The sequence below is a fragment of the Benincasa hispida genome, chromosome 6 (assembly GCF_009727055.1).
Source record: "Benincasa hispida cultivar B227 chromosome 6, ASM972705v1, whole genome shotgun sequence".
Taxonomy (NCBI): Eukaryota; Viridiplantae; Streptophyta; class Magnoliopsida; order Cucurbitales; family Cucurbitaceae; genus Benincasa; species Benincasa hispida.
This window is the reverse complement of record NC_052354.1, coordinates 27,206,301-27,278,389: the sequence shown is the minus strand read 5'-3', so window position 1 is coordinate 27,278,389 and position 72,089 is coordinate 27,206,301. Positions and strand designations below refer to the sequence as shown.

Genomic DNA, 72,089 nt, shown 5'->3' with positions numbered 1-72,089 from the left:
TAATAAAAGATTGGTTTATACAGGTATTTAAAAATAGTGGTAAAGTAAAATATGCGGTAAAGTAAAATATGCAGTAAAAGTAAACTTAAGCTATGATGATACAAGATACAGGCTGTCTCTTATACACATCTAGATGTGTATAAGAGACAGGTACACCTCTCAGTGATCGGTCGTGTTCCCACATCTCTGTGGTGAAACAGGGATGAACGTAATGAATGCAAGGTTGTTTCCATCTCTGGAAATACTTCTCGCTTTAGTTAACGCATTCTTCTAACCTTCTCTCGACAGATCAGAATGGCATCTTCACTTCTGCTCTCACAGGTGAAGATGCCGTCTAGTATGCTTTAGTTAAACATATTTATTCCTTTAGCACAAATTAATTTACTTGTTTAATTCATTCTAATTACCAAGAGATTAAGAAAACATCGTGGAAAAAGCGATTAATGGAAGAATGGAAGTAAACAGAAATTGGAGATGAAAATGATCAAGACATTTAATTATAGAATCAAGCGTCTGATACATGGTGTGAATGATTTAGACTAAGAAGATGAGATACAACTGATGATAGAGATAGAAACAAATACAGAAGAGTGCCAACGTCTTGACACAGATCTGGATGGGGAAATCGTTTATTGGCGTATGGAGTGAATGGAAGGATGAGCGTCCCTCTCAGGCTTGCTCAACTGGTAGAGTTGATCTAGGTACAGAGCTTCACGGCGGAGATTTGGAATGATTCGCCTTGAGACTCACCTCTCGGCCTTGCCTCTTTTCTTCCCAGATCTTCTCCGATCAGCACTCAGACCAACCTCTCTCTCAATATACAAATATCAAAATAGCCTCGTATCAAGTATCTCTTTCAGTGAATTCTCTGAAGGTATTTATAGATGAATGCTCTGACTCTCTGCCGTGTGGTCCCCACTTTATTGTTATGGAAATTTCGAAAATGGTGGAAATAATATTCCTTCTGTTATGCAATCAATCCGTCGAAAATGCACAACGGTTAGTTGTACACGTGTCAAAATCCTCCGCGATTGCGTTGTTCATTTGCACCTTTTGATCGTGTGCTCGCATGCGGTATTTTTTTTTTATTACCGCATGCGGTTGAAGTTGCATTGATCACAAAGCTCTTGATCGATTGTCGCATACGCCGTCATTGCGTTGATCGTCTATTCATTCCTGAATGATGGGCGCAATGCGACATAGATGCGTTAATCCTTTTCTCTTGAGCCATGAACGCATACGGTGACTTGATTTCCTGCAAAACAGACTTGAAATATTCTTTTCTACTATCACAATGGTGTCAGTGGGTGTATTGACGACAATTTATAATTCTTGCATTTCTTAGCCAATTTCCATACAATTGACGCAAATTTCCTCTCTTTTAACCGCAATATCTAAATAAAGCAGTATAAATAACTTGTATTTCTACAAGTTATCAAACCCCCAAATTTAGATATATGCTTTTCCTCAAGTATATCTTCTACTAAGGCAATAATGCTCAATTCATATCCTAAATTTTGCGTCGATTGGTTGCTTCAAATGCTCCACTTAGGCACATTACTTAACATCGCAATTTCTTTCTATCCTTGCTAATTCATCACAAAGCGCTACTTTATTCTTCTATACAACAAATTTCTGCTCAAAAATGCTTTTCTAATTTTAAAAAGAATGTTTACCTCTTCTTTGTCAAAACAACTTGATGTGTCTGGGTGCGGTGGTCAAACTTTGCGTTATTTATAAGAGACTGTTGTTCATGGTTACACTCTTCATTTTGGCTTGTTCCCACGGGTGTCATGCGAACATCTAACTACGGTTGTGTGCCAATCTCAACTTTAACTCATGAATTTCAGAGGAGTTGTCTCTTGCATTCTTTTATTTTTTCTTTCTTATTTTTTTCTTCTTTTCATATTGCGTTGTTCTTGGAAACCCACCTTCGTTTTGGCTTGCTCCCACGAGTGTCATACGAACATCCAACTACGAGCAGACTTCTTTCACAACTTAACTCTTATCAGGTTGAGATTGTTTTTTAGGTTTCCCTTATGCTGACATTGGAGTTTATATGATAATATATATATATATATATTTTAAGAATGAGCGCATACTCTTGATCTCATCTGCTCAGACCTTCCCCACCCCCAAATTTAGAGATGCGCAAGGTCCTCATTGCATTGTTTGGACAGAATAGACAAACACTTAGACAAAATTTCAAAAAGAAGGTTTGAGCAAAATTTTGAAGGATAAAAGGGAAAGTACTGCTAAGCTACAAATTAACTAAGTGTTAGTTAGAAAATACAAAGTGTGGGAAATGTTTCTAAATGTATGCATATTATACATCATGTCAGTACAATGAATAACGCAAAAAGAAAAATAAAGAATATTGCATAGTTGACAAAGGATGATAAAGAAGAGGCACAGGCATATGGATAGAATTGTTACTTAGTTGTATTGAAAATTAACTAAGTATACAAATAATTACAAATAATCAATACAAAAAAAATTTGGCTTGTACAAAGAATCAAAGAATTTAGTTAACTCAGAAAAATAATGAATTGAAATTATCTTTTGAATTTGATTTAGACGGGTGCACGATTAAAAATTAACATCGTGCTTTCATTAACACAAATACATTTTTGCTGAGGATGGGCAACAATGCATGCATCCCCGCAACACACCCCTTAATTCAACGCATTTCTGGAAGATCGGGCGCACAGTATTTCTACCAGCGCAACACTACCTCAACATAGTGCATTTTCACTAAGGACAGGCAAAGGACACATACCCGCGCAACACACCCCTCAATGCAATGCAATTGAGTGTAATGGATGCAAGGTATCTCTTGTTATCCCACAATGTACCCATCATTGCGTTACATATCAATTTTTATTTTTTTTCTTTTTAATTCATCAATAACGCAAGTCAAAAAGACTTTGTGATGTTCAATGTTTCATCCAATCATTCACAAAAGTTAAGAACAACGCTACTAATGCATACAAATTAAAGAAATTAAACATGACATGGAAATACTCAACTGAATTAAACTGAAGGTAAATATAGAAAGCATTAAAAGCTAATTCTAATAAGTAATAAATAACGCAATTTAGAAAACAGTAAAGGAAAGTTGTAAAGAAAGAAAGTAAACATAGATAGGGGTGCTGATTGAAAAAAGTTCTCAGAATTACCGCAATCACATCCCTTGCAAGCGGTTAATCCTGCTTGCCCAAGTCAATGGTATCCGTACGTCGATCTATGTCGTCTTCGTAGTAAGGCTTAATCCGTTGACCATTGACTTTAAACGCGTTGTTCCCGTCTAAAGTTGTTAGTTCCACTGCGCCGTGGGGAAAGACAATTTTGATTCGGAACGGCCCAGACTAGCGAGACTTCAACTTCCCTGAGAACAATCGCAGACGTGCATTAAATAATAATACCTGTTGACCTTCGATGAATGTTCGGTCATTTATGCGGTCGTCATGCCACTTCTTGGTTTTCTATTTATAGATCTTGGCATTTTCATAGGCGTCCCTTCGCCATTCGACCAACTGGTTCAGTTGTAGCTTCCGGACTTTCCCCGCACTTGCTAAATCAAACTTCAGCTTCTTGCATGCCCACATCGCCTTATATTCCAACTCGAGCAGCAGATGACAAGCTTTTCCAAAGACCAGGGCATACGGGGACATGCCAATTGGTGTTTTATAGCCAGTCCTGTATGCCCACAGTGCTTCATTAAACTTGGGCGACCAATCCTTCCTGGAGGTATTGACTACCTTTTCTAAGATAGTTTTGATCTTTCGGTTAGAAATCTCTGCCTGCCCATTAGTCTGTGGGTGATAAGCAGTTGCAACCCTATGGCTGACGTTAAATTTAGTCAATAGGTTGGTGATTATGTGGTTGATGAAGTGAGAGACCTTATCGTTGATTAAGGTCCGTGGCATCCCATATCGAGCAAAAATATTCTTCTTTAGAAACTTCGCCACTGTGGCCGCATCATTCTTCACACATGCGATGGCCTTAACCCATTTTGAGACGTAATCAACCGCGACCAGAATGTAGTGATGACCTTCTGATGGTGGAAATGGGCCATGAAGTCGATTCTCCAAATATCAAATAATTCAACCTCTAAGATTGACGTCAAAGGCATTTCATTTCTTTTAGACATATTCCCGTTCTTTGGCATCTATCGCACTGAACAATGTGGGCATGGGCATCCTTAAATAGTGTTGGCCAGAAATAGCTACTTTACAAGACCTTTGCAGCAGTGCGATGCCCCCTCAAAATGTCCTCCGTAAGGGGACTCGTGACAAAGCTCCAGAATGTGCTTGACTTCGTGCTCAGGAATGCATCGACGTAATATGTGATCAGGTCCAAGTCGATAAAGGAATGGGTCATCCCAAACATAAAATTTGACGTCATGTCTTAGCTTCTTCTTCTGCTGGTAAGTATAGTCATCTGGTATTTGGCCGCAAACGATGAAGTTCACAATGTCCGCATACCAGGGAACATTAATATCTACTGACATCAGCAGCTCATTGGAGAATCTTTCTTCAATATCTTTTCCTTTCCCCTGAACCTCGCCATTTTCCAATCTTGACAAATGATCAGCGACTTGGTTCTCGATGCCCTTCCAGTCTTTGATTTCTAGGTCAAACTCTTGCAGGAGCAACACCCACCGTATAAGCCTTGGTTTTGCATCCTTCTTTGTCATCAGATATTTGATCACAGAGTGATCGGTATACACCACAACATTTGTTCCGATGAAGTACTATCAGAATTTCTCCAGTGCAAATACCACTGTGAGTATTTTCTTATCCGTGGTTGTATAATTCTCCTGCGCATCATTCAACGTTTTGCTCGCATAATAAATAGGATGTAATATCTTGTCCGTGTGCTGACTCAACACTGCGCCCACTACATAACTGCTAGCATCACACATCAACGCAAATGGTTGCGTCCAATCTAGAGCGATCAAAATGGGTGCGGTGATGAGCGCATCCTTCAATGTGTTGAATGCTTCAGTGCACGCATCATCAAAATTATATTCACGGTCAGCTTCAAGGAGTGCACTTAAGGGCCTTGCGATCTGGGAGAAGTTGCGAATAAATCTTCGATAGAACCCAGTAAGTCCCAGAAAACTCCTAAGTGTCTTCACGTTCACTGGTGCAGGTAGCTTGGAAATTGCGTCGATTTTCGCCTGATCAACTACCAATCTTGCCTTCGAAATTTTATGACCCAGTACAATTCCTTCTTCAACCATAAAGTGGCATTTTTCCCAGTTCAGAACAAGATTCATTGCCACACATCTCTTCAAAATTTTCTTAAGGTTAGCTAAACAGGAGTCATAATTATTGACGAAAACTGAAAAATCATCCATGAATACCTCGACTGACTCCTCCAAGTAATCTGAAAAGATCGCCATCATACAGCGTTGGAAAGTACCTGGCGCATTACAGAGTCCAAACGGCATGCGATGGAATGCAAACGTACCAAATGAGCACGTGAATGTTGTCTTATCTTGATCCTTCGGCGCAATTGCAATTTGGTTGTATCCTTAATAGCCGTCAAGAAAGCAGAAGAATTCATTCCCAGTAAGTTTGTCTAACATCTGATCAATGAAGGGAGTGGGAAGTGGTCCTTTTTAGTGGCCAAATTTTACTTGCGATAATCCATACAGATTCTCCACCCTGTGGTTGTTCTTGTGGGAATTAATTCATTCTTGTCATTAATGACGACTGTCATCCCCCCTTTCTTCGGAACACACTGCACTGGGCTCACCCAGCTGCTATTAGATATCGGGTACATGACATCTGCGTCTAGCCACTTCACTATTTCCTTCTTTACAACCTCCCTCATGGTAGGGTTCAAGCGACGTTGTCTTTTTATCGATCCCGTTTCTCATTCTTCCACACAAATCTTGTTCATGTAATACAAGGGACTGATTCCTCGAATGTCTGCCAAGGTCCATCCTAAAGCTTTTGCGTTATTTCTCAGGATCTGGATGAGTGCATCTTCCTTCTCCTTACTCACCGAAGCAAATAACCGGTTGTTATCTCCTAAGTAAGCGTACTTGAGGTGCACAAGTAACAACTTCAACTCTAGCACAGGTGGTTTTTCCAAGGATGGCTTAGTGCGTTGTGAAGTTCGTTCAGATAACTTGAGTGGTTCAAAATTTGATTCAACGTGATTGCGGCGCAATTCTCCTCCCATATTGCGTTGATTCCAAGTTCTTCTTCCTCCAATTCTTCCAGGGGCTCATGCCAAGGTTCTTCCTATAGTTCCTCAATATATTGGCAATTCTCCATATCACTTGGGTACTTCAACGCATTGAAAACATTGAACTTCACTTCCTGATCGTCAACTCCAATGGTGAGTTCTCCTTTTTGCACATCGATCAGCGCTCGCCCTATTGTGAGAAATGGGCGACCCAAGATGATAGGTACTTCTCTGTCAGCTTCATAATCCAATATGATAAAGTCCACTAGGAAGATATACTTGTCCACTTGCACGAGTACATCCTCTATTTTGCCCTCAGGATGCATTATCGATCTATTGGCTAACTGTAATGTGATTGTGGTTGGTCTTGCGTTGTCGATATCCAGCTTCTTAAAGATCGATAAAGGCATTAGATTTATGCTCGCCCCTAAATCGCACAGTGCGTTCCCGACCTTCTTCCCTCCTATTGAGTAGGGCAATGTAAAACTCCCAGGGTTCTTCATTTTGGTGGGGATATTGTTTTGAAACAGTGCACTACATTCATATGTTACCGCAACTGTTTCATTTTCCCCGATCTTTTTTTTATTAGCAAGAATATCCTTGAGAAATTTTACATAGCTCGGCATCTATTCCAGAGCTTCGATTAAGGGGATATTGATGTGTAATTGTCGGAGAATGTCCAAGGACCTCTGAAATTTCTTACTATTATCTTTCTTCTTCATCCTAGATGGGAAAGGTGGAGGATCCCGCTGTACTTCTTATTTCTTTGGTTGTTCGTTGAGGTCCTGTTCTTACTGTGTTTCATTAGCTGGAGGTTACATTGATTTAGAATTCGAGTCTTGAAGATCTTCATCTTTTGTAGGTATACTTACTTCTGAACTGGTAATTTTTCCACTACTGATTGATTGGTCATCATCGACAGTTAGATTCATTAGTCTTATTGTTGAATCTGGTACTGGTGGCATAGGGGCTGTTGTTTTACCACTCCTTAATGTCACTACGTGACATTTTTCTTTACCTCGCAGCCCTGATGCTCCTGAATTGCTAGGCAGCGTACTAGGCGCTTTATTTTTCAACTCAATCACAAACTGTTCAATCTGCTCTTCCAAACCTCTAAGGGAGGCAGCTTATGTTTATCTAATTGCCTCATTCTTTTCGATATAGTGTTTCAATAACGTCTCCAAAGATGAGGTACTGTAAGAGGTATCATATAAGAATGGTTGGTCGTAGGGTGGTATACTTTAAGCGTTACCTAGGCTACAGTCCGGATTAATGAAGGCCAGAGGGTTACCTCGGCTCAATTCATATCCTAATTTTTGCGTTCGATTGGTTGCTTCCAAATGCTCCACTTAGGCAACATTACTTAACATCGCAAATTTCTTTCTATCCTTGCTTAATTTCAATCACAAAGCGCTACTTTATTCTCTATACAACAAAATTTCTGCCTCAAAATGCTTTTCTAATTTTAAAAAGAATGTTACCTCTTCTTGTCAAAAACAACTTGATGTGTCTGGTGCGGTGGTCAAATCTTGCGGTTATTTATTAAGAGACTGTTGTTTCATGGTACACTCTTCATTTTGGCTTGTTCCACGGGTGTCATGCGAACATTCTAACTAACGGTTTGTGCCAATCTCAACTTAACTCAATGGAATTTCAGAGGAGTTGTCTCTTGCATTCTTTTAATTTTTCTTTCTTATTTTTTTTCTTCTTTTCTATTGCGTTGTTCTTGGGAAACCCACCTTCGTTTTTGGCTTGCTTCCCACGCGAGTGTCATATCGAACATCCAACTACGAGCCAGACTTCTTTCACAACTTAACTTATCAGGTTGAGATGTTTTTTACGGTTTCCCTTTATTGCGTGACATTTGGAGTTTATATGATAATATATATAAATATATTTTAAGAATGAGCGCATACTCTTGTAAAATCTCATTCTGTCAGACCTTCCCCACCCACAATTTAGAGAATGCGCAAGGTCCATCATTGCATTGTTTGGACAGAATAAGACAAACACTAAGACAAAAAAATTTCAAAAAGAAGGTTTTGAGCAAAATTTTTGAAGGAAAAAGGGAAAGTACTGCTTAAGCTACAGAAATTTAACTAAGGTGTGTTAGTTAGAAAATTACAAAGTGGTGGGAAAATGTTTCTAAAATGTAATGCATTTTATACATCATTGGTCAGTACAAATGAATTAACGCAAAAAGAAAAATAAGGAATATTGCATAGTTGACAATGGATTGAAAAGAGAAGGCACAGGCATATGGATAGAAATTGTTACTTAGTTGTATTGAAAATTAACTAAGTTATACAAATAATTACAAATAATCAATACAAAAGAAAATTTGGGCTTGTACAAAAGAATCAAAGAATTTAGTTACTCAGAAAAATAATGAATTGAAATTATCTTTTGATTGATTTAGAACGGTGCACGATTAAAATTAAACATCGTCTTTCATTAACACAAATACATTTTTTGCTGAGGATGGGGCAACAAATGCATGCATCCCCGGCACACACCCCTTAATTCAACGCATTTTCTGGAAGATCGGGGGCACAGTATTTCTAACCAGCGGCAAACACTACCTTCTAACATAGTCTGGCATTTTCACTAAGGAGCAGGCAAAGGACACTACCCGCAGAAACACCCTCAATGCAATGGCAATTGAGTGTAATGGATGCAAGGTAATCTCTTGTATCCCACGCAAATGTACCAATCATTGCAGTTACATATTCAATTTTTATTTTTTTTTCTTGTTTAAATGTCATTCAATAACGCAAGTCAAAAGGACTTTGTGATGTTCATGTTTCATCCAATCATTCACAAAGTTAAGAACAACGCTACTATGCATAAAATTAAAGAAATAAGACATGGACATGGAAATACTCAACTGAATTAAACTGAAGGTAAATTATAGAAAGCATTAAAAGCTAATTCTAATAAGTAAATAATAACGCAATTTAGAAAACAATAAAGGAAAGTTGTAAAGAAAGAAAGTAACATAGTAAGGGGTGCTGATTGAAAAAAGTTTCAGAATTACCCGCATCACCATCCCTTGCAAAGCGGTTAATCCTGCTTGACCCAAGTCAAATGGTATCCGTACGTCGATCTATTGTCGTCGCTTTGTAGGCTTAAATCGTTTGGACCATTGACTTTAAACGCGTTTGTCCCGTCTAAAAGTTGTGTTATTCCAAACTGCGCCCGTGGGAAAGACAATTTTTGAATTCGGAACGGCCCCAGACTAGCGAGACATCAACTTCCCTGAGAACATCGCATGACTGTGCATATAAATAATAATACCGTGTTGACCTTCGATGAATGTTTGGTCATTTATGCGCGTCTCATTGCCACTTCTTGTTTTCTATTTATAGTCTTGGCATTTTCATAGGCGTCCCTTCCCATTCGACCAACTGGTTCAGTTGTAGCTTCCGGACTTTCCCCGCACTTGCTAAATCAAACTTCAGCTTCTTGGCATGCCCACATCGGCTCGTTATATTCCAACTCGTTAGCAGACAGATGACTAAGCTTTTCAACAAGACCAGGTCATTACGGGGACATGCCTAATTGGTGGTTTTATAGCCAGGTCCTGCTATGCCCACAGTGCTTCATTAAACGTTTGGGCGACCAATCCTTCCTGGAGGTAATTGACTAACCTTTTCTAAGATAGTTTTGATCTTCGGTTCAGAAATCTCTGCCTGCCCATTAGTCTGTGGGTGATAAGCAGTTGGCAACCCTATGTGCTGACGTTAAATTTTAGTCAATAGGTTGGTTGATTATGTGGTTGATGAAGTGAGAGACTTATTCGTTGATTAAGGTCCGTGGCATCCCATATCGAGCAAAAAATATTCTTCTTTAGAAACTTCGCCACTGTGGCCCACTCAATTCTTCACAGTCATGCGATGGCCCTTAACCCATTTTGAGACGTAATCAACCGCCGACCAGAATGTAGTTGATGACCTTCTGATGGTGGAAATGGCATGAAGTCGATTCTCCAAAATATCAAATAATATTCAACCTCTAAGATTGACGTCAAAGGTCATTTTCATTTCTTTTAGCCAATATTCCCGATCTTTGCATCTGATCGCAATCTGAACAATGTGGGCAGGGCATCCTTTAAATATGTATTGGGCCAGAAATTAGTCTACTTTACAAGACCTTTTGCGAAGGCAGTGCGATGCCCCCTCAAAATTCTCCTTCCTAAGGGGACTCGTGACAAAGCTCCAGGAATGTGCTTGACTTTTCGTGCTCAGGAATGCACATCGAGACGTAATAATTGTGATCAGGTCCAATATAGGAATGGTCATCCCAAAAAAAATTTGACAATGTTCTGCTGGTAAGTATAGTCATCTGGATTTGGCCGCAAACGATGAAGTTCACAATGTCCGCCTACCAGGGAACATTAATATCTACTGACATCAGCAGCTCATTGGAGAATCTTTCTTCAAATATCTTTTCCTTTCCCCTGAACCTCGCCATTTTCCAATCTTGACAAATGATCAGCGGACTTGGTTCTCGATGCCCTTCCAGTCTTTGATTTCTAGGTCAAACTTCTTGCAGGGAGCAACACCCACCGTATAAGCCTTGGTTTTGCATCTCTTCGTCATCAGTATTTGATCACGAGTGATCGTATACACCACAACATTTGTTCCGATGAAGTACGAAAATTTCTTCCAGTGCAAATACCATGTTGAGTATTTTTCTGATATCGTGGTTGTATAATCTCCTCATCCTATCTAACCTGTGCTCCAATAATATAATGTAATATCTTGTCCGGTGTGCTGACTCAACACTGCGCCCACTTACATAACTGCTAGCATCCACACTACAACGCCAATGTTGCGTCCATCTAGAGCGATCAAAATGGGTGCGGTGATGAGCGCACTCCTTCAATGTGTTGGGTTTTTCAATTAATAAAAGATTGGTTTATACAGGTATTTAAAAATAGTGGTAAAGTAAAATATGCGGTAAAGTAAAATATGCGGTAAAGTAAAGTTGCGGTAATAAAATAAAATGCGATAAAAGTAAACCTAAGCTATTATGATACAAGATATAGGTTACATGATACATGATACCGACTTTGAGACTGACTGTGAAGATTATACAAAGAATCGTGTTATGCAGTGGCAAGGCTTTATGTACGAAGCAGAAAGAGAAAAGACAATTAGTACAAACATCGCAAGTTCATTAATTGCGTTAAAGATATAACTACGGTTCCGCTTTCCCTTGGCGTACACCTCTCAGTGATCGGTCGTGTTCCCACATCTCTGTGGTGAAACAGGGATGAACGTAATGAATGCAAGGTTGTTTCCATCTCTGGAAATACTTCTCGCTTTAGTTAACGCATTCTTCTAACCTTCTCTCGACAGATCAGAATGGCATCTTCACTTCTGCTCTCACAGGTGAAGATGCCGTCTAGTATGCTTTAGTTAAACATATTTATTCCTTTAGCACAAATTAATTTACTTGTTTAATTCATTCTAATTACCAAGAGATTAAGAAAACATCGTGGAAAAAGCGATTAATGGAAGAATTGAAGTAAACAGAAATTGGAGATGAAAATGATCAAGACATTTAATTATAGAATCAAGCGTCTGATACATGGTGTGAATGATTTAGACTAAGAAGATGAGATACAACTGATGATAGAGATAGAAACAAATACAGAAGAGTGCCAATGTCTTGACACAGATCTGGATGGAGAAATCACTTGTCGGCGTATGGAGTGAATGGAAGGATGAACGTCCCTCTCAGGCTTGCTCAACTGGTAGAGTTGATCTAGGTACAGAGCTTCACAGCGGGGATTTGGAATGATTCGCCCTGAGACTCACCTCTCAGCCTTGCCTCTTTTCTTCCCGGATCTTCTCCGATCAGCACTCAGACCAACCTCTCTCTCAATATACAAATATTAAAATAGCCTCGTACCAAGTATCTCTTTCAGTGAATTCTCTGAAGGTATTTATAGATGAATGCTCTGACTCTTTGCCATGTGGTCCCCACTTTATTGTTATGGAAATTCCGAAAATGGTGGAATAAATATTCCTTCTGTTATGCAATCAATCAATCGAAAATGCACAACGGTTAGTTGTACACGTGTCAAAATCCTTCGCGATTATGTTGCTCATTTGCATCTTTCGATCGTGTACTCGCATGCGGTATTGTTTTTTATTACCGCATGCGGTTGAAGTTGCGTTGATCGTAAAGCTCTTGATCGATTGTCGCATGTGCCGTCATTGCGTTGATCGTCTATTCATTCCTAAATGATGGGTGCAATGCGATGTAGATGCGTTAATCTTTTTCTCTTGAGCCATGAACGCATACGGTGACTTGATTTCCTGCAAGACAGACTTGAAATATTCTTTTCTACCATCGCAATGGTGTCAGTGGGTGTATTGATGATAATTTATAATTCTTGCATTTCTTAGCCAATTTCCATACAATTGACGCAAATTTCCTCTCTTTTAACCACAATATCTAAATAAAGCAGTATAAATAACTTGTATTTCTACAAGTTATCAGTTCACGAACACGTAAAAACTAAACACGTAAAGACATAAAATGATAGTAAATGCAAATCTTGCACATAAACTGCATCAGTGACAGGATGGCCGACAATTTTCCTTTCATGTCTGTCATGTTTTTCTTCATATTGGATATATGACTATCTAAACTCAATATACTAACATCCAACCTCGATAGTGAGATGTCAATGGTCCGTAGGTACGAATAAATAGAATCGTCGGGATTGGCTCCCTCCTTGCGACAGCAGCACACTCAAGACACTCCTCATCCATAGATCGCTCTCTACGGGAGTCCGCAAGATGTACATCATATGGGTTCAACTCATCCTCATCGCATACTTCCCTTACCACATCATGGAAGATATCGTCACTAGGTGTGTATGTCCCTCCTTCCACCCTTCCACATTCAGCATCCTCGTGCTCGGAATGCTCTTGTTCATCCCCTCCCTCCATCCTAATAACTTCATCAATGTCATGTCCACGATGATCATCACTGTCACTTTTACTTTCAGAACTACCCCCATTACTAGTCGACCTATTGCCACTTTCAGCACTATCATCATCCGCACCTAGATCAAATATAGGTCGTCTGTCCACTAGGGTATCCCAAAACTCCCTCTCAGCGTCTGTCATGATAGTACCATCTTTAACCTTATCTACATTAATAACCCAGTAAACTGGTTAGTGTCAATTTAACAGCCAGATAAACATATTATACATAGAGTAAACGTACATTGTTAGACTCGAATGTCTCTCTCTTGAGTACTTTGAAGGACACTTGTGGGAGCATGACCATCTAATATGCAGAACAAAGCCACCTTGCTCCTTCGCTCTGCAATGTTCCCAACTATCGATGCAGCTAGGATCTCGTACGTCCATACATAAATAAAACTTAACATATATTAAAAACAATAGTAATGTTAAATCAAACAACAAGATTATTATGTTAATCAAATTTATCTGGAACGCTTGTGGAAATCCACGCAAAGAGTAATTCACAACGTAATTTTTATTTCCTTTCACTTTCGTCTTGTATAGATTGCTCTTATCATTCAACGCAGTTTTTAGGGCATCCAGTGTCCTCTTCCAAATAATGGTACCCCAATCAAGACTGTTATAGTACTCTAAGTTTTGAACGTCCTTAAAACGTTTGAAGTCCACTTATTTTTCTGTTTGTTTTTCCCATCATTTCAACCTCAGTATAGTAGACTACTGTGATCTTCACAGCATCCTCATCATTTTCAAACTCCAACTCCTTGTATTTTTCTTCAAGTAGACGGACATGTAAGATGTCCTTCGTCACTCGATTACCAAAATACTTTATTGCAAGTTCATACGAGGACTGCTCATTCTGATTAACTCATGTTGGGGATCGCCACAAACCAGTCATCAACAAAAAATCATCCTTCGAAAAAGTGACGACCTTTCCCCAAACAAAAAATGACATTGAGTCAGATCCCGTCCTCTTCACTTCTCTCAGCAACATATAATGGATAATTGGGTTGTTAAACACCATGTTGACATCTATAAATCACCCAAAAACTGTTCGCTTGAACATGTCTAATTGCCTTGGCGTAAGCTTCTCCTTCACAATCTTGTTTGCATTAGCAATGTGGGCCAAGCTCGTTATTTGACCAGAAAATCGGTCGGCTATGGGTATTCTGAAACGTGTTGCCATCTTAAATCACTCCTGCATGAAATAAAGATTCAATCAGTAAACTCCTTCAGAAAAAAATTGTAAAAAAACATTATGTTTAAATCTGGCTGGATTCGCTCTCGCTGGCATCACTCTCTCTGGTATCACTCTCTCTGGTGTCGCTCTCTCCGGTATCGCTCTCTCCAGTCTCGCTCTCTCTGGTGTCGCTCTCTCTAGTATCATTTTACCGATTTCGCTCTCACTTATCTCGCTCACAAACTCTTTCTACTCGTTTTCAACTACAGAACACATCGAAAACCAAAAAAACAAACAAAAAACCATAGGTTCACTGTATTTCTAAACCCAAAATGACCCACAAAGCCCCATTACTGATCAGTTTAAGATATTTTCAGGCACAGATTGAAAGGTTTACCAATCAGATTCGATTTGTCGGCGGTAGTGGAATCATTTGTAAGCCGAAATGATGGATTCTAAAGAGCTTTTAGTTTATGAGCGTTACGAAGCCGTTAGCCTTGGGAAATTTAGATGAAGAGTTTTTAGTTTTCGTTGGTTTTCAGTAAAAAAAAGTAAGAAGATGAAGAGGTAAGGGAAATTTACGTAAATTGGTATGACGATGATGTCAGCAGAGGGTCAATTGACATTACTTTTAAAAATGGGTCATTTGACATTTTGGTCCCAAAAAGTGGGTCATTCGTATAAATTTCCCAAGAAGAAGGGAAAGGGAAGAGAAAAAAAACAAAGAAAAAGGAAAGAACAAAATAAAAGGAAAATAAAATAAAATATTATATATTTTATTCTTTTCATATTTCATTTTATTCTATTGAATTTCTTTCCTTCCCAAATTGAAATTAATTCTTGCCATTAATTTCCAAATTAAATTGAATAATTTCCAACGTCAGTAATTAAATTCCCGCAATTACACTTAAAGTCCAAAATTCCAAAAATGCTCTCAATTAATAAAAATTATTGAAATTACATTAATAATAAAAATTCGGGGTGTTACACTATATATATATATATATATAATAATAATAATAATAATTATTATTATTATTATAATAGTCCAACCAATCAAGTTAATTCCCTTTTGTTTAAACAAAATACATAAATATCTTCCTTTTCCCTCTCAAAATTTTAATCTCTAAGATTCTCTAACTAATTCAAATCCCTCCACAATTTTTTAAAAATTTAAACTAAATCAAATTTAAAATTCCAAATATCTTAACCAATATATTTGAACAAATTATCATATCAAATTATCTCAAACTCCAACTCCAAACAAATAAAAACCCAAATAATTAAATATAATTAAATAAAAATTACCCGAAGTTTGGGCGGAGAGAGGGAGAGTCGGTTGGGGCTGGTGGGGTGCTGCGAAGAGAGGGTTTCAGAGGGGTAGGAGTTTTTTTTTTACTAGGAAACCCTTTTACTTGTTTAAAATAATAAATTATTTGATAATTTTGATAGGAGGGAAACCAAATTTGAGAGAAAAATGAAAATGGAGAGGGAGGAAAACAGAAAATAAAGATTAAAAAATATTATTTTTATATTTTACTTGACACGAAAAATATGTTAAGTAAGTGCTTCTTATACTTGACGCGAAAAACGTATCAAGCAAAACTTTATATTATTTGACAAAGAAAAATGTGTCAAGTAATGGATCATGTGAAAATATCCGAAACATTCCGTCAATCTCCGTTTTTTAACCTTTTATTTGACATTTTCTTTTCTAAAAGGTCATTACTTGACATTTTTTTCAAAGAAACGTTAAGTAATTAAAAACTGCAAGTGTCAAAATTTTGTAGTAGTGAATTGTCTCGTAGGATGTCTTAGGAAATGTTGTTTCAGCATATTTTTTTTTTCTTATCTAAAATATTCTGTAATTTTATCTCTCTTGGATATTCTCCTTTTTTCTGCTCTGCAGATTTTGAATGGGTTTTCTTCCTCTTTCGTTTGTCTATTTAAGAACAAGATGTTATCTTGCTAGGATTGACGCTTGTGAGTTTTGTTATTGGAACCTAAATGATCATTCTTCATCTAGTTGAGCTATTCGTGTTGTACTGTATTTGTCATCAATTTACAGATAAGTACAACATTGTAATTGTTTGACTTCATATTAGTAAAAGTATATCTTTCTTGGACACACTACCCCCAAGCGTAGGTAGTATATCACCAAACTGGATTACCAAACTTTATGTCTTGTCTCTCAAAGTTTATTTCTTTATTCTTTTATTTGTTATTGCAACTGCTAAAGCATTGTGTGTAACATTATTAGATGTGTGGTAGATAACCTTATTTTCATATACCTATGAATATATTCAACGACATTTTTAATTCATGCTAAATTGATTTTAAAAATGCTAGTTTTCGTCGGAAACTCTTTAAATTGTCTTCTAATTGTAGGAAAGAAAATTATTCGAACAAAATATTTTAAGATATTCAAAATAGGACTATCTTTCTTTCTTCTTTTTTTTTTTTTTTTTTTTTGGCGCATTATTGGCTCAAAAAGAATTCTTTTGTACCATTGGAAACCGACATTTCCTTTCCATTTACCTTTGAATTAGTGGCAGAGTTTAATATTGGTTAATGAAGTGAACAATTTATTTTGGGAATAACATGTGAAAGTCGTTTAATAAATGTGGTTAAAAGGTTGGCCATGAAAATTTGACAAAATAATATAATTTGATTGAAATGATACTTGTACTATCAATTTCGATATTAGAGATTTCATTCCCCTACCTCACATATTTAATTCAATACTTTTGTACAAAAAAATAAATAAATTATGATCATAATATGAATACTGTAACTTTTATATAGAGACGTAAAAGATGATCAAGTTATAGTATAACCAAAAAAGTTTATAAGTATATGGATGAGATTGGGTACCTCATCCTGAAACACAATGGATGCAACTTACTTTGTATACTGATACAAATGATGTGATCCCGCGAAATCATTCATGTGGAGACATGTGAGTAAGAGCATCCTATGCAAAAGAGTTTCACATAAGACTAGATCACAAAATAGTCACTTTTTTTTATAACGACCGTTCACTGTTAAAACTAACTATTTCGATTCGATGACTTAGTTACCCGACCCTGAGCTATTCATATCATAATAGTTAAAGAATAAAATAATAGTCATAAAAATCCCAACATTAATAACATTATATGTGACATTCAATGATTACGAATTGTTTAATGTTTGAGAGAAATTCCATCCGATTTGTTTATTAATATCTAATTGTAAAAAAAAAATGAAACATAAATAAGGAAGAGAGTGAGCAATAAGGTTAAATTTGTCCTAAAATTATGGAAACAATTAGTTATGGAATATAATACAACTTTAGGACATTAGTAAAATATTGATTTTGAAGTAGGTTAAATCTCTAAATCTTTCATATATATATATATATATATCGACCTCAGCAAGTCAAAATATAAGATACTTACATTTTTCTTTTGGGACACAGGTAGGTTTTCCTATGCCATCTCCTGATATTCCTTGGACTTAGGCCTGCTCGTCAATTTTGGACCTTACCTTGAGCAACTCTCAACAACTATCACAACTAATCTTAATCGCAGTCTACACCAACCATATATGGTGAATAATATCAATCAAAGTTGATATAAGTGTGGTCTATCAATAAAAGTCATGGTTAAATAACTAATATCAACCATGATGTATGTTACGGGTAAATTTTGACTTAATACAATAAAGCATAAGATATGATCTAGCTTATTTGGAATTAGGAAAGACTCATATTCTAATCTTACGAGGGTTAAGAGATAAACCATTGATCAAATCCCTATAAGTATATCATTATGACTCCATATAAGGTATCTAAGAACTTTTGACTTATTATTTATTATTTAATTCTCATATGACTCTGGTATTGAAGCCCTTTTTCTTTGTTTTGCAAGTCTTCTCCCCCAAATTATAAATGTACTATTGTTATCACGTGAAGGCCATGTGTGTTTTCACTTGTCTAAAATTTAGCATTGACAATTGGTAGGGACGAAAGTAATCTACCAAATGCAAAATTGAGAATCTTTGTAAAATTAAGAAAATCAAGACTACGATGATTTAGTTCTCATGGTCCTATTAAAAAGAAAATTTGTTATACTTGCTAATGGCCCAATTATTCAAGTATATAAAATTTTAAGAGTTGAAAATAATCAAAATTACATAGTTGAAAATGAGAAAGATATAATAAAATACAATAGTGAGTGGATAAAGAATCATATTTAAAATTTTCAACCAAAATTGGGAAGATTCTACATTCAAAGAACTTGAACTCAGGCAATAATAGAATCCCTTATTTCATCTTTTTTCTCCTTTGTAGCATTTTGTTCTTGTAAAATAACTATATTTTTGGTAATTAGGATGGGATTTTCTAACTTATCATAGAATAATTGAATTGTTGCCTAACTTCAGAAGAATTTTTTAGCCAATCAGGCTTCAATTTTGAAGTCCAAGAAAAAGATTCAAATTATAATATTGATTGGTCAATTTAATAGCTCAAAATGTTAGAAATTTAGTAATTTGGAGTTTGTTTGGTAGTTTTCTTTTCTTTTCTTTTCTTTTTTTCTCGTCTCTTATAATTTAATATTTCTCGTTTCTTGTTTTTTAATAAAGAAAAATAATTACATTTGGTTGAAAAACTAGAAATTTGTTTTGACAATTTTTTCTTCTTGTTCTCCACAATTTTAAATTAAAATGTCAAAATCTTATTATATGAAAATTATTTCTTAAAATTATATACCCAAAATTTTTATGTTAGGTAAATTTTAGATATTTTAGTACACATTTTATAATTCTAAATGATAAAATAATACTTTTATTTGAGACTACATATAGAAACAAAGCATAAGTTACTTTTTTTTTTCCAAATTTTAGGAAGTACGTAAAATATCTATTTTAAAACCTTAAGAACCAAAAAGACAACAAATCTAAACATCGACCAAAATTGTGTTTTTTTTTCCTTCCTGAATATGATTATGGATTATAATGTTTTTTATGAATTCTAGAGGGGAAAAAAAGAAGAAGGGAGAGTAAGAAAAGAGGATGGAAAAAAGGAAAAAGAAAAAAAAGTACTTAGGCGCATACGGGACATCTACCTATTTTTGTGCATCCCACAAAATTGTCCGATCATAACTTACTATATGGCAAATTTTTTTATTTTCTTGAAATATTTTAATATTTTTTATGTGAATAATGAAAATGGATGTACAAATATGGATGATGTTCGAGATGCACCTCAGTATTAAAAAAAATAGTGAAGGTTTAAGGAGATAAAAGAGGTAAACGGTGAAAAGTAAGTTGAATAGGTGGTTATGTGGGGACCATTTTTTATTCTATTGATTGGTTATGTTTACGGTGAGATAAACATGTCCTAAATTAAATCTTTGATCTTTTCTTTTAATTATATTAAAATCAAATAGAACTTTGTATTCCCTTCATAGTTTCAATCCGTTGTTTTTTTATTATATATATATATAAGATAATTTAGACATGATATAAAAACTAATAGTTAAAACTGTAAAAAAAATAAATGTTTTTTTTTCAATTTTAACTATATCTAGTAGGGAAGATTTTATTGAAACTTACTTCTATAAAAACTTTATCCCTTAATGATGTATTGTATGTTCCTTTTTTGCATAGGAATTTAGTACCAGGGAGTCAGTTGGACAAAGTGGGACTTAGGATTGTGTTTGAACTTGACAAGGTATTTTTATCTATAATTGTGGGGTAGTGAAGTTGTTCTAAAATTGAGAGAAGTAGACAATTTAACGTGCTTATGATCTTTTCTCTTAGATTTTGTTCAAATGAATTAGATTGTTTTCCTTTACTCTTCGCCGAGGGTAATATTATATTCTGTTTTTTACTTATTTGTTCAAATTGTTGTTTTGTCTGTAGGTGGGAGAATGGTCCTTGGGTTCCAAAAATTGACTTTAGAGAAACTTGGGAAGGCATCGTTAAATACTCTCCATTTATCTTTAGCTTATTTTTAGTCAACTAACCATTTTGTTTTAATTTTATTTTGAAATCTATTCATGTGTGCAACTTAGCATATATACTCTACTTGTTCAATGTAGAATATATATGTGTACTTTCATGGTTCATACGTAGGGATTTGTTGTCTAAACCATATGGAGTTGATTTGGATGAAAAGTATATTTTATCTTGGTTTTGGAGTTAAATTATCATCCAATTCCTCTTTTGTGACTTATTGGGAAAAGAGAAACATTATTGATTTGCACGTACACAAGCTATTATGTGTGTGTATATATATATATATATTGACAGACATTTAGTGTCAAACAATATTGACAAAAAGTAGGTGAAAATCGACATTGAAGATGATGTTCAATGTCGGTTGAAAACCAATGTTGAAGATAACTGGCATTGAAATCTTGGTTATCTATAATGTCAGTTTAAAACCAAAATTAAAGACAACCGATATGGAAGACTTTTATATCACGATATTCGATGTCGTTTTTCAACCAACATTGTATCCTTATAATGTCAGTTTTAAACCGACATTAAAGCTCAATTTTGTAGTAGTGTCGAATTTTTTTGTTTCCTGAAAACAACATATTTTCCATAAATAATTGATCCAATTATGAGTTCTTTAACTGCAATCTTACATATACAATATTGGAATCAGAATTATCGCGACTACCGACACCAAATGACTTGCCTTCCAATTGATTCTCGTTAAGAGATTTAGATAACACACATTCTAATTATCAGATTTGAAAAGCGCGATATTATTATTTCTTATCATAACTTCTAGTGTCTAAATTGGATAATTTGCGCACGTCCTGCCTGTATGGATGTGGCTAGTCGTGTTAGGATCGATTCCTTTGATTTTGGATATTACAAGTTTTGTCAATTTATTTCTAAAAATAAAAAAAAATAAAATTTATGAATACATTTCCAATTATATTAAAAACAAAAATTAATAATTTTTCGAATTTTAATAATTCTAAACTACCACTATATAAAGGAACTCTTTCCGCAAAATATAAATGAACAAAGTATTGGATACAACCCAACATTTTTCCTATAAAATATAGTATATGATAATATGAAATGAAAATATTATCAATAAGATAAAATAATCGTAAAAAAATCTACATGTAACACGTGTTAAACAATTAGTAGATAATAGATAATGTTAAGATGTCTCTTTTTTTTTTAGCAATATTTAGTACAATTTAGGTCTCATACTTCCATTCTTTGTCACAAAAAATATTTTTTAATTTTTTTTAAAAAATAATTGACACGTGCCAACTTCTCATTGAAAGTGGACTAGGCTTAACTTTTTTTCTTTCGAGAAAAAAAAAAAAAGAATTGGTAAGATGCCCATTGTACATTTGTGCTGTGTTGTATTATAAATTATGGTGCTCCACCCGCACGCTAGCTTTATCACCTTTACCACTCACTAACCGAGAATATTCCAAAACAAAGGAATCACATATTCCAAGCACAGCAAGTATCCTCTACATCCGATTGTGGTTTAACCCCATTACAACCGGACCAAAATTCAACTAATATTTTATAGGCAAAATAAAAATACTCTTTTAACCTAGTTTTTATTCTCTCTATATAAAAAACAATTTTGGTTTCTAAACTTTCATCAAATTAACAATTTAGTTCATAAACTTTTGTTTGTAACAATTTATTCCCTAATATTTCAATTTTGTAATAATTTAATCTATAAACTTTATATATAACAATTTAGTCTTTGTACTTTTAAATTCATAACAATTTAGTCCCTCATGTAAATAAATTTATCAAAATTAGATGTCAATTTTTATTATTTTCTGATGTAAACTTTATATATTATAAAAAAAATATTGAGTAACTAATTAGTTTATTGATTTATTTGGGCAAAAATCTCATTAAATTTTAACAATAATTTCTACAATATAGACTAAATTTTTACAAATCTTAAAGTACAATGATTAAATTATTACATAGTAAAGTTTATAAACTTAATTGTTACATAACTGAAAGTTCAATGACTAACTCGTTATAAAATAAAGTTTGGGGACTAAATTGTTACTTTTATAAAAGTTTAGAGACTGAAAATGATTTTTAACCTAAAAATATTCTTCTATTTCTAAGTTTTAATTTTTAGTTTTTTTTTATCTTCTATGTTTCAAAATATATATTTTTGCTTTTACTTAATCAATTTAAAATAGTTAAGAAAAATGGGTGAAAACTAATGTAATTATATTCAATTAAAATCTTTTAAATTAATCAATAAGAACGAACACTAAGGACTGAAAATAAGTAGGTAGTGATTCTAAAATATATATATATATTTAGTGAAAAGTTAACGTTGGTAAATCTTGAACTCAAGGACTGAAAACAAAATTTATTTAAAATCTATAACTAAATGAAAACTAAAAAAAAAAAATTCAAATGTAGATGTATAACATTTTAAAACTTTAAGATTTCAACTGTACTAATAACTATGGTTTGTTTGGCAACCGTTTTGTTTTTAGTTTTTGTTTTTGAAAATTAAGTCTATATCATCTACATTCTAAATTTGACTTAGTTTTTTAAATAATTGGTGAAAAGTAGATAACAAATCAAGAAATTTGGAGGTGGAAGTAGTGTTTAGACTTAATTTTCAAACACAAAAATAAAAAACAAAATGGTTACGAAATAAGGCCTACAATATTTAATTTGTGTAGATGTGTTGACATTTTTATAGATTCGACATCGATATAAAGAATGAATCGACATTTTTATTATATGATAACAAGAAATCTCTTAAATATAAAAATAAACATATAAATAATAACATCTTAAGTGGTTTAGAAAGTATGAAATGTTTGATTTATTAATTTAAATAATTGCAAAAGTGTCTATACATATTCAAGGGTGTTTTCAAATAAAAGAAAACAAGTTAATTTATTTATAAATGTAGCAACATTTCACAACCTATTAGTAATAAATGTCTATCGCGGGCTATAACTGATAGACAATGATATTTTATAATACTTAAAAATATTTTCAACCGTTTTACTATTTAAAACCAGACTAAATTATACAAAATGCCCCTAAACTTTGTATTTTTTGTCAAAAATATCCTTAAACTTTCAAAAGTTTCAAAAATACCTTTAAACTTCTAAGATGAGTTCAAAATTACCATTACTTACCGTTAGTTTTGGATGGAAATCGTTAGTGTTTTGTATAATATTTATAAACTTTTAAAAGTTTTTTTTAATAAAAAAATAAAGTTAAAAATACCTACAGTTATATGAACAGAGATCGTTAACACCATCTTACTTCCCTATTTTCCATTTTTTCCTCCCATCCCTTCTTCAATACATTCTTACTCTCCTTTTGTTAACATTTCTTTATAAAAAAAAAGTAAATAAATAAATTTAGGTATATGGACTATAATAAGAAGAAAGAGAAAATAAATGAAGCATCACTTATGACTTAAATGTTTTAACAAAATTATATGTTAGTAGTTGAGCGACGGATAATAGCCAAATATATGTTTTTTTATTTGACTATTTATCGTTTGGTATGTTTTAAGGGGAGATTGACTTTGAAATTTTGTGGGATTTTATGATTTAATTTTAAATTTTGGTTACCGAAAAAATTGGAGTAAGTTAAGTTAAGAATTAAAAAACTAAGAGAACAATAAAAATATCTGTATGAAAAACATGAAGATATATGTATAATTTTTTTAAAATGAAATTTTCGAACTTAAAAAAACTTCAAACAAATTGATCACCATATTAATGGTATGAGCATTTTTAAACTCTTCTTTTTAAATTTTAAAGTTATTTTTGCAATAAGATATTACCGTTTTTGTTCATATACTAACAATAAGGTATTTTTGAACTCTTTTTTAAGTTAAGAGTGTTTTTAAAACTTTTGAAAGTTGGTATTTTTGAAACAAAACTTTAGTAGTTTTCATCCAAAACTAACGGTAGGGGCATTTTTAAATTTAAAAATATTTTTGAAACTATTAAAAATTAAAAAATATTTGCGACACAAAATACAAAATTGAGAGACATTTATCATAATTTAGCCTTAAAACAATTACCCGATTCAATTAGTATTTGGATAAAATTGAGATATGATGATTGATGATCTCAACATATTAGTTTTATCCCTCCACCTGACAGAAGACCCTCTCAATACGATGACACGATACGAATGCCCGCACGGGATTGGAGTTCAATGAATGGTGAGGTCGGTGAGAAGAAAAACGGCATCGTCTTGCAAACACGACGTCGTACGCTGCACTTCATCTTCTTCATTGCTCTCTTGATTCTTCCTTCAATTTAACGCAGTGTTTTTTCAAAACCTAAAACAAGACAAAGGAAAGGTTTTTCTATGTCTCGGCTGCAACTTCCAGTTGTTGTTAGTGGTTCATCACTTCATATACTCTGATTTTTCCTTTTCCTTTCTCCATTTTTCTCTTCTTTGATCTTTGATTACAAATCCCGATCTCTGCTTTTGGCGATCTTCATCGGATTCAAGATTTTTGTTAAGAGGGTATACGTTTAATTTCACACATGCAAACCGAGGCTAGGGTTAGTGTGATGATGGAAGGAGGGCAAAGAGCTCTCAGTTCTGCTCATGGTGGGGTGGTTTCTGTTGAGGGAGGTGCCAGAAATTTCGCTTCTAAAAAGCAACAGTCGCTTCAGCAATCGCAGATTGGCACGGTGTCGCAGCTTCTCTCTGGAGGTGTCGCCGGTGCTTTTAGTAAGACCTGCACCGCACCACTGGCTCGACTTACCATTCTCTTTCAGGTTCGTTTACTTCTGTTTCTATCGATTATTGTTGTTGCGATGAAGTTGTTTGCCTAATTTCTATCCTATCAGTGCTTTAGGTGACTTGGGTTACTTTCGGTTTGATGTTAGGCTTTTGGGATATGGAATTTTTTTATAATCACTCTTTTTCTTTATCCATTTCCAGTTTTTCCCTCTTTCGCAAAACATTTTCCTGAAGCCTAGATAGCTTCGGAATATGGTTTTTGGGTTCTTACTGGAGTTATATTGACGACTTTTGCATTATAACCACATGAGGTGAGAAATATGCTCTGTAACACAGGTGGAAGATTTCATTTTCAAGTAATTGTACTTTATGATGAGAATAGAAATGTATGATTAAAATGTGAATGCAATTTGTTGAATTCTTGTATATGAATTATAAAACATTTACTATCTATGCTTATTCTTTCCTTTTGCTTTGGCACCATTCTGAAATTTGACATTTTTTTGAGAAGTTGTAGTATTTAAATTTGATTCTTACCAGGAGATTAAGAATCATGGTTTATGGGGTTCTTTCCCCGTGATGCTCTCTTAAGTAGAATGGCAAACATTTATTCATTTTTATTCTAATTCAATAAAGTTCAGACTAGTAAAGAATGATATGTTAAGAAAAGGAAATTAGTACATTTTAAATGCAGATATCATAAATAAAATAAAAAAAGCAGGACGTTGTAAAAAGCAGGACCTTAACTGTGCCTGTGTCCAAATCTCTTTAATACTGGTTTATTGGCCTGTCCAGTGTCAATTTGATATTATGTTTCATGGCTCTGTTGGTATTTTGGGTTGCTGACATGCTGTCAGTTGATATCGGTGGTTGTATAATTGCCTTGTTACTTGTTATCATCTCAGGTGCAAGGGATGCACTCTGATGTAGCATTGCTGAAGAAAGCCAGCATATGGCATGAGGCTTCACGAATTATTCACGAGGAGGGAATAAGAGCTTTCTGGAAAGGAAATCTTGTTACAATTGCTCATCGTCTACCTTATTCCTCTATCAATTTCTATGCATATGAACACTACAAAAAGGTTGATGTTATCTTTCTTATGAATAGATACCATCATAGAGTTTTATATATGGGGTTAATTTCTGTTTGAATTTTTTCTTTCAGTTGCCCTGATCGTAATTGTTTGTTTATATGCTATGTAGTTACTTCACATGGTCCCAAGTCTTGAACATCGAAGGGATCGCATGAGTGCAGACCTTTTAGTTCACTTCCTTGGTGGTGGCTTGGCAGGAATTACGGCAGCATCAACTACATATCCACTAGACCTCGTAAGGACGCGCCTTGCTGCTCAGGTGAGTTCATATGGTTGGCAACTTCTTGTAAACAGTATCTATTGCACTTAACTTGACTGCCTTGTCTATTAGTTGTGTGGCTCCTTGGGTGTGGGCTGCTTTTTTGTATGGCTATGGACTCTTTTCAGTATTCTTTCATTATACTTAATATTTTTTTTCCTCATCCAAAAACAAAAATAAAGGTAAAAACTGTTCTTCCTTGGATGGTGGTTAACTATGAGAAGTGATTTTGATGATTATTAGTCTAGTTTGGTCTTAAAATTCATGGGCTTGGTAGTGAATGATCTTTCCATTTCATCTTATTAGACTCTAGACGGGCTCATTTGCCGTCGCATCTGTGGTCTTTGTATATTCATAACTGGTTCATCTTGATTTATTCATCTTTTATTGAAGCCATCTTTTGAATTGGTTGACATAATTTTGAATCATATGTTTGTATTGGCACTTGTTTTTGCATTAACTTCATAGATTTATGATTTTTAGACGAACGTGATCTATTACAAAGGTATTTGGCATACTCTGAGAACAATTTGTAGAGACGAGGGTTTTCTAGGTCTTTACAAGGGACTTGGAGCAACAATACTGGTATGCAATTTTATTTTCATTTTTTTATTATTATTTTTTTATACTTTCTGAGATGTACTAGGAATACGAGTCCTGTTTTGAAAATATAGCTCATTAAATCTGTCTGGTGCAGGGTGTTGGTCCCAACATAGCTATCAGCTTTTCCGTGTATGAAAGCTTGAGGTCTTTCTGGCAGTCCCGTAGGTAAGGATTTTCAGTTTAATTCATTAATTATATGATGGATTGCTTCTTGTTATGTACACATGCTTCCTCATTTAGTCCTAGAAACTTATTTTAAAATATATTTCAGGCCTCATGATTCTACGGTTTTGGTTAGTCTGACCTGTGGTAGTCTATCGGGCATTGCATCCTCTACAGGTGAGTGATCTCTGATGGGTTAATTTTCAGAGAGAATCAATTTATATGGGTTCTTTGTTTATGCAATGTTTCTTGCGGTATCTATCTCAGTATTTTATGAATATGAGTGATTTCTTGGATCTGAATTTTTTTCTAGCTGGAAATCCCTGCCCTTCATATTTAATATTTCTTTTCACATGCTGCCTCTCCATGAACTAACCTACTATTGTGATGCTAAGCATAGCGCTGGACTAGCTAAGTTTTTAATTCAACTGCATTCATTGTATTGTTAAAAAATGTCAGTGCAAAAAAAGAGGTTAATACATATAGCTGTTTGCCATGCTTTTGATGCAGAGAAACAGGCTGTGGTGCAGGCTCTGCACCAAAGTATTTAACCAGACTGACCCTAGAGACAGACCACCAGACTGGAGTTGTATTTTGTATGGCATTATGAAAATTTTAGTAAGGAAATTGATAAAAATAATTCCATATTACCACCTTAATTTTTTCTCATCTTAACTTCTAAAATTTTTTCTTAAAATTGGTTTTAGTAGCAATCTCTCCAAGCATTACATATTCTAGAATATCATTTTCAGGTGTGAGAGGTGCCCCATCTGAGGTATGCTTCTCACTTGGGCTCTCTTTTACATTTGTTAAATGGATTTTTCAATCCTTGAAGCCTCAGTAGTTCATCGTCTTAGTCTCTTTGACAACTTTGTCATGGTTGATTGGTATGTTTATGAAACTAGACCAATTCTAACTATGCCTGAGTCATCTTGTGGAAACTTAGTGCTGATGATGCAAATGTGCCAGCATTATGGTGCATTTTGCTCCATTTCTAATTTAAAAGTGCTCTTTTCATAGGTCTAAAATTGAGCATATCAAAATGATAAAACTACTGACCAGCTTCAGATATTAAAATAGTACATAACATATTGTTTTGTATTAAACAAAAAATCAAACATCAGTGTTCACATACCCCAATGTGCTTTCCAGCAGCTTTTCTCTGTTGTGTGATGTTTGCTTAAATGCGATCGCCTGTTTCAACTTTGTGCTACTGATGTCTTTACTGTGAAGTGAAGGTCATCTCTATCTGCTTGTTTAACTGTACAGCTCGGTTTATATTATGTTACCCACTATAATTTGCAGCCACCTTCCCCTTGGATCTCGTGAGGAGGCGAAAGCAATTGGAAGGAGCCGGTGGCCGAGCTCGGGTGTATACAACAGGCCTTGTCGGTGTATTCAGGCACATATTGAGGACAGAAGGCTTCCGTGGTTTCTACCGAGGGATTTTGCCCGAATACTACAAGGTCGTGCCTGGGGTGGGCATTTGCTTCATGACCTATGAGACACTGAAGAGCCTATTAGCAGATGCAAGTTCCAGATTGTAGTTGAAGAAAAGCTTTTGCCGAAATGATTTGTGGATGGAAATGAGATTTTGTGGGAAATAACAAAGCAAATTTGTGGGAATCCTCATAGTTTTGTACTTCAGATTGTAAGATGTAACATTTTTCCATGTATAGATATCTAAAGGTTCTTCAGTGGTTCACAAAATTATACAATATGTAGCCAAAAGCAGAGGTTTTTTTTTTTTTTTTTTGTGGTACTTTTTGTATGGAAAAGCTCGGCATAGGCACACGTCGATGGTCGCGTTTTGAAGCAAGGCATTGCCACAATGAGAGGTATTTTTCTGTTTACATGACCTTGAAGATAAGCAAATTATTTGGATTGAAACATTTTCTACTATGATTTACTCTACTCTACTTTGTTGGTATGATAAACAAATTATTTTATGTTTTAGTTTATATGATATTTGAAAGAATCTAAAGTTTATTCCTTCAATTTTTAAATTTGTAATTGTTATCTTGAAATTCAGGTTTTACATCTACTTAATTTCTAGAATCTATTATATACAATTTAAAGCTAAGGGACCTATTTATCATGAAATTGAAAGTTAGAAAATCTTACACTGTAAATTTGAAATTGCATTGTAATTCAACTAATTGAAAGTTGGGAAATTGGAGTGGATAACCAAATTAGTTGACTTTCGTTTGAATGCTTACAATATAGAGATCTATATTAAAATAAACTCTAAAATTTTTATAGTTACATCAATTGTATTTTTATAAATGTATCAATTTAAATCCGTCGTTATGTTCTATTATTTATAATTTTAGTAATTAAAACTATAAACACGTACAAGAATTTACACATGGAGGATTTTTAAATTATAATCGTCAATCTTGTTAAATCTAACATTTGTAGAGGTCTATACATATAAGAATCGATGCCCTGATGATTTTTAAATATTAGGTTTTTAATCGTTTCACTTGTAACAATTTTTACGTTTCATTAAAAAAAAATATTAAATTTTGTATATGATATTTGTTAAATTAAATCTAAAGGTATATATTGATATATTGATGAAAGTTTAGAGTTTAAATTGATATATTTATGAAAGTTCAAGGTTTAAATTGATACAAGTATTAGTTTATGGTTTTAAATTAATATAACTTCCAAAGTTCACGGTTTAAATTGATATAATTATTAGTTTAAAGTTTAAATTAATACAACTTTCAAAGTTCACGGGTATTAAATTGATATTTGTCATTTTCTTTAATGTACGAACTCCATTTATTGTTATGAAAGAAACATTTGAAAATTATTTGAAATTCATGATAGGTTAATTGTTTAGATTGGCAAAAATACTGGAAATGCTTTCAAATATAACAAAATGACACTATCTATCACTCTTTATTATTGATAAACAATGACATTTGGCTAATAAACAATCACTCTTTAATTCTATCATTAGTGCTTATAATATGAAAGCTCAAAGTAATGAAGAGAATATGTTTTATGAATCATGTCCTTTGGGTAAAGCTTATTGTCTACCATTTTCTAAGTCTGAAAGCCATGCTACCAAACCTTTTGAACTGATTCACTCTGACTTATAGGGACCTGCCCCTATTGTTTCATCAGACGGTTTTAGATATTACATACTGTTTGTCGATGATTATGGCAGATACACCTGGATCTATCCCTTGAGACAAAAAAGTGGTGCTTTAGAAGCTTTTCAGCACTTTCTTATTTATGTTCAGAACCAATTTAACACAACAATTAAAGCTCTACAGTCTGATAACGGAGGTAAGTATGCCAAAATCCATCAGCTATGCAACTCAAAAGGAATCATAGTCTGGCTATCATGCCTTTACACTTCTGCTCAAAATGGTTGAGTAGAAAGAAAACACAGACATTTGTAGAAACCAGCCTTACACTGCTAGCACAGGCCAGCCTACCCTTGAGTTTTTGGTGGGATTCTTTCCTCACAATCACCATGCTCATAAATGGACTCCTAATAGAGGTACTGCGCTTGCTTTCCATACCTCCGGCCCTTTCAGCACAACAAATTCAACTTTCACTCAGAAAAATGTGTGTATTTAGGCCCCAGTCAACAACACAAAGGCTTCAAATGTCTAACCTAAGATGGCCGAATCATCATCTCTCGGCATGTCACCTTCAATGAGGATGAATTTCTTTTCACCTATTTATCCCAGTCTAATCCCAAAAACCAGCTCAATTCCTCACCCAAACTCACCCTCCCCATCTTTCCACACAATGATCCCTGCCCACAGAACGATCTCATACATTATCGTCTACCTCAAACCCAACGATCGTTTACCCCATATCTACACGATCACTCACCTATTGCTCATAGCCCACAAAATTCAATTGATCGCTTACCTATCACCAATCGCCTACCCGATCGTGTATCTAATCAATTACCACACGATCACTCACGAAGTGTTCATCGCTTACCAAATCCACCAATCGCTTACCTACTACCCATTGCTCACCTTCTCTAAATCGCCTACCCGATCGTATACCAAATTCCTTACCACACGATCGCTTACCAAATGCCCATCGCCTACCAAATTTATCACCTGATTGCTTACCCATTACCCATCGCTTAACCTTTCAAAATCGTCTACACGATCGTATACCAACTCCCTCACAACACTATCGCTTAACCAATCGCCCACCTGATCCATCCCTAAACGATCGTTCACCTCTTGACGATTGCTTACCTACCACCCATCGCCTACCCTCACCTGATCGTCTACACGATTGTTTACCAGCACCATCTTTATACGATCGTCTACCAATATCAACCCAACCTGATAGTTCACCTCCCTCATCACTAAACGATCGTTTACCCACACCCGATTGCCTACACGATCGCTTAACTACATCTAACGATCGTCTACCTGTCCCTTTCTCACCCAATCGTCTACCAAATCCTTTTCTAAATGACCGTTCACCTGTACCTGATCGCCTACTTGATCGTTTACCAATATCATCACCACCCGATCGTGTACCTCCTGCCTTCTTCACTCGATACCTTCAACCTGACCTTACAAATCCTTCATCAGCCAAACCTGTTCCTTTACCCACTCATCCTATGATAACCCGAGGGAAAGCTGGTATCTTCAAACCAAAAATCCTCATTACTTCATCCTCTGTTGACTGGTCGGTAACTGAACCTACTCGAACTCAAGATGCCTTAACTTCTCCTCCTTGGAAGCAAGACATGGATGCCGAATATGCTGCCTTAATTAAAAACCAGACCTGGGCGCTTGTACCTCCTACACTAGACATGAACATTGTAGGGCATAAATGGGGTTTCAGAATCAAGCGCAACTCTGATGGTTCAGTTTAACGCTACAAAGCACGACTTGTAGCAAAAGGATTTCACTAGAACCCCGTCATAGATTTCTTTGAGACATTCAGTCCGGTTGTAAAGCTTTCAACAATTCGGATGATTCTCAACATTGCTACCTTTCATGGATGGAGTCTATGACAACTAGACTTTGACAATGCCTTTCTGAATGGAACTCTAGAAGAAAATGTGTATATGACACAGCCTTCTGGGTATGTACATCCATCTTACCCACATCATGTCTGCAAGCTTGACAAAGCCCTTTATGGCTTAAAACAGGCCCCTCAGGCCTGGAACGCTACTCTCACAAGGGAGCTCCTTCGATGGGGATTCACAAACTCAAGGTCTGATTCTTTTCTCTTCATCTACAACAAGCAGTCCTCTATTATTTTCCTTCTGGTCTATGTTGATGATGTTATTGTAACTGGTAATGATCCCTCAACAATCAATCAACTCATTCGGTCATTAGATAACACCTTTGCTCTCAAAGACTTGGGAGAACTCACATATTTCCTTAGCCTTCAAATTCACTATCTTGATTCTAGTCTCATCATAAATCAAGCAAAATATGTGGATGACCTTCTACACCGTTTACAACTCAAAAACTTGAAGCCTACCCCATCCCCAGTGTTCTTGGCAAACACTTGTCTATTGCTGATGGTACTCCTCTCGAGGATCCTTTTATCTATAGAAGCACAATTGGAGCATTGCAGTACCTCACCACAACCCGACCGGAAATCGCATATATAGTCAACCACTTAAGTCAATTTCTTCAAAAACCAACTGATGTTCACTAGCAAGTTGTAAAACGCATCCTTCGATACATCACTGCAACCAAACACTTTAGTCTATTGTTTCAACCAAGCTTCGACCTATCAATCTCTGCCTACTCGGATGCAGATTGGGCCTCCAATATTGATGATCGAAAATCAGTTGTAGCATACTGTATTTCATTGAAAACAAATTAATTTCTTGGTCATCCAAAAAGCAAATAGCCGTAGCCCGATCAAGTACTGAATCTGAATATCGGGCCTTAGCACACACTGCCTCTGAAGTCATATGGCTCAATCAACTGATGTCGAAACTTGGGATGTTATCTTCTGTCAAACCAATCATATGGTGTGACAACTTAAGCGCTGCTGCCATTGCCACCAATCCTGTGTTTCATACCAGAACAAAACACATTGAGATCATGCTCACTTTTTACGAGATCATGTCCTTCGTGGAGCCTTGGAAGTTTGGTATGTTCCTTCGGCAAGTCATCTTGCTGACTCTCACAAAACCTCTCACACATTCCCACTTCCAGTCTCTTCGTTCCAAAATTGGTGTACTTGATGTACCCTCTCGTTTGAGGGGAGATGTTAGAGAAGAACAAGTCAGCAACACACATGGACAAACAGTCAGCTGCCCAGTCAACACACTCAGGCCATGTCATCACTCTCCTAGAAGAAAAAATTGTTAGAAGGAATATTTATCCCAACCAATCAGATTTGTACAAATATAATCTTTCATTCTTTATTATTTCTTATGTATTGGCTATTTAAAGCCTCTGTCATTACATCACTGATAGCAAGGAAAATATATAGAAAAATCCAAGGGCAAACATTGCTGAAACGCTTCGTCTTCTTCCTTCTGCCTTTTCATTTTCCTTGTCTCTTTAAATTTCTAACTCGTTCATCCAGCCACCTTCATGTTCACGTGCATACAACGTGAACCTAGCTGCTGTTCATCCGTACTCAAAGTCGTATATCGGATATCCAGCCCTACTCGGAATCATTCATCCAGCCACAGCTCGTAAGTTCATTTTCATTTTCATTTTGTCCAACTTCCAAGTTCTAAGTTTCATCTTCCATCTCAGGTATCGTTCTCCAAATTAATGGATATGTTGATTTTAATGTTTTATATTTACAAAATTTAATTATTTCTATTGTTTTTTGTGGAAATTGTTTAAGGAAAAAAAACTAATATTTTAGAATATCAATTCTAGAAAATTGTTAATGTCATTTTTATTTTGTTAAATAGTTGTTTTCTATGGAAGGTGTGACTGAAAATACAAGTTTGAGCACAAAGAAAAATGACAAGAGGAAGTCACCACCCACTCGCCATCCAGTGAAACAAAAGTGGTGAAGAAGAATAAAGTAACTACTACGAATAAGACCTCAAGTGCATGGGAACATTTTACAAAAGTTGAAGGTAAGTCTGATTTCCCTAGAGCAAAGTGTAATTATTGTGGTGTTACCTATACATGTGATACTCAAATGAATGGTACCACAAACATGTTAAAGCATATTCGTACTAAGTGTAAAAAATATCCAAGAAGAATAAATTACACTAAAGAAAAGCTATTGCTTGAAAAAACAGAAAAGAAAGGAGAAGGAAGCTTAGTTTGGTTGCCACAACTTTTAGCGCCAAGAAATGTAGACTAACACTTACAAATTTGTTATTGTTGAAGAGATTCCATTTAGGGTGGTTGAACCAAAAGGATTTCGTGAATATTCTAGTACTTTGGAACCTAAAGGCATGATCCACTTGTATGTCTCCACATACATACTTAAGTTACAACGACAACCACGGATCTTAGTTTATTGGTTTTGGTAAATGCAAATAAAAAATCTCATGTTTCATAGACAATAGTGAAGAAAACATCTCATATTATTACATCACAAGCGTTTGTTCAATACACGTATTTACAAACTACAGGACCCAACGAAAGTTTAGGGCATAAACCCCAACAATCTCCCACTTGTCCTAAAGCGAATGGGTGTACATAACAACAAGTCCAAAATAATAAACTAGGGCATTAAGGCCTAATACAAAAATCTCCCACTTACCCTAGTCTAATTGTAGGCAGTCCCATAGACCCATGTTCTAAAGGTGATCCTAAGAAATTATAGCCGTTGTGCTCCAAAGCAATTTACATCTCCTCGATGTACTATCTCGCAATGAGATGATACTCCCGCTCTATATGTTTACCGCGCTTGTGACTCTTAGGCTTTTAGAGTTCACCACAACACCACTATTATCACAATAGAAGGTGATGGGCCTAGACATGTCTGGAACAACTTCTAGATCCTTTAGAAACTTCCTGAACCAAACGACCTCCTTAGCAGCTTCACAAGCCACTACATATTCGGCCTCCATCGTGGAGTTGGCGATGCACCCCTGCTTAGTGCTTCGCCATACTACAGCTCCTCCATTAAGAGTGAACACTGAACCTGATATGGATTTTCGAGAATCTTTATTAGTCAGAAAGTCAGAGTCCGTGTATCTAGTAAGGATCAAATCCTTAGATCCATACATGAGCATGTAGTCTCTCGTTCTCTGGAGATCCTTGAGGATATTCTTGACGGCGATCCAGTAACCTTGTCCTAGATTAGACTGATATCTACTGACTATCCCCACAGCATAGCACATGTTTAGTCTAGTACACAATATCGTATCATCAAACTGCCAACGACATATGCATAGGGGTCCCGTCTCATCTCCTCAACCTCTTGAGGTGTCTTAAGACACATTTCCTTAGCAATGTAACTCCATGCCTAGGTCCCTTTTGGAGTTTTGCATCGAGTACTTGAGCAACATCTTATTAATGTACGATGCCTGAGACAGCACTAGCACTGTGTTGTTTTGATCCCGAAAGATCTAAATACCCAGAATAAACTGAGCCTTTCTTAAATATTTCATTTGGAATTGGGTTGCTAGCCAGTTCTTAATTGATGTTAATAGACCTACATCATTTCCAATGGGTAGGATATCATCTACATACAACACTAGGAAAACTACTGAACTATTGATGATTTTCTTGTAGACACAAGGCTCATCCACGTTTAGGTTAAAGCCGTACGATTTGATCGTAGTGTCAAACCGAATGTTCCAAGATTGAGATGCTTGTTTCAGTTCATAAATGGACCGATTTAGTTTGCAAAATTTTTGCTTTTGACCTTGGACTATGAATCCCTTGGGCTGCACCATATAAATGGTCTCATCAAGATTCCCATTCAGAAAGGCAGTCTTAACGTCCATTTGCCATATCTCATAGTTATAATATGAGGCAATGGACAGGAGGATGCGGATAGACTTTAACATGGCAATAGAGAGAAAGTCTCCTCATAGTCAAATCCTTCCATCTGGGTATAACCCTTTGCCACAAGTCTAGCTTTGAAAGTTTGCACCTTCCCATTGGCACCCCGTTTCCTTTTGTAGATCCATTTGCAATCTATAGGTTTTACCCCATCGGATTGATCTGCAAGATCCCATACTGAGTTAAAGTACATCGACTCTATCTCGAGATTTATGGCTTTGATCCATTCATCCCCGTCAACATCTTCATTGCCTAATGATAAGACAACGGATCCTCAACCTCGCCATTGGCTACCATAGCTAGGATTTCTGCAAAACCCATACAGTGAACAGATGGGTTCGCAACCCTCCCACTACTTCGAGGTCCCCTCAACTCTTGAGGTGGAACTGATCTATTAGATGAACTTCCATCAACAACTCTTGTTGATGAAGTAGGTCCTTCAACAACTCTTCTTGAAGTTTCAGTAGTTTCGTTGGAAAGTTCACGCAACACGATCTTACTATGTGAATTGTGCTCCCTCATACGATCCTCCTCAAGGAAGGTAGCGATCATAAACACAAACACTCTGTTTTCCTTAGGATCATAAAAGTAACCCCTTCGTGTACCTTTGGGGTAGCCTACAAAGAGGCACAACCTCGAACATGGTTCTAGTTTCTTTGGATTAGACTAAAGCACATGTGCTGGGAAACTGCATATGCAGAAGTGACGTAAACTAGCTTTACGCCCGTTCCAAAACTCCAAACGTGTTCTCGCAACACTCTTTGAAGGAACACAGTTGAAGATATAAGTTGCAGTCTCTACTGCAAAACCCCAAAGGAAGCGTAACTCATCATCGATCAAACCATGTCCAATAAGATTCTATTTCTCCTCTCTGCTACACCATTCTGTTGAGGTGTACCTGACACTGAAAGTTGGGAAACGATTCCATGTTCTATCATATAGTTCTGGAACTTAGAATCCAAAAACTCTCCATCCCGATCTGATCGAAGTGTTTTAATTTGTCTATCCAATGCGTTTTCAACTTCAGCCTTGAACTCTTTGAACTTTTCAAAGAATTCAGACTTCTGGTGCATCAAATAAACAGACCCATACCAGGAGTAATCATCAGTAAAAGTGATGAAATACTCATAGCCTCCCCTGGCTCGCACACTCATCGGAACTCCTATCATTGAGGGCGGTTCTTTGATTTGCATGGGTGCGAGTAGCCAGTTCGCAAACTGAAGCCTACCACTTTGGGGATTTGTCTAACTTGGGAGCTGGGAACTCAGCTACACAAGATGGAATTCACTCCTTCCCCGAAGTAGGGGTAAGTAGATAGATAACTTCCTTAAGGGCTGATCTCGGGGCATGAACGATGTGGCGTTACACACATTCTCTTGGCTCGAGAGGTGTTCACACATAGTAGGACTATGTTGTATTGTTCATTAGACGGATCAATGGTACTTAAGGAGTGAGATGTAACTATAGGGGCAAAACGGTAAATTGGCCCAACTGTACTTACGAGCATCTGTGAAGGGTTATCGTACTCATGATTGGTTATATCCGATGGACACAGAAATATATTTGTGGTAAGAAGAGTTCAATTGTTGGCCTTTAGTAGAATGCCTGGCAGTTAACGGATGGTGGAGCTCGTAGTTAAAGACTTTAGTCATCTATTCATGTATCGTTGGAGCTTCGGGCCATAGGTCCATAAGGTCCCCTTGGTAGCTTGGATACAAGTTGAGAATTAGTTTTTGGGTCAGTTTGAAATGTTCAAATTGACAAGAGGGTGTTTGATTATATATGATATAATTGAACTGGTTAATTGTGTATGATATGATTGACTAAATATATGAGATACATTAATTTGGAGGAAATTGGATATAAATATGATTTATTTCAAGTAGAGGAGAAAACACTATGGTTGATATATGATATCAAGCTATAGGTTATGAATATAATATGATTATATTTATTATTTTATTAATTGGACGGTTATGAGATAATTGCCCACCGTTTTCTCCGAAATCATGCATTAGTGGGATTCAATTCGGTTATCGTAACTGAAGAATAAAATGAAAATTGTTTTCATTTTGCAAACTATCTAAGAAATGCATAATTTTCTCATGGTGTGATAGCTTCTATCGCTTAGTGATTGAGCGCATATACGATAAGCTTGCGTTTACTAAATGATCGCACACACGCATGCATTCACTAAACGATCACACACCCGCGCGCGCATTCACTAAACGATCGCTTAGTGCCCGAGGCTAACTAAACGATCGTATAGATGATCTCCCAGTTTTTCCTACATGATCGTGTACCTTGCCTAAACGATCAAGTACCCGACTATATAAATAGTCGTTCCTTTCTCCCACTTGCTTGATCTTTAGTACACGATTGCCTTTCCTCCTCACCTCTACGAATCCGAATAAAGCCTACTCTTTGGATTCTCACTCCGAGAATACTAAGGGCTCCGAGTGGTGGTATCATCCCCATTTCCTGTTGTTCGTGTGAAGCCATTTGTGGTAGACGACTGAAGAGTTGCTAAATGATTGTTTGTTGGTCTAGCAAAAGCAAGAGAAGTTCATTCGCGGAGAGAGTGAGTCTTACCAAGAAGAAACTCTTCAATTGGTACGTTTACTCGTTCTCTTGTTTTTTATTCTTTAAGCATGCCAGTAATTTAGTATTGTATAATGCATATCTATATGTCTGAATGTATATGTGAAAATTGTGTCACAATGAATTAGAAAGATCCACTTCCGTTCATAGGTACTCTTGTATAACAGTTCCTTCAATACACCATCTTTAACAATAAACATTTTATTCAATTCGAAATGAAGAGTATATTTATATTGAATCAAACACTTTACAGAAATTAAGTTCCGCTTTAATTCGGGAATTACATACACATCATTTAAAATGATAGTCTTCTTCTGTAAAGTCAACTGGAGTCCTCCCACTGCCACAGCTGAGATGGCATGTCTAGTGCCTACTCACAACGTCATCTCACCAGTCTTAAGCTGTCTCTAGGATATAATCCCCTTAAAAGAAGAACAAACATGATCAGTGGCCCCAGAGTCAATCATCCAGGTAGAATCATCATTCTCCACTAAACAGGTTTCCAAAACTAGTAAATCATATTTACCTTGTTTTGCCTTGACCTTAGCCTTCTTCTTCTCATTTATCCAGCGAGGACAATTCCACTTCCAGTGCCCATCCTGGTTGCAATGGAAATACTTTCCTTTGTCAACCGACGTTGGTCGTCTACCCCGTTGGGTGATAGGCTGTGGGTTAACAGGTGCCTTCCCCTCCTCTTTACTACTCTTCTTCTTCTTCCACTTGGAAGTGTTAGAAGTAGAAGGTGCAAACTTAGTCCTTGAGGTTTGAACCTCGAAGGAACTTCTTTGAAGATGAAGCAACATTTGCCTCACCTCCCTTCTTCTCTTTACTTTTCAGCAAGGATTGAAATGTTTGCAACTCGTCGAGGAGAGTTTTAAGGGTATAGTCTACTTTGTTCAGTATAGCATTACTGAAAAAGTGCAGGAAGCTATCTGAGAACGACTGTAGAATGATGCTAACCTGGCTGCCCTCATCGATGCGCGACCCATTCAACTCTGCCACATTGAAGTGGACCATCATGTTTAGAACATGTTCACGCACAGATGTGTCTTCCTCCATTTTGGAGTTGAAGATGAATTTAAGAGCTTCATGCTTGAGCTGTCTAGACGGTTGTTCAAACATTCCCCACAGGGACTCCATGATATCACGCGTCGAGACCATAGGCTCATATTTTTTGGCCAAAACGTCATTCAGACTGGCCAAGATGTAAGCTTAGGTCTTCTCGTGTCCATTGCTCATAAGCCTCCCGAAACACTCCTCCGTATGGACGAACCTCAGATCATCGATGATTAATATTATAGTGATCGTGTGTTTCTAGCTAGCGTAGTTCTCGCTAGTCAACTTATCGATGCTTAATAGAGCTAATGTGGCTGTAGCCATTACATTGCTGAAAAACGAACAAACTTAATGAGTCTATGCAATTACCACTTTTAACATCAATTTTAATTTTAGCAAAATAGTTTCCATGTACCCTAAGTGAAAAGACATCTATTTCGTAATGATACCTCAGCGAGGTAGGACAAAAGTCACCGGTGGGGTGATCAGATGCCCTTTCACTAGGATGAGACACTCTTAACCATTAGGCAGAAACAACTCTTTTAACTAACCCTAAGAGTCACCATTATTCGTTTAAAACTGTTAACCTTTAACAGTTTTGCTAAGTGTAACCCCTTATTTTCGGCCCTAAAGTCCCGCCCTAATGCCAACTGTAGGGAAAATGCAAATTAGGACAAGAAAATAAAGCGACCTTATCCTATACAGGAGATCCGATAAAGAATCGTGCAAAACTGGCATCCTATAGGGGGACACTCCCAGGGTTCCTTGAGGCGATGCACAAAAACATTATCCAACCTAATGAGAGAGATCGTGGGATATGTTGTCATACATCCCGCTCCCACTTACTATGAACATTCTCTCCATTCACCTTGGTATTGACCTACCCAAACACCATCCTTTAGGGGGCACTCCCAGGGTGCCACGAGACCGATGATAGATCTCATGGTGTGAATATAAAGGGAGAAAAATGAAAAAGGTTTAAATGAAGTATCATATACCCCAAGTAGCTCCCACTGAATGTTCTACCTAGGGGTTCATTAACTTAGACCATCCGACTACTGATTTTATCTAAGTGTGTTTAATTTGCTCAAAAACAACTTTTGTCTTTGAAATTAAACTAGTTCAAGTCAAGTCCCATTAAACTTTTTAACGGACTATCCTCAAATTTGCATGCATGCATCAAATCTATCTAATTCACCTTTCTAGGTAGGTTCCCAGGTAGGGGTGTTCCGTTTTCGTCAGCTTAAGTACCCCAGCCTAGACAGAACCCGCCTTAGACAAAAGGTCCCTTATAGATAGATTTGCAACATATTTAATCTTTTATTAGTCAATTTAATCCTATTAAACTGATTAAAAGATTAAACCTTAGGTTGCTAATCTCATTAGAACCGTGATCTTAGGTTTATCTCCACCAAGTTTTAAAACTCTTTTAAAACCATAATTCAAGCCTAAGTTTGCATGCATGTCTTTTTTATTGATTTTAGTTCTAATTTCCTTATAACACTTATAAAAGAAACAACCAAAACCATTCCACATTGCTGTGCATAACTAGGTATTTATAACTCTTATAAATTTAACCTATGCGTCATGCTTCATGCAATGTCCATTCATTATTATATATAACTCTTATATACTTGGTAATGAACTAAGCAAACATGCTACCATACACACTTATACTATAACACTTATAATATAAAGATGATGCATGTCTATACTTAATGCATGCATAAATATAACTCTTATATTATATGATGCATGAGCATGCTCTTAAGTAATTTAAATCATGCAAACTACTATATCATAACTCTTACAATATAGAGATGATGCATGACCAATGCATAACCTAAGATGGGATTTCAACTATATGGCATACCATATGACATATAATAAAACATACATCTCATGTACATTCACAAAACTAATAGACTGGGATGATTAGCCTAAAAAATTGGAAATTAAATTCTATTTGTTACAAAAATCCATTGAGCAAACCGGTTCATAAGTGAACCGGGTCTTGAACCACCCAGGCAAAGCCTCCCTGATCGTTTAGTAAATTGGGCGAGTAACCACGATCATTTTGCTACGATTAAGTACCATTTACAATGCGATGAAGCGTGAGGCCACTCAATCGTTTAGCGCACTAATTAAAACAATATAAGTTTAAACGATCGTATAGACGACTACGTTGTTGTGAAGCACGATCGTCTAGACGATCATAGAACAAGTGCGAAGTAACTTTTACTACGCGATCGTGTAGTCAGTGACTAAGCGATGAAGCTTGCTGAGTTATACGATTTTTTAGTGTGCACGCATTTACCTTGCAGCCGACTATCACATCGCTTACCCCCCATCATTTACACAATCTGACCAACGCTTGGTCTTCTTCTTCCTCCAAGTAATGCGCAACTCCTTGCTTTAAAGCTTCATCATGAACGACTCACATTAACTCAAACACTTTGAATTACAGACTCGATAGCAAGTTAATATGCCCAAAAATACAGGGGCCCTTACAATTAACTTTGAATGTAAAAGAACTCAATAACCAGAGGCAACCATCCCAAAAACTCCATTAATCCACATCCACATACATATTTAACACTTAAACAGAATGTAGACATGCTTACACCCACCAAGAATGTAAATGCTATTCTATACATTAATGTATTTGGAATATCAGAACCTGGCTCTGATACCAATTGAAGGAATTTTTATCAAAGAGAACTCATGAATGGAAGCACGACCGATCCAAATTCATTGTGACAGAATTACAAGCATTCATAAACATGCAAACTAGATATGCATCTTAAAACAAATTACGACATGCTTTAGAAATTAAATATAAAAGTGGTGAGAGGCTTACCTTTGAAGAATGTTTCTTCTGACTTTCTCTCGCTTTCGTGGAGTCTGGAACAACAACCTCTTGTTGTCGCTTGGATGGTCTACTCAATCATCCAGTAGTCACGAACACACTTCTCCATGAACAAGTTACCTTTTCGGACACCACCATTCAGTAACTATGGTATTCTCGGAGTGAGAATCTAGGAGGTGTGGGCTCTGTTGGATTTGGTAGAGGGAAGGAAGAAACGACGATTGCACTATACGACCAAGCAAGTGGGAGAAGGATATTGTATATTGTATAGACTGTGGTGCTTGATCGTTCAGTAAAAGAACACGATCGCTTAGTAAAACAAGTTTGATTGTTTACACGATCGTTTAGTACAATAGGTTTGATCCTTTACACGATCGTTTAGAGAAACTCGCTAGCCACGCGATCGTTTAGTAAAATGCTACACGATCTTTTATATAATGGCATGTGTACACGATCGTTTAGACAAACACTTGAAGCTTTTGTGTAGTTTCTCGTGAGCTAAACGATAGGCTGTGTATTTAATGAAGCAATTCATAGACAGCAGTGAAGAATTGCAATTCAAAATGTTGGTTATATGGTTCTCACAGCACACTTTATGGATGATGATTGGAATTTATAAAAAAGAATTTTAAACTTTTGCTTGATTCCAAATCATAAAGGAAAAACCATTGGGAAATGAATTTTGAAAAATGTTTGTTGGATTGGTGGATAGATAATGTTTTGAGTGTGACGATACATAATGCTAGCTCCAATGATGTGGCCATTAATTATTTGAGAAGAAAACTGATAAATTGGAATGAGACCATTTTAGATGGAGAATATTTGCATGTAAGATGTTGTGCTTATATTCTAAATCTCATTGTGGGGGATGCTCTGAAAGAACTCAATGATTCAATTGTTAAAATTCGGCATGCAATTCCATACGTAAGATCTTCACCATCTAGACTAGCTACTTTTCAAAATTGCATGAGAAATGAGAAAATAGCTAGTAAAAATTTACTTTATTTGGATGTTCCTACTAGATGGAATTCCACATATATTATGCTAGACGTTGTTGAAAATTTTCAAAAAGTATTTGAAAGATTAGAAGTGGAGGATGAACAATATGCTTTGTAATTTTTGAAAAATGACAAGAAAAAATGTAGTGGTCGTATTATGAGTGAAGATTGGGATAATGCACATGCATTAATCAAGTTCTTGAAGTTATTTCATGATGTTATTGTGCAAATTTTTGCTTCATTGATTGTAACATCAAATCTCTATTTCCATGAAATTTGTCTAATTCAACAACAAATTCAAGATTATTCAATATGTGATAATCCTTTGTTGTCTGCCATGGCAAGAAGAATGGAAGCAAAATTTGACAAATATTGGAAGGAAAATGATAGGATAAATCTTCTTTTGTATGTTGCTGTTGTTTTAGATCATCATTATAAGTTGGAATTTTTTATATTTATACTTATGACTTTATATGATGAAGAGATGACAAATGAAATTGGGAAGAGAATTGAAGATGTGAATAGAAGAATGTATAATGAGTATAAAAATGCTGATAAGGAGGAGGATAGCACAATAAATTGTTGAGTTGTATGTCCTAAAAACTCGCAGTTTGTAATGTTAAACATATTCTATAAAGATGTTATTGACGTTTATTCAATAAAACTGTTGTTGAATATGTAAATTGCGCTTGTAAAGACTAAATCTAATAAACTAAAATCCATGGTTATAACATGAGAAATTGTACTTTGTATAGAGACATAAAATGGATCAAGTTCAAGTAGATAGCCAAAACGGTCTATAGTATATGAATAAGGTTGCGTACCTTATTCTGATAACACTATCGAATGCGGCCCACTTTGTATTTAGTACAAACAATGTGATCCTAAATTTTTTATGTGGAGACATGCGAATGGGGGCATCCTATGCAAAAAGTTTATATAAGACCAGAACCAAGAAATAAGTCACTTTTACTTTATAACATTGTTTACTTTTTAAGACTGACTATTTCAAAGAGATGACCTAGACAACTCGACCTTAATTCTGAGCTAGTTATGAACTCCTGTTTATCCGGGATTATCCTTAGATTTGCATAGGTGAGGTTTGGCTCAAATAGTGCTGGCTTAATAAGCCTCCCATTTCAGGGGTAAGACCGGGTAGATAGCTGGGGACATAGGGTGCAAGACATAATTCACTCGTACTCGCTTTTAAGGTTAGTGGAAAGGTTGTTCTCTTAAGTACTAATTCTAGGTCTTGAACAAGAGACTCCACCCTCTCATTGCCCGGAGAGAGACTTGGTTTAGTGATTGAATCACAAACCAATTGTTCATTAGAGAAACAACGGGACTTAAGGAGCAAGAAGTAATTTCGGGGGTAAAACAACATTTGACCTAACCGTTATTAGTAACTTGTGAAGGGTCGACTTACTGATTACAGTTAAATCAAGTGGACAGAAATATATCTACAGTGAGAGGAGTGCAACTACTAGGCTTTAGTGGAGTGACTTGATAGTTAACGAATGTTGATTAATTCAGTTTAAAGAGTTTAGCCTAATAATCTTAAATCGTTGGAGCCTATGATTTGGGTCCATTAGATCTCCTACTAGCTCATAATTGGATTAAACCTTAGAATAGCATGATGAGTAAATTTGAAATGTTCGAAATCGAATTAAGGGAATTAGTAATTATATACGATATAATCACACATTTAATTAATGAATTAAAAGAAATTGGAGAATTAAATAATATTTGAATTCGATTTAAATATTAAAATACATGAATAGAGATTCATGATTATGGAATTAGTATTTCAATAATTTAATATTAGATATTAAATTATTTTAATTAATTAAATTGTTTAATTAATTCAATCAATTATTTTATTTTAAAATTGAAAATTTGATTTTTATGAAAATTCAAATTTAAGAAATCAATTTTTGTTTTCATTTCAATAAATTGATGATTAAATCAAATTTTAAATAAAATCAACTTTAAAAATTTAAAAATTGGAAATTTCAAATTGAGTGGGTTTTCCTCACATTTTGAAGTCACAATTCCACTTTCTTCCTTAAGTAGATGCTGTCAAAAGTTTGTGCAATTAAGATTGCATGAGAAACTTAAATAAAAGGCTGATTTTTTCGGCTGAGAAGAGGTCATGCAAAGAATTGGATGTTGCTCAGTTTTTTTTTGAAGAAGAAGTGTTCTTCATCAATAATATAAAAACTAGTCTTCTCTTATTCAAAATTCCCTTAAATTCAAGCTCATTTTGGATTCCACAATCCAATCTAAGATCCAAGAGAATAGTAGAGAAGACCTAGTGGTGATCTACAATGTTTTGCTGAGGAGATTCAAGCTCATTTTGAAGATTAAAAGAGTTCTTCAAAGGTAGGTATTCTGAAACCCTACTTTACTTGATGAACATGCTTATTTGGATGCTAAAATTGATGAATTGGAGTACTTATTGATCCTGATTTCTTACGCTAATTGCATGCAAACTCCAACAATTGGTATCAACGCATGATTTAAGCACTCAATTCGAGTTAATTTTAGTTTGATGGGTGTTTTTCATAGTATGTATTAAAATGGTGGATTGATATGATTTTTAGTTTTGGCGTTAAATTCTCTTCAATTATGTTGTAATTGTTGTAATTGTCTCTTTGTTTATGGGCCTTAATGTGTGATTAAAAGTCTGTAAATTTGTTAGAGTTAATAAAGTTGCAATTAGGTTGTCATTGAAAAAAGAAGAAAAAAAGGTCAACAACAGAAAATTGGGAGCGAAGCTTCTGCCATGCAGCGTTGAGCATTATGATGCTGTTCTTCAAGAGCTCGAGGTGTTGCAATGCTGGGATGAAGCATCGCAATTCTGTTCATCCCAGCTGACAAGTGTGCACGCGTGAGGAGTCGGATCGTGGGGTTGGTCCGATTCGATCGGTTCAGTTGGTTAGAGGTCCGGTTCAACCATTCTTGGTCTGGTTCAGTACCTTTTGGAGCTTTGAAGGTCCAATTCGAGTGGTCCAGAAGCATTTTGAAGCTGATTTTGTGTTATTATTGTAATAATTAGCTTGCACGCTTGCTTAAGATGCCAAAAGTGTTTAATTATTTATGCATGTGATGTATGTTATAATTAAATAAATCTTATATCTACATATAGTATGCCATGTAGATTTAAAATCCTACCATAAGAAGCATGTTGCATGCGTTGAAAATATGTTATAAAAAGTTATAATATATAGTATACATGTTTAGGGTTTCAAGTGTTTATTATAAAGTGTTATACTAAATCTTGAAATGCAACATGTCCATAGTTTTATAAGTTGTTATAAAATTGGATTAGACATTTAAAATTCATAACAAAGATAATATGCATGCTTACATAGGTTACCAAATAACAACTTGTTTTAATAGCTAAAATAGGTCGTTATCTTGTAAAATTTAGTTACAAACTTAACCTGTCTATAATCCTGTCTAAGGCTTGAGGTATTTAAGTTGAAGGTTTACGGAACATCTCCTACCTGGGGATTATAACCGAATAATTGAGCGTTGTTAACCTGGTTTTATGAGCATGTATGAGCGATGTAGATTTTAAAGCTAATTTATCGCCTAGATATCGTAGATTAAAATCCAAATATAAATATATACTTGGATAATCACCTAGACTTAGGTTTTTTTATTAGCCGGAATATACCTAAGTAAAGATTTACCCAAAACAAATAGAACACTTCAGTAGGAGATTAATAACATATATGTTGTTTTTAGCTCTCACGTCCCTAAGAGTTCACATCGTGAAATCCATACTCAGCTTCCTGTCGATTATACATCGACTACTTCATTTGGAAAGTGTTTGCACAGATCAATAACAAGGTAAATAGGGGAAGTAGTTTATAGTAAGTGGGTGAAGGATATGTGTCATCTTGTCCTATGGTTTCTTCCATTAGTTTGGATCGTGAGATTCCTATATTGCGTTGCTTTTAACTTTATGCGAGATACGCTAGTCGTTTTTTGGCGGCTATCCCCTCGGAGGGTTATAACTTAGGATTCAGAAAAACTCAAACTCTAGAAATGAATAGGATTTTTTAGATTGATTCTCAACCTTAACTCTCCAATTCGGTAGTATCGTTGGGGCCAACCTTTGAATTTTGAAAATGGAGGGTTACACTTATAAGAGTTACTAAGTGTTAGTAAGTTCTTGACAAAAAACGGTAACTAAATGACTATAGGAATAAGAGTTATTTTAGAGATAGTATTTAGTCAAGATTTGTTGGGATTGATGCCCTAAACTCTCGTTGGGTCCTATAGTTTGTAAACATTGTATTGAACAAACGCTTGTGATGTAATAATATATGATATTTTCTTCACTGTTGTCTATAAAATATGGGATGTTTTATTTGCTTTATCACAAACCAATAAACTAGGATCCCTGGTTGTCGTTGTAACTTAAGCATGTATGTGGAGACATACAGGTGGATCATGTCTTAAGTGATAACTAAAATGGTTTGTAGTATATGAATATAAGAGGAAAACCTTATCCTGGTGACACTACGAATGTGGCCCGTTTTGTAGAAGAGTTACAAGTGTTGTGACTTGCTACAGATGGTCTGATCCTGATCATTCATGTGGAGACATGCGAGCGAGGACGTCCTATACAAAGGAGTTTGTATAAGATCGGACCACGAAGTGTTATAGTCTCGTTATATAACGTCATTCATAACAGAGACTTCACTTCATTAGGATGACCATAGGTCACATGATCTCAATCCTGAGTGAGTTGGGAGCTCATGCCTTTGAAGGCGGTCCTTTGATTTGCATGGGTGTGAGTGGCCAGATTGTCGACTCAAACCTACCACTTTGGGGTTCATCTGATTTGGGAGCTGGGAACTCAGCTACCAAGATGGAATTCAATCCTTTCCCGAAGTAGAGGCAAGTAGATAGATTGAGCTGAAACATGCATGGAACATTCGGTTTGACTCTGCAATCAATCGTACGGATTTGACCAAAACGTTGATGAGCCTTGTGTATACAAGAAAATCATTAACAGTTCAGTAGTTTTCCTAGTATTGTATATAGATGATATCCTACTCATTGGGAATGATGTAGGTCTATTGACTGAAGTTAAGAACTGGCTAGCGACCCAATTCCAAATGAAAGATTTGGGAGAGACTCAATTGGTTCTTGGTATTCAGATCTTTAGGGATCAGAAGAACAAAGTGCTAGCGCTGTCTCAGACATCGTACATTGATAAGATGTTGCTCAAGTACTCGATGTAGAACTCCAAAAGGGGCCTACTTGTTATAAGGTACCAATGTGCAGCAGTAGAAACCAGAATCCATAAGCACTCTAATTCATTAATTTTGGTAGAAAAGAGAACATGCTTCAATAGAAATAAATGGGTTTCATGACATACCTTTGAAGAACTTCCTCTAAACTTTGATTCAGCTGCAAATCTCCACAGAATCTTATTGTAGACCACCCCAAGATCTTCTCTAATATCCTCTTGGAGTTCAAGATTGAGTAGTGGGACTCAAAATAAGCTGGAATAAGGGAATTTGGAGAAGTTCATAGTAGCAACCTAGTAGAAGAACAACCTTCTTCTCTCAATTTTTCTCTAAAATTTGTTCGGTTGCAATCACTTCAAACACTCCAAATTCTTCAATATATTGTAGAAATTCATGCAAAGAAGTTTGCTTCATGAGATGCAGTTCATGCTTGGAGTTAATGGAGAGTTAATATGGGTTGTTGGTGAGCTAGTAGAAGAAGACAATGGAAAAACGAATTTTCCAACTTTTGTGTTTTTCTTTTTCTTTTTGAATTTTATTTAAATTGATTTCATAAATCAATTTTATTTAATAAAACTGAATATATTATTAATTTTACAAAATTAATTTCATAAATTAATTTCATTCTAATTAATTTAATATCAAATATTAAATTAATTTTTACATAATTCCATCTTCAAATATTTAAATCACATTTAAATATTATTTCTCCAAATTCATTTAATTCTAATTTGAACACTTCAAATTAGCTTATCATGTTATTCTAGAGCTTATCCATTTACGAGCTAGTAGGGGAACCTCGCGGACCTACAAATCATGGGCTCCAACGATCCGAGATTAATCGGTTAAACTCATTAGACCGATCTAACCCCCATTCGTTAACTAATGGGTGATTCCACTAAAGCCCATAGATGAACTCCCTTCACTGTAGATATATTATGTCCACTCGATATAACCATGATTAGTAAGTTAACCCTTCACAGGTTACTCGTAATAACAGTTGGGTCGAATCTTTGTTTTACCCTCGAAATTACCTTTTGTTCCTTAAGTTTCACTGATCCCCTAATGAATAATTGATTTGTGATCCAATCAACAAATCGAATCCCTCTCAGGCCAAAGAGAGGGTGAGGCCTCTTGTTCAAGACCCAGAATCAACACTTGAAGAGAACAACCTCTCTACTAACCCTAATCGGGTAGGAGTGAATTCTCTCTTGCACCCTATGTTCCCAGCTATTCATCTGGTCTTATCCCCAAAATAGTAAGCTTATTGAGCAGAAGCAATTGGTCTACTCTTACCGTTTGTAGATCAAAGGATAATCCCTAACAAACAGGAGTGCATAGTTAGCTCAGGATTAAAGTTAAGTTACCTAGGTCATCGCTTTGAAATAGTCAGTCTTAAATAGTAAACAACGTTATAAATTAAGAGTGACTGGTTTCGTGGTCCGATCTTGCACAAAACTCATTTGCACAGGACACCCTTACTCGTCATATCTCAACATGCACGAATTAGTATCACTTCGTATGTAGCACTTTACAACTCTTTGTAAAAACTACATAGTAGGTCGCATCCAATAGTGATACCAGAATAAGGTACCCAACCTTATTCATATACTATAGATCATTTTGACTATTTACTCGAACCTGATCCACTTGTATGTCTCCACATAAAGTTTACGTACACATATAATAGTCAAGGGACTTAGGTTTATTGGATTTCTAAAAAAAATATATTCAACAACAACTTTATTGAATTCTCTGAATAAGTTCACGAGTTTTAGGACATAAAACCTAACACTACTGCCTTTCAGGCATGAAGTTACATTGTCTAAGGAAATGTGTCCTAAAACCCCTCAAGAGGTTGAAGAGATGAGACAGGTCCTCTATGCATCCGCCGTTAGCAGTTTGATGTACGATACTCTATACTAGACTAGACATTTGCTATGTTGTGAGGATAGTCAGTAGATATTAGTCTAATTCAGGACAGGGTTACTGGACCGCAGTCAAGAACATCCTCAAGTATCTTCAGAGAACGAGGGATTACATGGTCGTGTATGGAACTAAGGATTTGATCCTTACTGAATACACGGACTCTAACTTTTAGACTGATAAGGATTCTCGAAAATCCACTTTAGGGTCAGTGTTTACTCTTAATGAAGGAACAGTAGTGTGGCAAAGCACTAAGCAGGGGTGCATCGCCAACTCCACAATGGAGGCCGAGTATGTAGTGTCTTGTGAAGCTGCTAAGGAGGCCGTTCTGCTCAGGAAGTTTCTGACTGATCTGGAAGTTGTTCCAGACATGTCTAGGCCCATCATGCTCTATTGTGACAATAGTGGTGCTGTGGCGAACTCGAAAGAACCCAGGATTCACAAGCGCGACGAACATATAGAGAAAAAGTATCATCTCATCCGCGAGATAGTGCATCAAGGAGACGTTGTAGTCATGAAGATTTGCCTTGGAGCCACAACGTTGTGGACCGTTTTACGAAGGCTCTTCACGGCTACAGTTTTTTAGGGTGACCCTTAGAGCATGGGTTACTGGGACTCGCCGCAGGCTGTAGGGCAAGTGGAAGATTTTTGTACTGGGCCTTAGTGCCCTAGCTTATTATTTTGTACTAGTTATTTTGTTACCACCCACTTGCTTTAGGACAAGTGGGAGATTGTTTGGGGTTGATGCTGTAAATATCGTTGGGTTCTGTAGTTTATAAACATTGTATTGAACAAACATTGTGAATGTAATATATAATGATAATTTCTTCACTATTGTTATGAATCATGGGATATTTTATTTGCTTTACACAAACTAATAAACTAAGATCCCTAGTTGTTGTTGTAATTTAAGCATGTATGTGGAGACATATTAAGTGGATCATGTCTTAAGTGATAAAATGGTTTGTAGTATATAGATATAGGAGGGGAAACCTTATCTTGGTGACACTACGGATGCGACCCGCTTTGTAGAAGAGATACAAGTGTTGTGACTTGTTGCAGATGATCTGATCCTGATCATTCATGTGGAGACATGTGAGCGAGGGCGTCCTATACAAAGGACTTTGTATAAGACGGACCATGAAGTGTTATAGTTTTGTTATTAACACTGTTCATGACTGAGACTTCACTTCACATAGGATGACCATAGGTAACATGACCTCAATCCTAAGTGAATTAGGAAGTCTTGCATTGAGGGCGATCCTTTGATTTGCGATGGGTACGAGGGTAGCCAGATTGCGACTCAAACCTACCACTTTAGGGATTTGTCTAATTTGGGAGCTGGGAACTCAGCTACACAAGATGGAATTCACTTCTCCAAAGTAGGGGTAAGTAGATAGATTGCTCCCTTAAGGGCTAATTTTGGGGTTTGAACGATGTGGCACCACACAGCTTCTCATGGCCCAAGAGATGTCCACACATAGTAGGACTATGTTATATTGTTCATTAGAGGGATTAGTGGTACTTAAGAAGTTAGATGTAATTATAGGGGGAAAACGATAAATTGACCCAGCTGTACTTACGAGCATCTGTGAAGGGTTATCGTACTGTTGATTGGTTATATCGGATGGATAAAGAAATATATCTGTGGTTAGAAGAGTGCAACTATCGGTCTTTTGTGGAGTGCTTGACAGTTAACGGATGGTAGATCTCGTGGCTAAAGAATTTAGTCAACTATTCATATACCATTGGAGCTTCAAGCCATAGATCCATAAGGCCCCTTGGTAGCTCAATTGGATTCAAGTTGAGAATAAGTTTTTGGGTCAGTTTGAAATGTTCAAATTGACAAGAGGGAGTTTGATTATATATGATATGATTAAACTGATCCATCATATATGATATAGTTGACATGATGTATGAGATACATTAATTGTAGAAAAATGATATAAATATGATTTATATCTAGTGGAGAAGAAAAGGACTATGGTTTATATGTTGCATATGATGTGATATAAATATGTTTATATGGTGGTTTTCTCCATAACCGTACGTGAAAGTGGGAGGTTGCATTCAGTTTTCATAACTGAAGGATAAAATGAAAATAGTTTTTATTTTGCAAAAAAATCGGACACGCTTCAGATTTGTACACTACCCATCGTCTAGCTAATGAGAGCATACACGGTAGCTCAAGTTTTCCTAAATGATCGTGTACACGCGCAGTCGACCTAAATGATCGTATAGCTTTTTCTAAACGATCGCGCGCGAGAGCGAGATTTGCTAAACAATCGTCTAAACGATCAGCCCCGATTACCTAAATGATCGTGCACCTGTTTCTAAACGAGTTTCGTTTACCTAAACAATCGTGCACCTGTTTCTAAACGATCAAGCACTCGTCTATACGATAGCTATACGATAGACTCCAAATCTCTCCCACTTGCTTGGTCGTTGTAAACAATCGTAGTTTCCTCCTTCCCTCTACCAAATCCAACAGAGCCCACACCTCGTAGATTCTCACTCAGAGAATATCGAGGTTACTAAGTGGTGGTGTCCTCTTTGCTGCTTATTCATGTAGAAGACCGTTTGGTGGTGAGCAACAATGAGATTTGGTGGACGATTGGCTTGGCGATCACAGCGACAACGAGAGTTGTTGGTTTGACGAGAACGAGAGATACAGACAAGAAAAGTTCTTCAAAGGTGAGTCTCTTGTTCCTTTGTTATTTATTATTAAAAGCATATCGTAATTGTTAATAGATGCATAACTTGTTGTATGATTGTGAATACGGTATTTCTGTCGTAATGAATTTAGAACGATCTTGCTTCTGCTCATAGGTTCTCTTTGATAAGAGTTCCTTCAAGATTATCTTGCTTCAGTGAAAGAGTATTTAACTGTCCCTCGGTAGCATCTATTATGACTCAATAAAGTATCGTTGCAAATAAATAATGAAGTTTGAGTACATTATTACTTTTGCTAAAATTGAATTAGGTTTAAATGCAATTTACTAATTATAATTTGTTTACAATTTTAGCACGTTGAATTCTTCAAATTTACTCGCTTCCAATAAAATTAACGATCTTAATTATTCAACATGGAAATCTAATATACTAGTAGATGATGATTTAAAATTTGTTTTAACAGAGGAATCCTCTATCTCCCAACTCATCAACAAATCAAAAGGTTTTGAACGTCATTGATGAGGAAACAAAAGAAGCACAACAAAGAAAATATGATTTGCATGTCATTGAGACATGTTTAGTGGAAAATGATAAATTAACCTGGATAATAGATTCATATGCCACTAATCATATTTGTGGTTTCGCTCAGGAAACTAGTTCCAAAAGACAGCTTACAGAAGGCGAGACAACCTTTAAAGTAAGGACTGGAGAGGTTGTTTAAGCTAAAGCAATGAGAAATATAAAGTTATTTATGGGAGATAGATTCATTTTACTTGAAAATGTTTATTACATTCCTTCCATGAGGAAGAATTTAATATCTATCTCATGTTTGCTAGAACAAGAATATAAAGTCTCTTTTGAATATAATAAAGTGTTCATTATTTCAAAAGGTATAAAAATATGATTCGCAAAACTGGAAAATAACTTGTATGTGTTAAACATATGTATATATTTATGAAATAAAAAAGGTTTTATTTTGTAAAATTATAAATCAACTAGGCTAGATTTGCAATTGCCCCATGTGGTTACTTTCCCACAATCTAAATACAATTAGTTATCTTTAATTTCCACACATACTATTCCCAGGCATTGTTTTCCATGCACAACCAAACATAGTCATCCTTGATTCCCAGTAATTTTATACCCAGACATAGAATTCCCAGACATCCATAATTCCTAGGCCTTGAGAAAACCTCAATCCAAACGGGCCCTAAATCAATTAAAATTAGTCCCTGAGTTAATTGAATGAAAATGAGTATATTAATATAAATAATAACTTACAACCACTAAATGAAGATTTTAAAAATCTCTCAACTCGTCCATCGACATATATACTTACAAACTTTGAGTGTATTCTTTTACATCTTCGTTTGCCTCTTTCATTCAATTTCTCCCTTCGATGATCTCTGTCTACATCTCTTTCTCATTCTACATCTATGTAAATTCTACCTTCATCGCTATCTACATCTTTGACTAAAAAAAAAAAAAAAAACAAAGGTATGAACATCTTCGTGATATTTCATTGAGGGGCGTGTGTTTATCAGTTACTTAGATATTATAATTTTAATCTTGGGATGAACTTTGAATTTTGAAAATTAGAGGTTTGAATACAGAGTTCAATTTTTTTGTTTAAATACAATTTAAAAAAAAAAGAAATATTTTATATTTAAACCCTTAACTTCAATCCAATAACGAAAAATGTTGAAAGAAATCATTAAATGCAACTAAAATATAGAATATAACTTTTGGATTTAAAAATCATTAAAAGAAACCAAAAATCATTAAGTAATGCAGGGTATATTAAAAATCTACATGGAATATATTTTTTTTATTTTTTTATTTTCTATATTTATTGATTTTTTTATTCGAATATTAAGATACTAGGTTCAAAATAAATAGGTTGATATCATGATTATCATTATTAAAACAAGCATACGGTTATTAAACCTTTAATAGTGAATGTACATGTTTGTCGATACTATTATTTTTTTTTTTGATATTTATAATAGATAGTAAAGTTAGAGAAAAAATCTAAAAATATTTATTTTTTTAAAATATTTGTAAATATAGAATTATTGACTAGCTTTCAATTTTTTCTAATTTTCAATTTTACACTTTCTTCTTCCTTTTTTTTTATTTTTTATTTTCTTTCTTTTTTTCAATTTTTGCTTCTTCAGTTTTTTCATTTTTTTTTCATTTTCTTTTATTTCTCCGATTTTTTCTTCTTTCATATTATATTATATTATATTTTATTTTATTTTCTCCAATTTTTTATTTATCTCTTTCTTTCTTTTTCTTAATTTTCTTTCCTTTATCCGATTTTTGCTTCTTCTTTTTTTTTTTCATAAGGATTATTAGGTTGACTTTCGTACTTGAAAATATCCAATTCATAAGTGACTTAACACCAACAAATCAATCATCAAATTTGATTATTATAACAAAACATTAAATATAAATAGCAAATGAAAACGGATTTGAAAGAAACTACTTTTTTTAGTCTACATATTTGCACCATTTTTAGAAATATTTCTTAAAAGTTTAAAATAAAAAACTAGAATAGTTATTAGACAAGTTTATTTCTCAAAAATTGAGAAATGTGAACGATATCAAACATACCAATAGTTTTTTTTATAGGACTATAAGAGTATGATGTCTATTAGAAATAAACTTGAACAAATGACATAGATGGCCCAAAATGAAAGACACAAATTGAAATATTTGTGTATTTGTGTACTGTAATATTTTTGTATTGACAATAACAATTATTAGTGATATTAGTGATAGAACTTAGATAGATATTGGTCATATTCATGTATTAGTGATATCGAATTTAGGTATCATTAGTAGAAGTCTATTAGTGATAAAAGTCCATTATTGATAATCATGATAAAAGTTTCTCAATACTAGCCACTGATAACTTTGAGTGTTAATCTTTCAAAATTGATAGTCACTAGTGAAAGTCTATCGGTCATAGCCACAAATATTTTCTATCATTGATAGCTTAATTTTGATGATTTTTTTCATAGTTAATATCCACTTAGTGAATTTAATTAATAAAGTTGAATCTCGAACTAAAGTGTAAGTGGAATATCTAGAAATTATCACTAATAGTATGTTATCAATGATAGAAGCTATCAACGATACTGATAACATGTTATTTGATGGTAAAAAAGAAGGACAGAGTTATCTCTGATAGCATGTTATCAATGATAGAAGCTATCATTGATATCAATGATATCAGTGATAGAACTTAGGTGATATCCATATATCGATGATATCAATGATATAAAAGTCAATTCTATTTGATGAAAGTCTATCATTGATAGCCACTACTAAAAATTATTGGCGATAGCCACTGATTGAAGCTACCAATAATAGTCGTAGCTATCAGTGATATTTGTATATCAATGATATTACTTAGGTATATATATCAATAAAATGAATGATATTAATGATATTGGTGATATGCCTTAGGTAAATATCAGAGATAGTCACTTATAGATCTCTTATTGATAGACTTCTATCACTTATAACTTTAAATCTTAATTTTTGAAAGATGATAGTTTCCTTAGCTTTAAATGTTAATCTTTGAAAGTTGATAACTACTTATAAAAGTCTATCATTGATATTTCCTGATGGCCTTGGGTGTTATTATTTCAAGTTTGATTCCAATTTATCAAAGTGTATCAATGATAGCTATTGAAAACTGATAGCAAATTGAAAGGTGATATTTTAAGTTTTACTATTAAAGTTGTATTAATATTTCTCAAATTGAAAGCTACCATTGATAGTAACTATCAACGATAGCAACTAATAGTAGCTATCAATGGCTATTACTGATAGCTGCTATCAGTGAAAGTTTTCAATTTGAGAAAATCGGAATAAGAAATGTGAAATAGTGGGCTACGTGTGGGTTTTTTAGTCATTTACCTATATAGCTATCATTGATAGCTACTATTAGTGATACCTGACGCTAATTTTGTGTCATATCCTAATATAATTATCCTTGTTTTATATTTTTTTATTATTTTGGGTCTGATTATTATTTGTGCAACGAACACTTATTTTTTATTTTTTTGGAAACAAACATATGGTTATTGGTCTAATAGTGAATATATATGTATGTACATATAAAGGGTATAATAGGAAAAAAAAACTCTTCACCACCCTCCGCTAAAAACGTGGTCGCTATAAATCCAAATAATAATTTTTTTGGGAAAAAAAATTTTTTGGTCCATAAATTTTAGGTTTAATTTTCATTTGGTTCCTACATTTCAAAATGTTACGCGTTTAGCCCTTAAGTTTTTAGTTTGGTTTTAATTTAGTTCTTAGGTTTTAAAATATTACAATTTTACCTTGAGATCCGAGTTTTGTTTTAATTTAGTTCCTAGATTTCAAGATTTATATTTTTAATCTTCATTTTCCACTAAATACTCATTTTTCGTTTTTAGTGTTAATATATCCTGTAATTAATTTTAAATAATTTAAAGAATTATAATTACTTAAGTTACACTATTTTTCATCACTATAATATTAGATTTAAATTTTTACTTCATAATTATTTTAAATTAATTAATAGACATTGACATCAATAGCTAAAATTGAGTATTTCATGAAAAATTGAAAATATAAAATCTTGAAATCAAGGGACCAAATTGAGACAAACTCAAATTTCAAAAATAAAATTGTAACAATATGAAACTTAGAGACTAAATTGAAAACAAATTCAAAATGTAAGGACCAAAGATGTAGCATTCTGAAATCTAAAAACCAAATAAAAACTAGAACCAAAACCTAAAGATAAAAACCTATTTTGCCCTAAATTTTTTAGCATATTTGGTTGAGGTTTTTTTTAAAGCCATTAGTCATACTCTCTTCAAAATATGGCAAAACAAGATCTTTCCTCTAAATATGGCAAAACAAGCTTAATCAAGTGTAAATATTGCAAATATCATTCTGGATTTCTTAATATAGCAAAAAAGAAAATTCCAGCACAAATCTATTCATAGAAAATACCAAAATTGCTTTGAAATTGACGGTTGTTTTGTTTGTCTCAACCCCAACCATCTATCAATCATTAGTTTTATATACATAGTGATATCCGTTTATTATAGTAAACATTTATTTTATTTTATTTAACTACTCTATCAATAATAGATATACGGACAATAGATTTCGAAGTATAAAGACCAAAATGGTATTCTAACTTAAATTGTCAGCGATATATGCAAGAAAAAAATGTTTTAATTGAAACAGTTTTTGCTTTTTTATCTTTTTTTTTTTTTCTTTTACGATGTTGACTTGCAAGTGGAATAATCGAACTTCTAAACTTAAATTGAGAGTACAGAGTTTATGTTAATTGAACTATACTCAGGTTTTTTTTTTTTCAGAATGACTAATTTTCAAAATCATAACCCCTTATTATATTATTTGCAAGTTAGGCAATAGGAATTGTCACTGATTAAAATTTTCCTTTCAATTTTTGGGTTAGATCACACATTTTTGTTCCTATATTTTGGAATAAGTTCAAACATATCAACATTGTTAAGACCCCATTTTGTAAACTATTTGGTTTTTTATTTTTAGTTTTGAAACATTAAGTCTATAAATATCCCTATCACCTCTAAATTTATTGCTTTGTTATCTACTTTTTTACCTATAATTTCAAAAACCAAGCCAAATTTTGAAATTAAGAAAAATAGTTTTTAAAAACTTGTTTTTGTTTTTGAATTTGACTAAGATTTCAACTCTTATATTTAAAAAAGATCAAATTTTCGTAAGAAAATGAGATAAAATAGGTTTAAATTCTCAAAAACTAAAAACAAAAAGCAAAATGATTATCAAATGGAACCTAAACTTTTAGTTTCAATATTATCCTTTACTTTTCTTTGCAAAGTCAATTTTGTCCTTATTATTTAAAATATTTTTAATTTAGTTCTCTTAGTTTTATTTAAATATCGTACATTAAAATATTACATTACTACATTAAACAATCAGTGAGATTTTGAAGGTTTACAAAGAAGAGAAAAAAATTGGAAATTATTGTGAAATTTTAGCAGACCTATAGGATCAAAGTTTTAGAACCGTACCAACCAAATTCTATCAAACCATAAAAACGAAATTTACTATTTATCCTCATTTTTTAAAACATCAAAATTTATTTCCCATCCTTAAATTTAGTTTATACTCAAAAATGCTTCTCAAAAGTCAAAACTAAGAATTAAAAACAAAAATATTACTAAAATGAAACAAAAAGAATGTAGAATCCACATACATTATCAAACATGAATCCTATATCTTCTAACTTTTTGAACTAAAAATATTATAAAATAACCACTCAATAATGTTTATTAGATTTTAAACTTTGAAAATTAAATTTATAAACATTACTTCCACACATAAATCTTTATATTTTGTTCTCCACTTTCTACTCATGTTTTTAAAAACAAAGCTTAAATTTAAAAACTGAAAAATACTTTTCAAAAACATGCTTTTGTTTTTAGAATTTAACTAGAAATTCAATTGTTTCTTTAACAAAGGTAAAACCCATGATAGAAAAATAGAAAGGAAAGAAACATAAGTTTCAAAAATAGAAAACATAAAACAAAATCGTTACCAAAAAGAATCTAAAATATTATGACAACATCGAAATTTCCATCACAAATCCAAGAATGTAATAATATCAAACATTCAAATTCCCAATATTCGGGGTGGTTGCCACGACATAGTTACAACTCTTATAACGGTCGGATGCATAGTTAGTCTGACATTAGATATTTCCTCTCACACATCCAACCGTTACGAGATCGATATGAATGTGACAACCACAAAAATACCAGCTACATTAAATAATTCCTCAAAGTCAAGAATTTAGGTGAGAAAATCATAAGTAGGAAGAGATATACTGTCAGTGATCAATAAAACCAAAAGAACTCTAAGGTTTCTTAGATAGAAATCTGCCCACAACATGAAAATCTTAGTCAGTGCTATATTCTACAATCATACTCCAGATATAGACATATAAGAAGAAGAAAAAAAAATGATAAAATGAAACAGAAAAATTCTGGGTTGATCCACTGCATTTGGCCTGTCCCCTCAGTCAAACATTTTCTTCTCCAATTTCAGGATAGGCCCCAACACTCACAGCATACATAATCACTCTCCTTAAGTTGCAGAAAGTTTAGAAGCTGAGCAACTTTATTTGAAGTCAGTTCCATCAGCTGAATTGGTAAAAACAGGCCTGCGTGTAAAATTCAAGCATTTAGACTTCTCATACAACCAGCTGAATTCAGTACGTCGAGCAGTACGAGTCAGTAGATGGCAGTTACTAGAACGTAAAGTTTAAGCCATTTTTAATATGTCATATACGAGCAGGTCTGCAGTTTAAAAGAATTCATTGGAAGTGCAGAGGTTTATCCTTCCATGTGCTTGAGAAAGCCAGCCATTACAAAATTATACATTTATTGATTATAACATTCTAAATAAATCTCACTCCCAAAAAACCATACTATCTAGTTTCGAGTAATAAACATACTTAATAAATTCTTCTCATCAGTCTGCCATGAGAAAATGCAAGGTCGGCAGTAAGCATTTCTTTTAACAAAAGATTAGAACTTTTCTTTTTAAATCAAGAAACCATGGTTTCATTGAGACAATATGCAAGGTGGCGGTAACGAACTCCTGACCTCAAGGTCGATAGCACAAGTTTATGTTAGTTGAGCTATGTTTATCAGGTTGGGTGAAACCATATTATCATTGAGAAAAAAAAGAAAGGATACAAGAGGGTTGTTCAAAAAAAAAAAAAAAAAAGGGCCAACAAAAGTAGGCAGACCCTTTGACCAAACATAACAAGAAAGGCCTCCCATCCAAAAAAAAAAAAAGGCCGTAGTAAATACGTATAAAATCTTCAGACAAGCCCAAAATGAGGCATTAAACCTAATTAAAGACCAAGCCTCCTCCTAATTCCTCTCCTCTCCTAAAGCTTCTATTGTTTTCTCAATCTAGATGCACCATAAAATAGCATAAGGAGAAAAAAAGAAAGCAAAAATATACTTGGATTATGCCTATTGTGTTCTTGAATGGCATATATGCAGACACGAATATGTGCATGCACAAATACGCACAAACCTGTTCATAAGAATTCAATGATGCTCATAAAGTACTGTATCAATACACACACAGTATCAAGTACCTTAGCTAGTTACCAGAAGAAAAAATATAATAAGTTTACCTTAGAAAAGCCAGGACAAAATGCATTCTGCCATTACGTTCTTGCTGGCACCATGACTTTATTACCCTTTTTGTCAGCTGGCTTAAGAATCTGGAAAGAGCACATCAATTCTTCATCAACACTCATCAGTGCACCGGCATTATCAAATTCACCACAGTAGTTGGGAGCCGAAAATATTGTGACAAGTTGTCTCTCGGCAAAGAATTCATATCCATCCTCCACCACCTAAGCCAAACACATTTGTATTTCAGAACTTAGAGAAGAGAAATCAATGAGCAAAATGAGGAACGGAGAAAACTGTTGCTGATTCTACCTGATGGGCACGACAGACAAGATCCAAGTCATGTGTTGTTAAGAATTCTTCCACCTTATCAGGGCCAAAGGTGTATGAGACTCCTCTATCATTCATTCCCCAACCTTTGACATCTTTACTTGGATCGGACCAAAGCAAATCACACAGCAGGCCAGAGTCGGGAATGACTGTCGGACGAGACAAGTTTCTTATTTGATCCAAATTTTGAAGATCAGGGGAGAGACCACCATGCATACATAATATTTTGTCATCAATTAGAGCTGCTACAGGGAGGCAGTTAAAGCAGTCAGTAAATGCCTTCCATAGTCTCACATTAAAGCGCCGCTTACATTCATCATAAAACCCGTAAATCCTATTAATAGAAGCACATTCGTGATTTCCTCTGAGAAGGAAAAAGTTTTCAGGATACTTGATTTTGTAGGCAAGCAATAGACAAATAGTTTCTAGACTCTGCTTGCCACGATCAACATAATCTCCCAGAAACAAATAATTGGCACTAGGGGGAAACCCCCCATATTCAAAAAGCCTCAACAAATCACTGAACTGCCCATGAATGTCACCTGAAAGTGCAAAAGAAAAATGAAAACGTATAGTCAGAAAGACTAATGAACAAATACCCAATCTTTATGCAAGAACAAAAATTTTGAGTCGTGATATGAATCCTCATGCCATTCCTTATGGAACCAAATTTCATTTGGGTTTTTTTCAGGTTAACATTGTGAAGGTCAGCAACATTCAAAAGGGTTCTCGAGTTTCTTCATGGAGGCTCCATATCAACAATGCTCATCGAGGAGGCTAGCCAATTGAAAATTTCACAATGCTCTTCCCTTCATAATATACGGCATCCTAAAAACCATTACGAAAGAAAACAAATACATATCCCTAATCACCCCCTCATTGTCCAGTCAAAGAATCAAACTTTAAACCGTCATCCAGAACAATTAAGAAAAGAGAAACAAAAAGGGGGTAAAATCATATAACCCATCAAACATATCTCATATATCACAAGAACATATAATCATTTTCAAAACCACAACCCCAGCAAATTATATAAGAAATCGAACAAATTAATCCAACTTTCCCCCAAAAAAACAAAAGGGGTCAGAGACATTTCGACTTAAAACAAAGAATCAATTCATTATCTGGGAAAAAAAGAACAAAAAACCAAAAGGGGTGAGATTAAAACGAACCGCAAATCTTAATGGGTGCTTCAAGCTCGAGCAAATTGGGTTGCTGAACGAAAATCTCTCTTGAAGAAGCACAGAGAAGCTTGATCTCGTTCTCGGAAAGCTGGACCTGTTTGCCTGGCCTCGCTAATCGAACCTCGGTGAGGCGTCTGATTATGTCGTCCAATAAAGCAGGGTCCATTCCTCCCTGCCCTTGCGAGGCCATTCAATTCAATCAACGAACAACCCCACACAATTCGACCCCCCCCCCCCCCTTTTTTTTTTCTTTTGTTCTTGTTCTCTCTTTTCCCCCTTTCTTCAACAGTCAAGAGCCTTCGAATGAAAACCTAGAAATCAAATTGAATTCAAGGAAGGAATTTTTTTTTTTTTTTTTTTTTTGTTTCTTTTTACATTTTTCATTTCATCTCTCTCTCTCTTCTCTTCCTTTCTTTCTTTTTTCTTTTTTTTTTTTTTTTTTTTATTTCTTTTTTTTTAAATCATTTCCTGCCCTTTCTTCTTTCCGTTTTTTTGTTTTGATATATTTTCTTTTTCTTTTTCTCTTAATAAATTATTAGCTTATATAAATAACTTAAGTTATTGATTCAAATTTTGAAAAGGGCTTATCATTTTGTTCATCATTGTTTCTGGCTTTTGAATTTTGACTATTTGTCTTCTAAAAGACCAAAATACCCTTATAGTTTTTTTTCAACAAATAAATATTTCTATCTAAATATAGGGAATTGAAGTTATCAACGTTTGTGACGAGAAAATTTGGTTATATGAATACTAATGAGTTTTTTTTTCTCTTACATCACAATAAATATTTCCATCACATCTACACATAAAAAAAAGAAAACTAACATTCTACTTACATCACAGAATATTTAATAGTTTAAAATTCCTTCTTGTTATTATAATATTTCATCCCTTGGAAATTATCAGATTCCTATCATGATGTTAATTTTCATCGAGATCCTTTTTCCGTTTGACAATCAGGATCACCGCCGCCCCACCATTACAAAATTTGAAGTTAGTTGTGATTTTAATTTGTTATCGCAATTTTAAGAAAATTCATTATTTATAAATCAATGAACAACATTAGCATACGGTTGTTTTAAATATGCAAATTCATAGTTAGCATGTTAAGGAACAACATAAACCCACAGGTAGTTTTATTAAGAGACAATATATAGAGCTCATTAAGGTAAGGTTATATAAACTCGAAAGACTTCCTTGTTTATTACTTCTAACTTTGTTGTTCATTAATTCTAAGGGGAGTTGATATAAATTGGTTAGATGTTACTCCGTTGTGTCCCACATTATCACACTTTAAAGATGGATGATATTCTCCCGTAGATGAAATCCTATCAATTCTCGCTTACCAACATTAGTGACTCTTTTTGGCAAAATACTATCCTTTCCACGTAGTTTAATGGTTTTTTTCCATTCTAATACACGTCTACCTAGAAATATAGATCCAATACATGGAAGCACGAGGGATTCGATGTTGAAAGATCTATTCCAAAGAGTTTAGGGGGTTTGTGTTTCTTGACCTGGCTACAACTATAGCATGTGAGCACAAAATTTTCAAGTGATCTTCATCGACGATGAATATATAACAATCAATTGGATTGACTTGATACTGTTTTCCTTTTTAATAAAAATCACAATGACAAATTAAAATTGTGATCAACCTCCCATATAATTTCATGGTAGTTGTGCAGTCATGACCTTGATTGCTCAAGGGGAGGATTTTTTTCAAAAAAAAAATCCGATGAAAATAAACACCACACGTTTTAGGAATTCGAAAATTACACGATGGGTGAGACACCACGACTATGAGAAGGAGTTTCAGTCGGTGAGTGCAGAGCATAAGTAGATGGTTAATTTTCATTTACTTTTTGGATTGGATCATTTCATTTTAGTGCATCTAGGATGAGGTCATCCATACAAAAAACCCAATATTGTTTCTATTCATTGATAACAACATCAACACTATTAATTGGGATGATTAAATTATACTTTATTCAACTATGTTCTTCATAACACAGTTGATATACAATCCATCTATTCTCTCTTTAACAATAGCATCAAATTTGTTAAATTTTTATCGATGAAACTAACACCTTCAGAATCAAGGTCAATAGTAGACCACAAACATTGATAGTATCATCTAACTTGCTCCTTTGTTAAATATTTTTTCCTTTCCACAAAGCTTTTTTCTTTATCCTTCATGAACAAGGATTGTTTGATCTTTCAAGAACCTTCCATGATTCCAATCTTTTTCCAAGACTAGGTTGCCATGAAATTTTGTAAATCTCCACTAACTTTTCAAGCTTTTGAATGTGCCCAACGAAATGAATACCTTTTAAGAATGGCATGAGATCTAACAATACTAAAAGACTAAGAAAAGTCTTATTAATGATATGAATTGAGGGAGTGAAGTATCATGAAAATATTAGCTTAGCAATAATTGTCATCCACTCTCTCTATTGAAGTCAAAGATTCAATCCATTATTTCTCTTATCGTTGTACTAAAAATATTAAATGAGGGAGTATAATGTGAGTATAGTTTCACTATCAACACTCCTCTCCTGCTAGCTCTATCTACTCATCCCACGGTTTTGTGTACTTTGCCACCATTATTTATGAGTGCTCATCATATCATATATATTATTGCTTAAGGGTGCATTTTCATTAGTCATGATCCACTAACATGAATTTTAACTTAATAAAAAGAATAGTTTTGTTAAAATAGTTAATAGAAATTAGAGATGTATTTTATTTATTGTTTGTATTTGAATGTGTAAACGGTAGTCCATTATGAATTAAAAAATATTGAAAACATGTAAAATTTTGCTTTATTCTTCTTATTGTTATTATTATTAGTTTTAGTATCTAAATATGGTATTTTTAAAATATGTTCCCCCTCCATCCAATATTTTGATTCAATATATGATTATAATATATCGATGTCTATGAAAATATTAAAATTCAATTTTTACGAAAATATAGATGAAAATTTCATTGTTGTTGAAAATTTCGAGAAAAAAATATAGAAATTGTTTGAATTAGTCTTTATAGTTTTTATTCTGAATTAACTACACTATAATCCATCGTTTTTAATCATTATATTATATCTGAAAACTAAGACAGTATTTGCAGGTAAATTGTAAAAGTTGATTAAACGTGGATGCAAACAGTACTTTTTAATGAAAATTAATTAATTTTATTTAAATTACTTTATGTAACTCCCATTGTGTCTTAATTATACATTCATACTATAATGAATTATTTTTACCATCATATTAAATATTAGTAATTAATTACAAAATTAAAGAAGATATGAAATATTTGCATGAGAAAAAAATTGTAAATTGTTTAATATAAAATGTACATATTCAATATAAAGATCGATCGGTATGATAACTTTTCGGGATGAATAGGATTTATTTAAACTAAAGAAATTTTTTTTCTAATGTTGGTCCAATTAAGAAAATTAACATAATTTTAACCAATAAGTAATTTAGACAAGAACTTTAGACAAATAAATTCAACTGAAAGTAATAAAAAAAAATCTAAAACTAACATTTTAAAGCACCATATTTAATTCTAATAATAAAATTGGTATACATGATGCGATAATTTAATAACTAACATTCAAAATAAATCAACATGAGCAATTCATTTAAATAACAAAAATCGCAATTCATGAAATGCAATAAAATGTAATAACACAAATTAATTGCAAAAATAAATTAGGAGATATAGAGAAATTGACATTATGATTTTATATTAGTTTAACACAACCCAACTTATATCCACTCCCCAAACTCCTCTTGGGTATGTCACTCAAACTTGACTCTTTCTATGGCTTAGAGTTCAACCGCTACCATGTTCCTTTTTCGGGTACAAGAATAAACCTGATCATTTCTACAGTTGAAGATCAAACAGTTACAACACTTTTTCCGAGATCAAGAACAACCCTTACAATATAGGATCGGTATTGCAACCTTATAGGGATGAATAGGGTTGATTAAAATTAACTAAAACGTTTTCCTAAAATGGACCCAAATTAAGCAAATTAGCACACTTTTGTTAATAAGTAAACAAAGATTCTATGCAAATAATTTCACTTTGAATTAAACAAGAAATTAATAATCACACTTTCAAGCACCATATTAATTTTAATAAAAAGATTAGTAATGAATATAGAAATACCAATCAAAATAAACAAATACAAATTAATTTCAACAACAAATTTACAATTAATTTCATGCAATAAAATATAATAACAAATTAATTAAAAAACTAAATCAGGGAGGGATAGAGAAAATGATACTATGAATTTTATAGTGGTTCGACACAATTGACCTATACTCCACTTCCCAAGCTCCTCTTGGGTATGTCACTAGAAACATTTGACTCTTTCCACGACTTAGAGTCGAACTGCTATAATTTTCTTTTTCCATGAGCATGAACAAGTCTGATCTTTTCCACGGTTGAGGATCAAACTAAAGGGATTAAATCCTAAGTGAAAGCGTGTGAACACCATACCATTAAATTTGTCGTTTGGAATCTTACAAAAAACAAAGGAAAAATTCAGTAAATTAAACATGCTTCCGAACTTAAAATTTACAGAGAAAAGAGGGTTTATCTCTTAAGACTGTCTTCTTGATCCTTTGTAAGAATTCTCCTTATAAACAATAATACTGATCAACAGTTTGAACACTACCACAAGTGACTTCCTTACTATATCTCGTAAGAATACAGGTATGTGGGAACCTTTTCTTTTTGGAGGAGGGAAGAGATTTTCATAAGAATACTTCTATGTAAGTTGTGAGAGAATATTATTGAGAGAGAAATTGTGTGCAGAGGGAAAGCCTATAATACATATATATCTCTTTTCTCAACAAGCCAAATTGCAAATTTAAAAGTGAGATGAAGGAGAGTTATTGTAACTCTCCACTTACAACCTTCTCCACCATTCCCCTACAAAAGAAAGTTAACCTATAGTTTTAATATGAATTTTAACCTTTAGGTTTATATATCTGTGTGTGTCTATCATAACCTATAGTTTTAATATGAATTTTATATTAACATATTATATTAACTTTAACCTATAGCTTTCTATATCCGTGTGCATATATTCGTGTGTGTGCACGCTCGTGTGCGTTCGTGCGTGCGTATATTCTTGTGTGTGTACACGCGCCTATGTGCGTGTGTGTGAATCTTATTAACTTTATATTATAATATATCTATAAACATTAATGGTGTCTTATACAATTAATATACATTCCCTAATTTAATTTAAACAATTCAAAATTCTTCCAAAACAATTTGATCCTTGTTTTACCATTAGTGAGCTAGCAAAAGGATCTAATGGACTAACAGATTAGTAGCTCCAATTATCCAAGATTAATTAATTAAACTCTTTAACTATATTAATCAATATTCATTAACTGTGGATCCATGGATATAACCATTACAAGTAAGTTGATCCTTCACGAATTGCTCAGAACAAATTATCGTTTTACCCCTGTAATTACCTCTTACTCTTTAAGTCTCACTAATCCTCTTATGAATAACCTGTTTATGGTCCTACCATAAACAAAATCCCTCTCAGGCCAATGAGAGGGATGATGAGATTGGTGTCCTAAATCTCTTGTATTCTCGTAGTTTGTAAACATTGTGTAAACAAATTATTATAATAAAATAATTGTTATTTTATGGACATACACTTAATCTAATAAACTAAGATCCTAAGTTATTTTATATAATTTAAATAAGTATGTAGAGACATAAAGGTGAATCTTGTTTAAATAATAACCTAAATAATCTTATGGTAGATGGATAAGGCTGGGTACCTTATCCTGGTGACACTACGGATACGACCCGTTTTATAGATATTACAAGTGTTATAAAGTGCTACAAATGTTCTAATCCTGTCATGTGGATACATATGAGCGAGGGTATCCTATACAAAGAATTTGTATAAGATCGGACCACAAAATTATTAGTCTTACTATATAACATCGTTAATAGTAGAGACTTACATTTCACTCGGATGACCATAGGTGACATGACTTGAATCCTGAGTGAGTTGTGAACTCCTGCCTATGAAGGCAGTCCTTTTCTTTGTATGAGTGAGAGTAGCCAAATTTCCAACTCAATATTTCTACCATTTTAGGGATTCGTCTTATTGGGAAGCTGGGAACACAACTACATAAGACGAAATTCACTCCTTCCCTAATGTCGGGATAAATAGATAAATTGCTCCCTTAAGGGCTAATTCGGGGGCTTGAACAATGTGGCCACACCCTCTTTTGGCTCGAGAGGGACTTGGTCATAGTTGGACTATGACTTATTGTTCATTAGGGGAATCAGTAGTACTTAAGAAGTTCGATGTAACTACAGGGGCAAAACGATGATTTAGCCCAACTGTACTTATGAGCAATTTGTGAAGGGTTATCGCGTTGTTAATTGGTTATATCCAATGGATACAGAAATATGTCCGTAGTGCAAATAGTATCTTTAATGGATCTTAGATAATTTAATTAAAGAATTTAATTAATTATCCAAGTATCATTGGAGCTTAAATCTATAGATCCATAAGGTTCCCTCTGTAGCTTAATAGGGTTTTAATTGAGAATTAATTTTGGATTAATTTGAATTGTTCAAATTAATTGAAGGAATCAATTATATATGATATAATTAATTTAATTAATTAGTTATATGTGATATAATTAATATAATGTATTTGATACATTATAATATAAAGTATTTTGAGAGGAATTTGAATATGATTCAAATACTAATTATATGAATGAGATTCATATATTGAAATTTAATATAAATATAATTTATGTTAGATACCATTAATAGTTGAGAGAAATTAAAATATTTGAATATGATGGATATTAATTATTGGATGAGATTTCATATAATTGAATTTAATATAAAATATGATTATATTAAATGTCACACATTGTTGAGGGAAAATAAAACTATAGGTTATGTTTTTTCTATTTGATATAACATAATATATATATATATATATATATATATATATATTATATTATATAGTTATAATCAAATTAAATTAAATTAAATTATATTTTATTAATTAAAATCTGTCCAAAATACGTGTCCAGTGTGGGGAGTTTGAAAAGAAGTCATCTTCTTCCATTTTTTGTTGATCTCTCATCCACCCTATAGGTTTGACAGAGAAGAGTTCTCTGTGGAAAAACTTCTTCTCATCACTCTGATCCTCTCATTTTCCTCTTCTAAGAATTCAAGTAAAGCCCACAACTTTTGCTTGAATTCTTAATCCCAAGAGAATACAAAGGGTTCTCAAGTGTTGGTGCCCAATTGGGTTTTCATTTTGGAGATCGTTCGTGTTCCGGATCTAGAGGGATTACGTGAAGAAAATCGGCTTCAAAGGTAAGTGTTAATTTCTTCCTTAATTTATTTTGAAGTGTAATTTATATTTGATAATGCATAATTGTTTTGTTACTATAATTTCAATTTCTATATATATAGTAATAAAATTGGGAAGGATCTTTGCTTCTGCACAGAAAACTTTGATGGTTTTCCTTTAATTGGTATCAGAGCCAGGTTTTGATCGCATTTTTTTTTTAAAATTCCAGAATTTAATTACAGTTTTGGTGGATGCATTCTATGATATTTCATATGATGAATTGTTGATGAATGCTTTCCAATTTTGGATGTCTCGGGATTAGGCTTTTTGTGTTTACTGCTTTGTTTTTACAAATTCGATTTGTAAGGGCCCGTTGTTTTGGCATTATATGCTGTCAAGTCTATATTTTTATTGTCTTGAGTCGATCTTGCTGTTCCTGGTGACTTTCTGAAGAAATCGAGGCTTAAATTGGATGAGATTCGAAGATAATCGAATCTGTACAGTAGGCGACTGTGCAGTAGCGTCGCGACGCTACGATGCGACTAATAGAGTTTTTCTCCGTAGCGTCGTGATGCTCCGAGACAAAGCAGAAGAGCCAATTCACATGCGGTTCGATGCAGTTTGGAGCTGGTTTGGCTTCAGTTTGCTTAATTCGAGTGGTTTAAGGGTGGTTCGATTGCTGGTGTTCCGATTCGTGCTGATCAAGACTCGGTTCACTTGTTTCGAATTGGTTTATCTATTTATTAATGTAATAGGTAGTTTTGATAAATTAAATTAATATAAACGTTATATTAATTTAACTAATATTTTTGAAGTCCAATTTCGTTCCATAATTGCTACTTAAATTATGCATATGATGTATGGTTTAATTTTATTATATATATCATAATGTATGTCATATAGTAAAATCTCACCATAGATTTTATGCATTATTCATGCATCATTTATGTTATAAATGTTATAATATATAGTTGCATGATTTAATTTTATAGCATGCTCATGCATCACATAATATAAGTGTTATACTATATGCTTGCATGCATTAATAACATAGCCATGCATCATTTATATTATAATAGTTATAATATATAGTTTGGATATATGGATGCATTGTATGTTATTTGTTTTATTACCTTATTATATAAGTGTTATATATGGTTTGTAATGAAATGTAAATTGCATGATGCATGACATTACTTTAGATAATTTTATAAACGTTATAATTTTATAATGTATGTCATTTGATGCAATGTATAATTTTAATTTGTTTCATTTTTTTTTATAAAATTTATAACTAAATGAAATTAAAAATTAAAATCAATAATTCAGAATTGCATGTTAACTTAGGTAAAATC

General features: G+C 34.2%; 2 protein-coding genes across 8 annotated transcripts; one reads left to right on the top strand and one right to left on the bottom strand.

Moving 5' to 3' along the window:
* The first annotated feature begins 24,591 nt into the window (after positions 1 to 24,591).
* LOC120079797 (mitochondrial substrate carrier family protein B-like) lies at positions 24,592 to 29,145 on the top strand. Of its 7 annotated transcripts, XR_005482355.1 has the most exons (9): positions 24,593 to 25,172; positions 26,043 to 26,219; positions 26,341 to 26,490; positions 26,974 to 27,075; positions 27,188 to 27,258; positions 27,365 to 27,432; positions 27,766 to 27,873; positions 28,008 to 28,030; positions 28,561 to 28,688. XR_005482355.1 is itself a non-coding variant. In XM_039034203.1 (8 exons), the coding sequence occupies exons 1-7, from the start codon at positions 24,936 to 24,938 to the stop codon at positions 27,804 to 27,806; spliced, it is 846 nt and encodes a 281-aa protein (XP_038890131.1). In that variant the 5' UTR covers positions 24,592 to 24,935; the 3' UTR covers positions 27,807 to 27,851; positions 28,561 to 28,699. The 7 variants fall into 7 exon arrangements, 3 of the variants coding, with proteins under 3 accessions (XP_038890131.1, XP_038890129.1, XP_038890130.1); XM_039034203.1 differs by lacking the exon at positions 28,008 to 28,030 and having other exon boundaries at positions 24,592 to 25,172; positions 27,766 to 27,851; positions 28,561 to 28,699; XR_005482354.1 differs by having other exon boundaries at positions 28,008 to 28,703.
* A 31,134-nt stretch (positions 29,146 to 60,279) lies between these two features.
* LOC120080433 (serine/threonine-protein phosphatase PP1 isozyme 4-like) lies at positions 60,280 to 63,563 on the bottom strand. Its single transcript, XM_039035089.1, has 4 exons — positions 63,339 to 63,563; positions 62,149 to 62,708; positions 61,836 to 62,060; positions 60,280 to 60,845 (listed from the first exon to the last, which is right to left on the bottom strand). Exons 1-3 carry the CDS (start codon positions 63,538 to 63,540, stop codon positions 61,869 to 61,871), a joined length of 954 nt encoding a protein of 317 aa, XP_038891017.1. The 5' UTR covers positions 63,541 to 63,563; the 3' UTR covers positions 60,280 to 60,845; positions 61,836 to 61,868.
* Positions 63,564 to 72,089: the final 8,526 nt, after the last annotated feature.

Bases quoted from the DNA above. Each gene is read 5' to 3' on its own strand.
- LOC120079797 (XM_039034201.1), top strand. From the start codon at position 24,936: ATGCAAACCGAGGCTAGGGTTAGTGTGATGATGGAAGGAGGGCAAAGA. The intron at 26,491-26,973 runs GTGAGTTCATAT...TATGATTTTTAG, and splicing joins GGACGCGCCTTGCTGCTCAG to ACGAACGTGATCTATTACAA. The intron at 27,259-27,364 runs GTAAGGATTTTC...AATATATTTCAG, and splicing joins TCTTTCTGGCAGTCCCGTAG to GCCTCATGATTCTACGGTTT.
- LOC120080433 (XM_039035089.1), bottom strand. From the start codon at position 63,540: ATGGCCTCGCAAGGGCAGGGAGGAATGGACCCTGCTTTATTGGACGAC. The intron at 62,709-63,338 runs GTTCGTTTTAAT...TTGCACTTTCAG, and splicing joins AGCACCCATTAAGATTTGCG to GTGACATTCATGGGCAGTTC. The intron at 62,061-62,148 runs GTAGAATCAGCA...TGTTTGGCTTAG, and splicing joins TTGTCTGTCGTGCCCATCAG to GTGGTGGAGGATGGATATGA.